Here is a 60948-nt window from a genome sequence, read left to right as displayed (position 1 = left end):
ATCACTTCTTAAAGCTTTAACCTTTAACGAATGCTCTAACTCCACTTCCTGTTTAAACTTTTTGAAAATACCCAAAGCATCATTCTTGTTTTTAATAGTATAAACCCACATGTACCTCGTATGATCATCTACAAGGAGCATAAAATACCGGTTTCCTCCTAAAGTAGGAGGTGAGATTCGTCCACATAAATCGGTGTGAACCAAGTCGAATGGTCTCGTGGCACGGAACATGGTTGTTTTAGGAAACGGGTTTCTACTATGTTTCCCTAGCATACATGCATTGCAAACATGCTCACCATGCAATGTTTGAATATCACCACGTACCATATTTTTAGACTTCATATTAGTTAATGTTTCAAAACTAACATGACCAAGTCTAGCGTGCCATAGCCATCCTTGGTCTTTAACGGAAGCTAAAAGACATACCGGGGTTCCGATTCTGAGGTCGATCTTATAAAGACGGTTTGGATTTCTCGGGACTCTCATTAGCAAGCGATCTCCTTCCTCGTATAACCACAAGTGGTCATTTGCTATCCAAACCTTACACCCTTCTTCGTTTAACTGACCGATGCTCAATATGTTGCTACATAAGTCGGGTATGTAATAAACATCATTCATAATCCGCTGCTCACCATTCTTGCAATCGAAAATAATGGAACCTCTCCCTTTAATATCCACTTTGGACCCGTCTCCAAATTTCACCAAACCGCTCACTCGATAATCAATTTGGGCAAAGTGGGCTTCACATCCGGTCATGTGATTAGACGCCCCATTATCTAAATACCAAATTGAATCGCTTACCGAGTCGTTTGCGTAACGGATTGGATGAACCTTCTCTTCGTTTAACATAACCTGATCTTTATCAACTTCAACTGAGGCCATCATAAGATTTGGCGGCTTAGCCTCGGCTTGGTTAAGATTCGCTTCTTGAGTCGGTGGACTCGGACATTCCCACGTAAAGTGGCCCAAAACATTGCAATTATAACACCGAACACCGCTTTTATCTCTACCATGATTTTGATTATTATGATTATTACCTTGATTGCCATCTCTGCCTTGGTTGTTCGTGTTCGGTTGGTTACCGTCTCTTTGGTTATCATTGCTTTGATTAAACCGACCCCTTCCTCTACTCGAACCTCGACCACGGCCTCTTCCACGGCCACGTTGATCATAACCCGAGGAGCCACGACCCCGAGCATAACTTTTTCAGTCATGATTGGTGTCTTTTTTTCCTTGATTATTGTTTTTGGCATACAATAACTTTCCCATCTCGGCCATAGCTTCCTTGCCTTTGATTATCTCTTCAAAAACTTTTAACCTTGCTATACAATCTTCAAACACCATAGTGTTAAGATCGGCCCATTGTTCGATAGTTGCTACAATAGCAATAAAACGGTCTGGAACGCTATCGAGTAATTTTTTTACGAGTTCATGTTCTTCCATCGGACTACCCAAACTATCAAATTGCGAGGCGAATTCCGTTACCTTCCCGGCAAAGTCTTCAACGGATTCCTTTTCTCCCATCTTCAATTGATTAAAATCTCGCTTTAACGAACGTAAGCGAGCTTGTTGCACTCGATCGGCACCGAGAAATCTAACCCGTAGTGATTCCCAAATCTCATGAGCATCACGGGTTCTTGCAACTTGCATCAACACGTTTTCCAGTAAGGCTTGAAAAATAATAGCCCTAGCCACCTTGTTTTTTCTCTCGTCTAGGGCTTCATCGGACACCACCTCCCGTAATCCTTGAGCATCAAGGATCGATTCCATAATTACAACCCACGTGTTGTAATTTGTTTTTGTCAACTTCGGACACTGCAACGAAGTTGAACTTGGTTCCCTTGCTTGCACAACTTGGTTCGCACCCGCTACCGCGTCTCCCATACTCACCGTCTTCTTTGTTGATTGATCGGAAAACATGAACCGTACTCCTTACGGCTGAATTGTTTCCCGTCAGTCGGATGTGGTTATTCGCCCCACACCGCTCTTTCCCAAAGATCGTAGATCGCCTACGCTCTGATACCAATTATTAGAGAAACAAATTGGATTTAAAAACTCTAATAAAAATTGAGTTGTTACTAAATCTTGATCACGGAATCAGAAACCTTCGATGTCAGTGGACTATGGCTTTTAGTCAACAAGAACCTGTATTGGAGAATGTATCAAATAATAATAAATGGCGTGATGCTTTAATAAATCGGAATGAACAAGAAGAAACGAGAGATGCAGAGATGGTTTTCTTGACTTCAATTTCAACTATCTTTCTCAACTTTTCTTATTATTATTATTATGAAAACAAACTCAAGTATTTATAAACCTAACAATCATAGTTAGACTAGAACTAGGAAACTACTAAAAGATAAACCTAAACTTTCAAATAAATAAAAAAACTTAAATAATATATTTGAATTTAATCTCCTCTTTATCCTCCCCTTGAGATCCACCTAGCCACCCCTCGGTTTTATCTTTAACGAATCAGGATTAAGTATATCAAAAATGAGATGACAGTACATGATTGACCGGCGCATAAGTAGTACTCATGAGACTTAAACTCATGGAGTTTTCAATTATTCTTTTTTTTATTTTTTGAATAGTTTATAGTTTTATCATCACGAGACATAAACTCTAGCTATTTAATACAAAACCGTTATACCGAAGACCCTTTATATTATCTAGAATCGACTTTTTTGTTTTTGTTATAGGTTGAATATAAAGAGTGCCATTAATAAATGAAAATTTTGACGTGTCACTCTTTATATTAGTTTTGTACACGTCCTTTTATTGCTAACAATAATAGTTTTGTTACATGAAGGCATTATTATTGTTTATTAATTTTTGGATGGCCATATGTAGGCATTGTGGTAGTTTTTGACCACATTGTGATAACTTAATTCCATAATTGTTTCATGACAGTTTAATGTCAAAGTTTCATGGTTGGTGATTATATTCTTATGTTTATTTGTTTGCATGTGTCTATGAGTAGAAATGTATAACATGGGTTAAATACCAAATTGGTTCGGGTTAAAAACCAGTCCGACTTGGTAAACGCACAGTCATAACCGGTTTGGAAAAACCAGTTCGGGTTTCAAACCAGTATGGTTGTAAGAGTGTTCAGCCCAATCAAACCACTGGTTTGGGAACAAAAAAGTCATGTGTGTGGCATGTTTTATAAATTGGGTCGGGTCTAAACCCGTTTGAGGGAACAATATTAAGAACCGGTCACGTCTCAGAAGATTGGGTCTTGAACTGAGCCGGTTTAGGCTAAACCGGCTTGAGCTGCGACCAGGTTCATCGGTCACAAACCGGTTTTTTTACATGTCTATTTATGAGCCGGAGTTGAAGTTGGACATTGAAGCAGGCTTTGGGCTGAATGTTTGGAAGCTAGTTGTTGTTATTGGGCTTAGGATGGGTTATAATGCCCATGCCCCATGGAGTATGGACTATCGGGGTGTGTTATTTTGAGTATATAAATGAAGTTTGTGAATGTTATTGATATCACTTCACATATTCACTTTTCTTCTAACTTAGTTTCAACTTGAGAGAGTTTGTTGAATTTTAGGGTTTTGATTTTTTGTGTTGTTAAACTGTTTAGTTCAGTATGATTGAATGTTCAAGTGATTCATATAACTGTGTTGATGATCTGATTATGTATTTAATAACATTGCTCATCCGTTGATTTGTAATTGATTTTGATTTAATGAAATTTGAGTTTTATCTGTCTTTTATTACCACCTTGACAATGCGTAGTCTTAGCTTGAACTTATTCCCCTCGTCACATACCGTAATGATGCATTTCACATGGATAAACTCGGTCTAACAATTCTTATAGTTCTTCTAAATTGTTAAGGTTACATTTTATGTAATATTATAGAAATTGGTACGGGTTAGAAATCATGTTTACGATAGATTTCTTTTATGTTACAATAATGACGTCACAACTCACAACCTTATTAAATCACTAGACTATTATGACTAGGTTCATTGCAAAAAAATTTCATTTGGACTCACATTATTCTTATGTATCTCAATGTTCATTGTTGAAACAGTGATCGTTGGATGACTAGAAAAGTCGTCGTAACTTGACCTTGCTAAGAAACCGACGCCGCTTACCTCGCCACTTGATGAGGGGTTGCCTCGTAACCAAGCTTGGAGATGAGAATAAATACGTGTATTGCCGGTAATAGTGTAGAGTGACGATTAGTAATTTTGTTCAGTAATAGTTATAGTTAGAGTTGTTGAAAAAAACCCGAACCTGAAAAAAAAACCAGGGTTTTTTATACCCGGACTTTTAATATCCGAACCCGATCCTACCCGTATGGTGTGGACACAGTATGCAGTTCAATACCAAAACCCGTACCCGAAATTAAAAAATGCCCAATCTATACACGAAAAATATTAAAAATACCCAAGTTATACACAAAATTAAAAATACAGTATGCAACCACTTAAAAAACCTTATATATACAAGAAAAATACCTGAAAATAAAACTCCCGAAAATAGCGTATTCAAATACCCGGTTTTATATTTGACATGAATATGACCAATACATAATTTTCCAATATCTATTTATACCCGAACCTTGTTTCATACTGGTTTCATACTCAGAATCAGATATTAAAAAACTCAATTTATAAGTTATAACCATGACGCCAAAAAGTAAACTATAGAAAATAGAAAATGTAAAAAAAGAAAGTTATATTATAAGAAAGTCAAACCATAGATAAATAATAATAATAATAATAATAATAATAATAATAATAAGTTTTAGTCGATTATTTTGTGACCACTAGACCTGGCATCTGAACGTAAAACAAACTTCTAATTAATACTCAGTCTCGTCTTCGTCTTCGTCTTCGTCTTCGTCTTCAATCTTCATTCATCCTCCAATCACGATTTCATCGCATCGCTTCACACACACAGCAATAATTAAACTCTTCTTCGGATACTCCAATTCAATCTCATCGGATCCGATCTCATATCCATTTCACTCTTACACGTCAACAATCACTCGTTATTCATTTCTTCAACAAACCTAATTAATCCACAGTTACGCTCCATTTCATCGCTATATACTATCGGATCGTAATCTCAACTCGATTAACTTCCGATTCAAGGTGAATTAGGTACAATTGCGTCGGATTTTGTTTTCTAGGGTTTTTAATTTGTTTGACGTGTTTCGGATTCATCATACGCTTTGCTTCAGTTTCACGTTACCGATTACGGAATGTGGAATTTGCAGGATTACGGAGACCGTGTTGGTTTACAGGATTAAGCGATCCAGTGATTCTTCAATGATTTCGTGAGTTTTTTTTTTTTTTTACTTTAGGATTATGATTGGAAGCCTTAGGTACATAATAATTGCCTGATTTGAATGATTATAGCTGTAAGTTTTTTTTTCTCTTTTTCGCTATGTGATCCGTTCGTTGTTTGCCTGCTGGTTTTAGTTTCTGGAAATCAGGCTATGTGAACACTTTATACGGCTTTCAATTTGATAGATAAGAGTTTAGGAATTGCCCTAGTTAATCCTTGCATTTGTGGTTTTGTTTTACCCCCATAAAATTATCATTTTCTGAAGGATAGAATATGATTTTAAATATGATAGATGAGAATTCTTGAGTAATTATTGTTAACTTGCTATTAACGAAGTCTTCTGCGTAAAGAAGTAAGTGTTTGATTGAATGCCATTGCTTGAAAGTTCACGAAATTACAAAAAGAGGTTCAATTATTATAATGCAACCAAATGTGTTAATGACATGACAACATCAGATGTGCATTGTAATAGCTATGATGGGTTTAGTGGATATAAACGTTTCATCTGGTTAACTGTATAGTATGTACAATATTCCAGTTACTTCTTTTATAACCCTAGCTGGCTGCAATGTTCTTCCTAGTGTTGGTAGATAGAAAATAATGAATGCTTACTCAGCGAGAGATACATAGAGTTCTTGTTATATATGTGTATTGTAAGATTTGTCACAAAATTATCTTTAATAAGTAGATAGAAAACAATATAGTGCCACACATTTCGCTGGTTGCAATATGTTTCGTAAGTAAGTTTTAGGTTCTCAATATTATATTATTATACACGTATTGTCGAATTTTACGCATCTATGTCATGAAATCAGCAATCTTTCAAAATGTAGAAACTTGAGAATCATGCTTGACACAACTTGTAGCATGCATTTCAACTATCTCATCTTTGTAACTGAATATTTTACATGATCCTTTAGCTTTTATCTGATATCTATTTGCAGCCTTCCTTTGTTATTTCAACTTGTTCAACTCTTGAAAAGTTGGAACTGAGGGTCTATATTTATCATGCCATATGTGTAACGTAAATGGACTGTGTTTATTGAACATTTTACAGCTATAGGTTGCCTGAATGACTGTTCTTTCTTCATTCTTGCCCTATGAATTTGGCTGTTTCAAGTTTTAACATCACAATGATTTGAACAACCACATCTTGCAGCATTTGAGCTTCCAATGGATGCTATTTATGATCCTTCCAGCAATTCAAACGCAGATTGACGGGACCGAAGTAAACTTGTTATCAGTATCATGGAACCAAGATTATGGCTGTTTTGCAGCTGGTACAAACCACGGTTTTCGTATATACAACTGTGATCCGTTTAAAGAAACCTTCAGGCGTGATTTAAAAAGTGGAGGATTTGGGATTATTGAAATGCTTTTCAGAAGCAACATTTTAGCTTTCGTTGGTGGTAAATCCAACACACAGTACCCTCCAAATAAAGTTATTATTTGGGATGATCATCAGAGTCGTTGCATTGGTGAATTTTCATTTAGGTCAGAAGTTAGGGCGGTTAAATTAAGACGTGACCAGATTGTTGTTGTTCTTGAACATAAGATATATGTTTATAACTTTATGGATCTAAAGCTTCTCCATCAGATAGAAACTCTAGCAAATCCTAGAGGGCTTTGTTGTTTATCACACCAGGTGAATACATCCGTATTAGCTTGCCCAGGTTTAAGAAGAGGTCAAGTTAGGGTTGAACATTTTGGACTGAATATGACAAAGTTGATCAATGCTCATGATTCTAGGATTGCATGTTTGACCATGACTATGGATGGACTTCTTCTTGCTACTGCCAGCACAAAGGGCACCTTGATTAGAATCTTTAACACAATGGATGGGACTCGATTACAAGAGGTATTCTATGTTTTGAAATTTGAAATATTTGTCTCAATACATGTAAATTTTGGAGGCGAAAAATTTGACCCATTCGCCATTTGTAAATGGGTCGGTTTGGGTTATGTTTCATCTAATGTAGGTCAAATGGGTTGAATGAGTCAAGTAAATTGAAAATCCCGCATCGAGTATTTTTAAATGAATAGTTAGATTTTTACCGTAATAAAGAGTTTTTGTAATCATATTTAACATACAATTATTCATAGAAAATTCAACAAGACTGAACAATAAAGTGCTTGTGGGTCCACATAATCCTACGCAAACCAAAAAAAACACACACATTTTTTAACCAGTTACCCAACCTGCTATTTTTTTTCACCTCTATTTGATTGAAAAGATCTTATATTAGACAACTTTTGGACAAATGAAGGTAGAAAAAGAGTGTTGAAAAATTGACAAAAGATTGGAGGTCATCTAATAATTAGGGGTGTAAACAAGCCGGGCATGAGAGGCCCGTTTAACTTATGAGAGCTTGAGCCTGGCTGGTTTAGTATTTATTAAATAATGTATATGCATTTATAATTATATTTTGCATATGTGTTATTTAGGATTTTTATATATAACATGACATATATTTTGTAGAATTATTATTATCATAATTTTATATGTAATAATAACTATTATAAAATTATAAATTATAAAATATGTATTTAATATATTAAATGAAAATTATATAAATAATCGGCTTGTTTATTCTCGCGAGCCAGCTCAAGCTCGATAAGTGAAGCTCGGGCTCAGTCTCGTTTATTAAACAACCTTTTTTTATGCTCGAGTTCATTTAAGCTCGCCTCGAGTCAAGCTTTTAGCGATCCAATCTCGAGTAGCTTTAGAGCGGCTTGGCACGTTTACACCCTACTCAATACTCATAACAAACAACTTGGAACAAGTGAAGACATGAAGAAACACCAATAAAACATTACATCAAATATATTTATATCTGTAACTATATGCGGTTATAGGTACGCAGAGGAGTGGACAGAGCTGATATTTATGGTATTGCCCTTTCTCCTAACGTTCAGTGGTTGGCTGTGTCAAGTGATAAAGGTACTGTGCATATATTTAGCCTCAGAGTGCGGGTGGTTAGTGAGGATCCATCAACTCAATCTACAGTTAGTCATTCTCCGTCATTATTACAACAGAATTCTTCATCTTCTCTTGATGTCCTAATTTCACCAAGTGCTGTGGGTCCCAATCCTGGTTCTTCACTGTCTTTCATGAAAGGTAATACAAAGAATTCTGAAATTGTATTGAGAGTTTTTGACTTTATGTTTGTAGGTAATACATATGCCACACAAGTGTTATCGTTTAAAAGTTATTACTTAAGGCTACAGAACTATTAATTTTAGTAGTCATCAAAGTATCAAGTTAGGGGATAGGGACAAAATGCCCCTTAGTTTTAGCTTCATAGTTGTAAACATAACAAAAATGACCCTGACCTACTCGAAAGAATAAATTCTAGATGGATGGTCAAAACATATTTGAGTAGATTAAAATGTATTTTTGTAATTTTACAACTCTACATAAGACACGTTTTAAATTTAGAGGCATTTAATTGTTTGTATTGAATCAATACACATTATATATATGTATATAATGTCAATTAACTTAATTGTCCACAAACATCAATACTATTGATGTTTGTGGACAATTAAGTTAATTGACATTATATACATATATATTTATCTATTTATTTTATAGTTTTGCATATAAGATAAAATATAATATAGTCATATTTATAATAATTCTACATATAATAGTATTCATTATGTAATACATATTTATTATATTAAATAAAAAAATAGTTTTTGTATATAATAATAGGTTCGTTTATGCACGCGAGCCTAGTCAAGCCACTTATGAAGCTCAAGCTCGTTTAATAAACGAGCATCAGTTTTGACTCAAGACTCGGGCTCGTTTAAACTCAGCTCAATTTGAAGATTTTAGCGAGCCAGTCTCGACTAGCTTAGAAGCGGCTCTGCTCGTTTATAACTCTACTAATTATCACAAGATTTTTGGACACAAGTGTTCCTAGTCAACCCAACATTTGACCCTTCTCAAAAATAATCTTTCCACCTGTAGTATTAACCATATTTGGAGCACGAGAAGATTGTTTCTTTAAGAAAATTTATAATTATTGGTTAAAACTAATATTGTGGCTTTACATACTGTCATATTCTTGTGATCTGTGTAGGCATGTTGCCAAAATACTTTAGTTCAGAATGGTCATTTGCTCGGTTTCACTTGCTTGAAAGCAGCCAGTACATGTCCGCATTTGGATCACAAAACACAGTGATTATTGTGGGCATGAATGGAAGGTACACATCATCACTAGTTGAAAAAAGTTTGCATATTCTTTTTTGACATCTAATAAAATAATAATCTGTGAAATAATCAGTTTCTACAGGTGCGCATTTGATCCTGTGAACGAGGAGAGATGATACAACACGAGTATGTACGTTTCCTGAAAACGGAACTCAAATCTGGATAAACACTGCATAGTTTTGCAAGAATTCTGAATTCTAATTTCCCTAAAATGTGAATATTACCAACTTGCATTTGTCTAAATAAGGACTCTGAGCTTCCAACTTGTTATCTATTGGCTTTCATTTTACATGAATCTTTAAAAAAAAGTAATATAGTAATAATATAAAAGGCAGTGGGCCAACCATGTCATATGTTTTGTGGTGGTTGGGAGTGACAGATGTGCAGCTAGTTATTATAATTGTGATGGTGTAATTTTTCAGTAACATTTGTATATCTATCTATGGTAATTCAGTCTATGAATAAGCGTCTATCTCTCGAGGAGCCAAAGAAAAAAGTCATAATAACCTATGCGGCAATGCGGTGTATATACTGCATGGCTTTACAGCGATTCATTTACATGTAGACCTAATATGGACCTAAGCAGTGGCGGATCCAGAAATTTTTTTTAGGTGGTTCCCTCTTAATTTATAAGGTGGTTCCTCTAGTATCTTCTATATATCCGTACACTATTATTTCGAAACTCGGGTGGTTCCGAGGAACCACCCTTTTCTTCATTAGATCCGCCAATGGACCTAAGATGTCACGTGGATCAATGAACTTTCTGTGCGAGCACCGACATTGGTTTTTAGTATTAAGTATAATTATAACGGGTGTGAATTATAGAGTCACGTAACCAATTCATATACACATGTATATAATTTTAATATATTTTAATGAGGTTTGTGGAGGTTTGGTGCCGTAAGAAAAACGAGTCTTTTTTAGAAAATTATAGAATTTGATATTGACACGTGTTTGTATAGGTTTGCCATTGTGAATGATCTATCAATGTGTTGTGGTCCTAGTTTTAGTTTGGCGCCACTAATTCACGTGGAGTTTAATATTGACTTAGACATTTGTGACAGTTGAAAGTTCTATATAACTAGCATTGCCTCCAAAAACACATTACATAACAATAATAATAATCGGAAAAATGGAAGCTTTGGTGTGTAGGAAGCTCGGAGATCCAACAACACCACTGGATTCATCACAAACCACCGCGTTAAGCCTCTCAACATCTCACCACATCCCCACACTCACTTCCCCAACTTCAGTCAGAGTCCGAATTAAATCGACCAGCTTGAATTACCTCAGCTACCTTCAAGTTCTCGGTAACTATCAGGAAAAACCCGCTCTACCTTTCGTTCCGGGATCTGATTACTCCGGTGTCGTCGAATCTGTTGGCACTAAAGTCACAAAATTCAAAGTTGGTGATCGTGTTTGCTCCGTCGCAGCTGCTGGTTCTTTTGCTCAGTTTATTGTTGTTGACGAGAAGGATTTGTGAGTCGTTTTTGTTTTGAATTGTTAGGTTTGATTTTGTGTTATGTGTTTTGAGTTTGATTGAGAGATTGATTGAAGGTATGGAGTTCCTGAGGGGTGTGATCTGGTGGCTGCGGCTGCACTTCCGATTGCGTATGGAACGTCTTACGTGGCATTGATTCATAGAGCTAATATTAAGCCTGGTCAGGTATTGTTAGTTCTTGGTGCAGCAGGAGGTACTGGTTTTTCTGCTGTTCAAATTGGCAAAATTTGTGGTGCAATAGTCATTGCTGTAGCTAGGTGTGTGCTTCTTCCATGTGAAATTACTATACTACCCCTAGTTTTCGAAACATTTGTACGTTGACTTTGTTTGACTTCTCAGAGGAAATGAGAAAGTAGAGCTTTTGAAGTCAGTGAGTGTCGACCATGTTATTGACTCGAGCAAAGAGTGTTATTGAAAGCGCAATGGCGTTTTTGAAAACAAGAAAGCTGAAAGGAGTTGATGTTTTATATGATCCGGTTGGAGGCTCGCTTACGAAAGAAAGCTTGAAGTTGTTGACTTGGTCAGCGCAAATTTTGGTTATAGGGTTCGCGAGTGGTGTGGTTCCTGTTATTCCTGCTAATATTGCTCTTGTTAAGGTAAATTAACTGCTTGATTTTCACCTTTGGTAATATAAGTTTTGTTGTATCGAGTATGAAATCGATTATTCTTTAGTTTCCTGAAGAACTCGAAACAAAATGGGACCCACAAAGTTGTTTTTGATTCAGAATTGGACGATTCATGGAATGTATTGGGGGAGTTATCCGGTGATTGATCAATGTTTACACGCAGACACCATAAACCGGCTGTTATCTTGGTTGGCAAGAGGCTTAATTACCATCAACATTTCTCGTTCATACAAACTCCAAGAGGTATGTATGACCAGTTCAGTATTTAACACGCTAATTATTTATAAAATTTAACGAAAAAAGTGGAACACAAAAGGTGTTTGAAGAAACACTAACCGGACCCCGGACAGATTACTAGTAACCTGGGGGTTGGGTAGCTGTTTCCCACGAGGGGTTAGACCCTTGGAAGATGGTTCTTCTGATAACCTGCAAAACAGACACCGTGAGCTCGTCACTGAGAAGGGGGGGGGTTCCTCCTTGTGACCACCCTCCGGCGTGAGAATCAGACTAGATTGCTCTTTAAATATAAAAGTATATTAAGAGATTGCTAGAGCAGATATCAGGTATATTATGATGATAATATGATAATGTAATGTGTTTAGATGATCATACCATTTGGGGTATTTATAGCCGAAGGTAGGTTTCCAAGGAGGTATGGCCGGCTGCTACAGTGTTCCTGTTCATCAACAGTAGCCTACGCACGTGCCCTGCTGGTAGTTGGTGGGTAGGCAGCGGCTAATAGTGACCAGGCCTGCTGCGTACTATTCCCTTTCCACCAACTGCCGGCTATGCACGTGGTATGACAGTAGTTGGTGAGTAGGCAGCGGCTAATAGTGATACAGTACAGGAGCATGCTGCTCGCCATACTGTATCAGTGAGCTGTCGTATCTCTGATCAGATCTTTCGCCCATACCTCGTCAGGTACAGTAAAAGGTCCTTCAGTATACAGACTGGCTTATTTGGGCGGGAGTATTCCCCCTCCCGCCTCTGTGCGGGATTGCTCCCGGCTTTGCTCATTCCTTCAGGTGACACTGTGATCGAGAGCTAAGTACCTAGTGCGTGTAGCCATGCTGCGCGGGTGGCCTTCCCTCATGGCTTGTATCCGAGGCTGCGGGAACAGGCGGAGTCCTTCACCATGGGAGGCATTTCCTGCGGGAACAGCTTGCGTACTGCGCGTAAGGACGTCACGTCTCTGAGCATGGTTGGTCCTGCGGATCCAGTTGGTCTTTGCGCAGACGTCCCTGTTTAAGGTGAGTCTTGCGGGACCAACTGGGCTCTGCTGGGACCTACCTCTTCAAGTCCCCCCAGTCCAATGTTCTTCTCATGCGTGTTTAATAAAGTGAGGTGAACTTTTGGACTTGAGCAAAGGGTTTTGAAAAGGGTTTTGTAAGGTTTTCCATGGGGATTCTTTCCGCGGAAGTCCTTGTCACTTGCAGAAATGCCCGAGTTTCCTGCTTGGTCTTTGGGTATGATGCGGGTAGGTCTGTAACCTCCTCGCAAGTCAGGAGCATTGAGTCCCAGTTGTATGGATTTTCCATGAGGTTTTGGTAGTTTTGAACATAGTGATCAATTATGTTAAGACCACCAATTCCATCCTGGAGCTTCAAACAACGTAGTTCTCGACGTTCCCGCTATGCGGGGATGTTATTTCCGTTTCCGCAAGCATTGCCCAGAAGATCCTTCTTGGTTTCAATTCCCAGCGGAGCGCTAGGTATGTGAAGGGTTTTGCCTTGACACTGTACCTGCGCTCGTCTTACGGTTACTTTACTTCCAAGGTATTCCTGGCGTCAATTCCCTGCGGGTGCTAGGTATGTGAAGGGTTTTGCCTTTACACTGTACCCGCACCCGTCTTATAGTTACTTGGTTGCCGAGGAATACTTGGCTTCAATTCCCTGCGGGTGCTAGGTATGTGAAGGGTTTTGCCTTAACACTGTACCCGCATCCGTCTTACGGTTACTTGTTTGCCAAGGTTTATTTGGCTTCAATTCCCTGCGGGTGCTAGGTATGTGAAGGGTTTTGCCTTTACACTGTACCCGCATCCGTCTTACGGTTACTTGTTTGCCAAGGTTTATTTGGCTTCAATTCCCTGCGGGTGCTAGGTATGTGAAGGGTTTTGCCTTTACACTGTACCCGCATCCGTCTTACGGTTACTTGTTTGCCAAGGGGTAAGGGGTATTTTCCCGCTTACTTTTTAATATTTTCAAATTTTTTGAATTTTGAAATTCGAAGAGTTGGTGAAAAGATAAGAACAGTCCAAACCTCTGAAACGTCGTGCGACGGTTTCTTCTGACTGTGTCAGGACGTGCAGGAAGTTATGGTGACGTGACAGAACATTGTCATTCCAGACGCTTTTCCTGGCGCGTGGGCACGATTTTTCGGGCGCGTGGCCGCGAAATTACTGGCACACGTCCTGTCAACAGCTGTTGCCAGCCTGCTTTTTGCCACGTGTCATAGTTTCAGTGCACCTTCGATTTCTCTCTCCTCCGCATTAAATTCACCGCATTAATTGCGATTAGTATATAAAGGGGGAGAGGCCTCTTTGTAATCCACACTTTCACCTCTCTTCTTCTTCTTCTTAGTGATTTCCGGCAAATACTCCCCTTTTTCAGGCAAGCATTTTCCCGAAATCACTCTTCTTTCTGCAAAAATGTCTTCTCATGATGCTGAAGCTGTAGCCGACGATAGGAGTACTGCTGGCGAGTGCCAGTGTGCTCTACCTGTCGATCAGTACCAGTACATCGTCAGGAAGTTCATGCTCGAGTCTCTCGAGCCTGAGTTTCCTGAATCCCACCAGACTGTGTACGATGCCCCCAGTGGCAAGATCGGGGTATATGCTGCATTCTTTGTTTATGGGAACCTTAGGTTCCCATTGACAAAGTTTGTGTACCGTGTCCTGGAGAGGCACGGGGTGCACCTGACCGAGGTGCATCCGATGGCGATTGCCAAGGTCCGGCACTTCGAGTGGGTGTGTCGGATTCTGGGTATTGAGCCCTACGTGGACCGCCTGATGACCTTTTATACTTGGAGGTGCGTCCAGGGGTGGTACACCCTGACAACCCGTATTAAGGGTTTGAAGATCTGCGTGACCGAGCGCAGTCTCCGATCGTGGAAGCGGGAGTTCTTCTACATCTCTGCCCGCGCCATCCCCATTGCTATGAAGTTCAAGAAGGGTCAAGCGCTTCCGAGCCTTCACGCTTCCAGCTACCAGGAGGCGGAATGGTTCGCGAAGATATCCCGGGTCCAATCTCCGGTTTACCGGTTTGCGGAGTCCGGGATGGTGCTGCTGGGGATGAGCCGGGTATGGAAGGATGCGTCCCGGTTTCCCATCCTTCTTGAATACGGTTTGAACTCTATTCCTTATGGTATGTCTTGTCTTTCTTGCTGATATTAGTTAATTTTCTAACTGTTTCTTTTTCTTTCAGAGGGGAATAATTTGGAGTCGCTCCTGTTCCCGCGGGAAGCTGACAGTCCCGTGCGGGTGGGCACTCGTGCTCTGGACGACAATGAGTTGCCCATCCTGGAGCAAACGGCGGATAGGTTTGTGGAGGTCTATCCGCCGGGCCAAGAGATCCTGAGCCACCGGCGGCCAGGTAAGGAGATATTCTATCCTGAACCCCTCAATGCTGTACCCGTTGCAGGAAATCCTTACATCCTGTCTTCTTCTGAGGAATCCGCAGATGGTCCTCCCCTTGTGCGGAAGAAGAAGGCTGCTGCCGGCGTGAAGGGGAAGGAGAAGGCCTCCACAGCTGATCCAGTGGTTCTCTCTGACTCGGAGTCAGATAGTGAAGAGGTGGCGGGGAAGCCCGGTGGTGAGGAGACCACTGCTCCGGAGGCTACGACCGTTACCTCCGGAGAACCAACGAAGACGACGGTGACCGGTACCAAGAGGCCGGCTCCATCGGGTTCCTCCCCGCCCGTCCGTACGTTCAGGGTCAAGAAAACCCGTAAGTACAATCATAATGTCTGCAGATTTATCATTATAAATTTATCTAACACTTTCTTCTTTGTGCAGGCGTGGGTGTTGACGCATTCCGGGGTGAAGCGCAGGGGAGTATCCCCCCGCCAATGACGGTAGGCTCGGTCAGCCTTCCTGAGGCGTCGACCCAGGCGCCTGTGCCTGCATCCGCTGGTCCAGTTGCTCATTCCTTTGAGCCAACTGTTCCGGCAGAGATGACGTCAGCGCCGGCTGTGAGTGCGATTTTTACAGCATCCTTCACAGAGCCGGCGGTTACTGCTGCTGCTTACAAGGCGGCGACCACGGCGGCGACCACAACGGCGACCACGGCGGCTGCCGCCATGCCCGCGCCACCGGCACCGATGGCCGGACCATCAGGTACGCGCAGGGCTTCCCGCCGATTTTTGCCACCTTCCCGTCAGCCTGACCTGTTGGATGGATTTCCTTTAGGTTCAGGTGATGGGTTTGGCGGCTATCGGCCTGTCATTGACCCTACAGGTGCGTAGGGTTCCTTTCTTTTTCCCTTATGTTTTTTATCATCTTTTCCTTACTGCTTTTGTTTCTTTTGCAGTGTCGGATTCCAATGAAGTGTATGTTCCTCGATGGAACATACGCCGAGGAACAACCCTTCGCACACCTGTGGAGTGCGTGGACTGGGCTCGCCACGCTGCTCCTCCGGGTGCGTTGGGGGAAGCCATGGTTAGCTACCAGGAGGGTAGGCTAACTAATGAGCTTCGGGTTCTCCAGGCCCGGATGCAGCCGCGCGTCGAGCTGCTTTGTCGTGAAAACGACAAGTTGAAAGCAGCTCGCGCCAAGGACATATCTGAGGCGCGTGCTCTTCGGGAGGAGAACCAACAGCTGGCGGCAGCTGCCGCCGACAAGGAGAAGGCCTTCAAGGCCCTCGAGGTTGAAGTTCAGGCGCGACTCGAGGCCCGCTCCAAGGCTGCCCAAGCTGTGAATGAACAGCTTCGGCTGGCCAGGGAGACTGCGCGAAACGCAACCGAGAGGGCTGCCAAGGCTGAAGCCGTTGCTGAGCCTTTGCGTGTGGAGAATGAGGAGCTCAAGGCCAAATTAGAGGCTCTCCAACGCGCTCATGATGCCTTGGCAATGGAAGATGCCAAGAAACTCCAGGAAATCCTGGACCAGAGGGGGGTGCTTGACCACACCGAGCGGAAACTTAAGGGCGTCGAAGAGGCTGCCGCAAAGGAAGTTTTACTTGCCAACCTTAACAAGAGCGAAGCCGAACGCGCCCATAACGAAGCTCAAGCTGCCCTCCAATGGCTTCTTCGAGAAGCGTTGCCTCAGGTATGTTTAGTTTTATCTTCACGCTTTTCTTTTGTAAGAAAAGGTTCTAATACTTGTATTTTTTCTTTGTAGGTTGTGCGTCGGGTCTTTTCAGAGACCTCTTACGATGATGCTATGACCGCAGCCCTCAACGCTTCTCATGAGGATGGGGAAAAGGCCGGCTTCTTGCTTGGTCTAGGGTTTGTTGAGAAAGGCGTCCCGCCTTCCAACTTCCCTTTGTTCAATGTGGATACCGAAGCCATTTATGACCAAGCATTGAACCAATACGCCGCCTTCCCGCATCCAGTGGTGGAGAAGGTGGACGAAGTAGCTGCTGCTGATGATGGGTTAGCTGTCCTCAAAGCGTTCCTCGAACCACCCCGTTCTTCTGACGGAGCGGGTCCAAGTGGAAGCGTCCCTGAAGCTTGATCCTGAAGATCCCTTCCCATTGCTAAGATAGATTTGTATAGTTTTTTTTTTCTTTTAGGCGGGTAGTTACCCGGCCATTCTTGTAATATATTCTTGAAATATTAATCTTTTTGCGTATAAGATTGTTATTTCCTTCTTTGGGTTCCTTGCTTTATAAACTTATGACTTGCATACTTAGTTTAAATTAGCAATTTTCCAAGTGTTTAGAATAAGAACCTTTGAACGTGGTTGATAGTGGGTTAAAGTTTCGCTTCCTCCTTCGTGATTGTGCGGGTAGAACCGTCACTTGCACTTGGTAGGATGGCTAAACTTTAACTTATATCTGACCTGCGTGTAGGTTTTCCTTTTCGAAATTTCTAAGGCATTAAGATAAGTTGACATTTGAACGTGGTTGATAACAGGAAGTCTTGCTTCCTCTTTCGTGATTGTGCGGGTAGAACCGTCACTTGCACTTAGTAGGATGGCAAAACTTTACCCTTATCTGACCTGCGTTTAGGTTTTTCTTACCTTTTGAGGATAAGTGAACCTTTGAACGTGGTTGATAGGTGTGAAGTTTTGCTTCCTCTTTCGTGATTGTGCGGGTAGAACCGTCACTTGCACTTAGTAGGATGGCAAAACTTTACCCTTATCTGACCTGCGTGTAGGTTTTCCTTATCCTTTTTTAAGAATTTTGTTTTTGAACCGTTCGACGCGCGGTTGTCGATAGGTTTGTTCATTTTCCTTTCATGATTCATGCGGATAGACCGGCACTTTCATTTAATGGGATAATTGAACTCTTCTCCTTCAACTGACTCTGCGTGAAGGTTTGCCACGTTATTGGGTTCGTGCGGGTAAGACCGCCTTCCCACGCAACGACTTCACGTAATGTGAATGCCGTCACCAGTGTTGGATAGTTTAACCGTTCGATGCGCGGTTGTTGATAGGTTATTATTCAGTTTCCTTAATGATTCATGCGGATAGACCGGCACTTTCATTTTTGGGTGCTGAACTTTTTCCCCTTCAACTGACCTGCGTGAAGGTTTGTCACGTTGCTGGGTTCGTGCGGGTAAGACCGCCTTCCCATGCAATGACGACGTAATTATGCGGTGAAAACCGGCATATTAGTTCAGAAAAGTATAAATGTAAAATCATCAGCTTCGGTGTTCTTAAAGAGAATCATTTCCATTAGAAGTGGCTCTTGGCCTTTTCTTTACAAATTGGAATTGATTTACATGCAGACTGTGTAAATGAGCTCCCTTCCATGTTGGGATGGGAGTGCCATCGAGCCGATACGCACCTGGTTCGGGATCTCGTTCTTTACGCAGCATGTAGTCTCGATTTTGAAGCTGGAATTGATTCGTGTTTTCCCCAGCTGGGGTTCTATACGCACTCGCCTGCTCAGCCTTTATTACGCCACGAGGTGCGCGAGCGTCCCATCTCTGACAAATGCTTCGACCATATCTTTTACATCTATGCATTCTTCAGTGTTGTGGCCCTTTGTCTTGTGAAAGTCACAGTATTTGCTCCGATCAGCATCGTGACGATGTCGGATTATTGGAGGCTTTGGCCATGGGAGCTCTTCAGTGGCGAATATCTCAGTGACGCTTTTGGTGAGTGGCGTCCATCTGGAGTTCCGGTGCGACTGTACATTATCCCTTCCGCCCAACCGATGTTGCAAGCCGGATGAGGTGTCAAAGTTTACCCTTGACTGCCAAATGCCTAGCTTTCGTTTTTTATTTAGTCGGGCGGTGAGGACGTTGTCTTCTCTCGTCCTCTGGGTGTAGAGGTTTGTGCTCTGTGGGAGATCTCTACCCAGTTGCTTCTCTGTTTCCGCATAGCGTTTTGCTGCTGTCATGATGCCATCCCATGTGGATGGCATGCCATCTTTACCCGTTAGGGTGCGGATGAGCTCTGGGTCATGTGCGCCCTGGATGAAGGCAGCGCGAACAAGATCTTCGCTGATATTGCCCAAACTTAGCTTCTTTGAGTTGAAGCGAGTGATGAAGTTTGGCAGAGATTCATCTTCCTCTCGTATGCATTTGAGGATTGTCCATTGCTCCTCGGTATACTTTCGTTGCTGGCTGAAGTGTTGGCTAAACTTCTGTTGGAAGTCTGCCCAGTCATAGATGTGGTTGACCGGTAGACGATCGAACCATGCTCTAGCAGCCCCCACCAGCGTCATTTGGAACATGTAACACCACGTGGGTTCCGTCCAATTACTGACGGTTGCCCCCGCTATGAACCTGTTCAAATGATCGTCTGGATCAGATATACCGTCATATGTGCCTATGTTAGGCATTTGTTTGGCACTCTTTGGGGCGATTGCTTCAGCAATGTCCCTTGCAAATTTGGACGTTCCTGCATTTGCAACGTTTGGTCTAAACGTTTTAGAGAAGTCTCGTGGACTTCCACCTGTGCTTTTTGGTTTGAAGGCTTGTCCAAAATGCCTTTTCGGTTGGGATTCCGTTTCCTTACGCTTCCCTTTTGCCCTATGGCGAGGGTTCGCGTCGGAGTCGGATTCCTCCGAGTCATCCTCCCAGTATTCGAATTCGTCGGCCTGTTGCACGGAACGCAAGCGTTCGTCCAACTCAGCCTGGAATTCCTTTTGTCGTGCCTCCGCCCACGCCTTAACTTCATCGAGAGTCTGGCGGGGGAGTCTTCGTTTCTCAAACTGGGTATCGGTGGATCCCAGTAGGCGATCATTTACTGCACTTGCCCCAGCTTTGGTAAGTGGGGTAGTGTTCGTAAAATTTACTTCACTTGCCCCGGCTCCGGTAGTCGGGGTAGTGTTCGTAAAAGCTGTGTTGCCGGTGTTCATCCCAGTAGCTGGGGTTGTGGTTACCGGAATTTCTCTAACCATCTTTGTAGAAGTTTGAAAAAACTGGAGAAAAATAAAGTTCTAGCTTTATGCACGGATGGCGCCAATGAAGAAACACTAACCGGACCCCGGACAGATTACTAGTAACCTGGGGGTTGGGTAGCTGTTTCCCACGAGGGGTTAGACCCTTGGAAGATGGTTCTTCTGATAACCTGCAAAACAGACACCGTGAGCTCGTCACTGAGAAGGGGGGGGGTTCCTCCTTGTGACCACCCTCCGGCGTGAGAATCAGACTAGATTGCTCTTTAAATATAAAAGTATATTAAGAGATTGCTAGAGCAGATATCAGGTATATTATGATGATAATATGATAATGTAATGTGTTTAGATGATCATACCATTTGGGGTATTTATAGCCGAAGGTAGGTTTCCAATGAGGTATGGCCGGCTGCTACAGTGTTCCTGTTCATCAACAGTAGCCTACGCACGTGCCCTGCTGGTAGTTGGTGGGTAGGCAGCGGCTAATAGTGACCAGGCCTGCTGCGTACTATTCCCTTTCCACCAACTGCCGGCTATGCACGTGGTATGACAGTAGTTGGTGAGTAGGCAACGGCTAATAGTGATACAGTACAGGAGCATGCTGCTCGCCATACTGTATCAGTGAGCTGTCGTATCTCTGATCAGATCTTTCGCCCATACCTCGTCAGGTACAGTAAAAGGTCCTTCAGTATACAGACTGGCTTATTTGGGCGGGAGTATTCCCCCTCCCGCCTCTGTGCGGGATTGCTCCCGGCTTTGCTCATTCCTTCAGGTGACACTGTGATCAAGAGCTAAGTACCTAGTGCGTGTAGCCATGCTGCGCGGGTGGCCTTCCCTCATGGCTTGTATCCGAGGCTGCGGGAACAGGCGGAGTCCTTCACCATGGGAGGCATTTCCTGCGGGAACAGCTTGCGTACTGCGCGTAAGGACGTCACGTCTCTGAGCATGGTTGGTCCTGCGGATCCAGTTGGTCTTTGCGCAGACGTCCCTGTTTAAGGTGAGTCTTGCGGGACCAACTGGGCTCTGCTGGGACCTACCTCTTCAGTGTTCTAGTCAGTCAACCAATCAAGTTTGACTTATGTAAATGTTGTTTGCAGGCGCATCTTGCGTTTTTGGATATTAGGGACCGGAAAGTAATTGGGAAGGTGATGATTACTTTTGATGATCCGAAAAGCATAACTTGTTCTAGGCTTTAGACGAGTAAGTCTTGGTGTGTAAAATAGTGGTATATCAGTTAGCCGAGTATGAGGATTATAACATCTCACTCGGGATAGGGCTGACTAATAAAGAGACACTAATCTAATAAAGGCGGAGTTAAACATTTGAAATCAAAATTCAGGTTATTACAAAGATGGGGTCAGTAAGTGAAAAATTACCAAATAATATCATTTAAATGCCAATAATATTTTCTTTTTCATATCAAGTGCTATGGTGTTGCTGTTTACAATATTTATTCATGTCAAAAACATTAATTCTAACCCCGACACGCTTTCTTTTTCTATCTATGTAATCAACACGACCGGTGTAACATGCCAAACGGGTACATTGGTCAAGAAAGGTTGCAATCCAGTTCCAAACGGTTGGTGGATTAATGTAAACAATTTAAACTAAAACATGTCTTAAACACATTGGCGATGAACTTATAATTTATTTAGTTTTAGATAAATTTTTTATTCAAACTTGTAGTTTTGTTATTCAAAAAAACATGATACAAGTATTGATAGTCAGAAAGGAGGATTTGTTGATAATGCGAAACCAGTGTAGGAACATCAAACCCGGAAATGAAATCGTCTCCAAATATGGCTGCACCGGCTGCCAATGCTCCGGCACCTAAACCCATTGCAAACATAAATATAATTATTACCTGTGTTTTTGCTTTCAACTGTCTCACAACTCACAAGTAAATATTATTAAACTCCACGTGATTTTGTTACTGGCGCCAAACAAGGACCACAACACTTGTGGTCTAAGAGCATCCACAACATACTCGTTTCTGAGTGCGTCCGTATGTATAATGTGGAAAGGGATGTACGATGAGGTGAAGTTTGTGTATGAAGTTTATGAGCAGTGGCGGGCCTTAGAAAATTTTCTTATAGGGGTCGGAGATTTTTGGATCGGTACTCAGTTGCTTATGGCTATATAAAATTTTCTTCGGTGCGGTTCGGTCGCATGGATTGGGTCAAATTATTATTTAAATTCTTTTTCGATCCGGTTTGGTTGTTTAAGTCGGGTCATATAAAAAAGATAATCAAACAACATGCCATATTACCATATAACAAAACAAAAAATACATGATACGTGATGGAGGCCCAAGTATTGAAGAATCTGCCATGTTATATTTGGAGACTCATGATCGTGCTTTCAAAGGTGGCCCACGAAAACGGGTATAACTTGGCCTACGAAGCTCTGCTTCAAGCCCACCACTAGTCAAATCGAAGCTTGAGGCGAGGAGCACGTTGTGGCAAACAGCCCAAGACGCTTTGTCCCCTGTCCGAAGCCCAAAAACGACTCCTAAATAAAGTTATGAGCCTTTTTATGTTCTTTCGTCAGTTTTTACATTTTTATTTTTGGGTTTGTGTTTGGCCCATGGCCTTTTTTGGACATATTTCGTATTAGAAAGTTTATTTATATGATGTTTATGTAATGTGAAGGACATACTTGAATTTTAATAATAAAGAATTTCTCTTCAATTTCATTGACCTTTAGGTGAGATTTGGGAGTTTTGGGAAGTTTATCACGGGTATTCTTAGAATCAACGTGATTCGATCTTCGTTTTCGTTTTACTGTTGCATCAATACGTCATTAGTTATGCATAACTAAAATACAATATATTTATAGATGTTTTTTACGAGTTTTTATTTTTTGGCATCTAGTCAGGATCACCCCTTGGGGGTGGCAGGGTGGTCGACGGCCATAGGCCCGACACCCCACTTTTATTTTTATTTTAATAATATGTATTTTTATTAAATACAATATGTATATTTAATGTTTAAACTCAATTACATAACCACTAGCTTGGTTTAGTGGCAAAGGGGTATTACTCCAAACCAAAAGGTTATAGGTTCTGGTCTCATTTAAGACATCTTTAATCATACTTTTATTTATACAACCCAAATTATAAACAAGTAAACTCATAAAAATTAAATTGTTTAAACCCAACAAAATACTCCTTTTACTTAAAGCCCAAAAAAACTTTCGCATTTGGCCCAAAACTTTTTTTGCTTTCTCGGAGATGACCCTCCATCTGGTCATAGCATCATCTCGTTTGATATTCATATATTAAAAAAAATATAAAAACAAAACAAAAGCTTATTAAAAGTTAATTAATCATATACGATATAAATGGGGAAAAAACATGTTGACTTCTATCATATAAGTTATAAGTAAACTAACTAAGAAATAAAAAAATGTGTAAAAAAATATTTTGTTGATTTTATCTTTATTTTCACATGTCCCATTAAATTTTGGTAAAATGATAGGCTGAGAAAGAGAGTTAATAAAGACCCATTACATCCTTAAAATGTTAAATTAAGTTATCTTCTTTTTTTCTTCTTTGACTTAACCTGGGAATACCTCTTTGCGTCGGCTGCCGAAAAATATGGTTAGGTTACTCTTTTCTTTTCATATTCAGTTTTTTTATGTTGGTGGTTGTTCAGAAATCCACATGGGTCGAAGTCAAAATTTAATAGGGATCGTTCGGGAGTTTAACACATATATACCACTAAACTGTTTTTTCTCACACGGTCGGCCGACCCCCCCCCCCCCCCCTACAACTACGATAGGTCTGCCACTGTTTGTGAGGGAAGTTTGAACATGCAAACGAGAAGACAGACAAGGTTTGGACGACCCTCTCTCTCACTCACCCTCTCACGTCACATATATACATACATATTTTATATATAATTTTAATAATATTCGAATATATATATTTTATACACAATTTTTAATAATATTTTAATAAGGTTTGTGAAGGTCTAGTATTGTGAAAAAAATAAGGATTTTTAAAAGAAGTTTGGAATATGATGTGATGGTTTGTATAAGTTTGGCATTGTGGATGCACTAATAATATTTCCAGTTGAGTATGTATATATCGAACCTGCATCCATATGTTTTTTTTATTAACCGAAAAAATAGAAGTTGTAACTCCACATATTTACTTATGAACGCTCCTAACTCGTCAAATGATTATAAAAAAAGGCTTAAAAGAAAATAGGTTGAAAGTTTCAGAAGAAATTCAATCTATATAACTGTTTTATCTAAATGTTGCGGGTCAACCCAAGTCGATGATCCTGTCGAATAGGTTTGGTAAAAAAAAGCCGGGTCAGAAAAAATTAACAAATAAAGGGTGTAAGTGTATTATTATTATTATTATTATTATTATTATTATTATTATTATTATTATTATTATTATTATTACGTTTGTATTCAATATTTTGTCATTTTGTCAAAATTATGACCTTGATGACACCAAACTACTAAAATGTTACGCAAAAATACTTCCCTTCATTTTTTATTATTTAACCATTATTTGTACTCACATATATTTTATATTAACAACTTGAGATGAGTTTTGCCTTTTTTTCTAAATGAGACCAACAATTTAAATGTGTGCGTTTTACACTTTATTACACTTAAAATGTTTTGCATTCATTTTATATAATTGTGTAAATAATTGTTTAGAAAAAACGCCTTTGATATCTAAAATAAATCCGAGATAAATATCTTGTCATTTTCTAAAAATTCATGACACCTTAATAACACCAAATATCATAGATCACCAAAGTATGTAAATGTTAACTATAAATATTTCCCCTCAATTTTTTTTATTTAGCCACTATTTGAATTCACAAGATTGATTTTATAGTCTTGAAATGATATTTAGATTTTGAAAATAGAGGCATGTAATAATAAGTGATGCCATATTTTATTACGTCAAAAATGACTTATATAAATAAAACCATTGATGAAGTCTATTTTCGATAGGTTTTAAGTTACAAACAAATTAGTCAAGTGGTTCTCAAGTTTTCTAATTAAATTTGGTTTTGTATTGAAAGCACCCATATATATATATATACATATATATATATATATTTATGTGGACGCGTATAATATAAACCAATTTACACATGAAACTACAATAACCACATAAAGACTTATACAATTATACTTAAATAAAAAAGTATAGCAATAGCAATAAATTTTTACGAATGTCTATGTAACATTAGTTCAGAATTCAAGATATAACATACCGTACTGTCTCCTTCATTGTTCAAAGTGTGGGAAGAGAAGACAAGTGTAATCATCACCAACAAAATCTCTATTCCTTAACCTTGGAGCTCTCATGGCCATTGCATCACACTGAATTTTCTGCATCTCACCCACATTCCCATACGGAAAAGACGGTTTTGGCCCTCTAATTCCTTGCATCTCAAGCTTCTTTCTTAGTCTTTGATGCTTCAACCATAAGGTATCAAAAAAGTAAAAGGATAAAATCGTAATTACAAGTAACCCCACATAAACAAAAAGATAAAAAAACCAATGACAAAGATGAAGAAATTAGTGTCTTCATTGTAGTTTTATGGGTGTTTTGACATAAAGAAGAGGCTACTTATGTGTTACAGTAAATATGTTTTCATCCTAAACGTTTTCATTATTTTATTTAAGACGTAATTTATTTTGTTTTATAATTTTGAATATATGATGCATTGAATAAAATTTTCTTTTGACTACATTTATTTTTTCAATACTATGAGTTGTATAACGCGGAGTATTAATTAACATAATATATATTTTATATTTATATAAAATATATTTTATATTGTATTCTTGTGAGTTATGCCTATACCCTTTGTGCCGTTGTATGTTTATAGATGGTTCTTCTAGTTTGAACATTTACATTTTGTAATCCCCCAAAAAGTTTTGAAGTGGTACCTTTCCCATTCCACATATTTTTTAAGTTTTTGAGTTCTAACTTGTGAGGTGATGATTTTGAAGTTTGATAAGGTTGTCAATAAGCTATTGGATGGTTTGTGTAGGGTGTTAAAAAACCGAAATCCAAAATGAAAACGGAATCCGAATTACTTGTTCAAGTATTTAGCTCGAGTAAAGTTTTAAAATTCAGGTTATTCAAATTATTTAGATACTTGTCTAACCTAAACAAGCATATAACATGTATGTTGGTAGGGGAATGACCCTAACAATTATGCTTATAATTAAAATTTAAAAATGTGTCCAGCTCATTCTCATCACCGAATAAGCTTCATTGCCTTAAACCTAATTCACGAAAGAGCACCTTCACATGCTTCACGATTGCATAAGAAATTGAGATAATAGGAACTTGCTATCTATTTGTTTGGTTACCAGGTTGAAATGCTTTGGATGAGCAATGAATGAATTTTACAATCCTAAATCTCTAATGTAGAACAAAATGTTTAGAAAATGAAATTATAAACATCTATTAGTTTCTTTCAATTTCTCTTTTGAATTTATAAACATAATCAAGACTAATTTGTGTTTTCCACTATTGTATGTTTATTGTAATATATAACAGGTTAAAATGTTCGCAACCAATAATAATAATAATAATCAAAAAATAAAAAAATAAGAAAAGTTGTTATTCAGTTTAATTCATTTATTCAAAATTTATCTGAATCCAATCCGAATTGAATTCATATCTCATTGGAATATCTTCAATCGGACCAGATCGGATTTCAGACAAGCCCCTAACTTTTCAAACATGAAAAATCCGATACAATTATATACATCTGGCAGACCATTCAGACCATATGAAACCATACCTCTCGTATAACTAGTTAACATATATCCTGTAACATATTTCGATTAAAAAGGTACATATAATGTGTCAGTGATGTCTATAAAACCCGAGACTAAAAATACATTTTACTTTTGTTAAAGTTGATCCCCTTGTTTGTTCATCAAACTTGGATATATAATACAAGTTGTTATCAAATACAAATTAAATTAACATGATAACTATAAGAATCATGTAGTGTAACTATAGTGTAGTATAATTACATAATTATATTATTTGATTCTGACTGTTAGCACATAAATTTAATTTATACGCTGATATATAATACATCGCACCAGTATACACTACACCACTACTGTTAATAATAATAATAATAATAATAATAATAATCCTCTTATCTCACTTTCTAAACTGGGTCTTTCATTTCATCACCCAAAATTCACTTGACAGACCCACCAGCAATCCGAAACCCTTACTCAATTCTACTTCTACCTCTACTTCTCATCTTCCAATCCAATCTAGGGTTTGTTTTTTTGTTTACCGCAGATTATTAATTTCTAATTCACCAACTCTAGATATATATTGATTAGTTGAGAAGAAAGAAAAGAAGATGGACGGGAGGAGGATAACGGCGAGTCCACGGCCGTGTAACGGGCGGCGAGTGGTGGCGAAGAAGCGGAGGCGTGGAGGCGGTGATGGGTTTGTGAACAGCGTCAAGAAGCTTCAACGGCGTGAGATTTGTTCCAAGAGAGATCGAGGGTTTAGAATGTGTGAGGCTCAGGAACGCTTTAGAAACATCCGATTGCAGGTCTAATTTAACTGAATTTGGAATTAGGGTTTTTTTTTTTATTATTATTTTTTTTTTGATTGTGTGAAGTAAATGTTTAGTCTTTTTGGGTTGGTATGTTAGGATTTGTAAGTGTTAAGTTAATACCTTAAAAAGTAATTGGCTTTTAGATGATGAGAGTATATGTTGCTTCAGAAACATTCAATTGCAGGTTTAATTTTCATGTTTGGTTTAGCCTGATTGAATTGAATTTGAAATTAGGGTTTTTTTTAAAGTTGATTATGTGAAGTAAATGTTTAGTTTTTTTGGTTTGGTATGTTAGGATTAGTAAGTGTTAAATTAATACCTTAAAGCAATTAGCTTTTATATGATGAAAGTATATGTTGCTGTGAGTTATGATTGTTAAGAGTGATGCTCGAGTTAGTTAATGTTATTTTTCTTGTTTAATTTGGTTTGGAAGATGATTGTTATCATTATATGTTGCTGTGTGAATGATAAGTAAGGTTTTTTATTTATTTAATAAAGTAGCATGTGAAGGAAATTTTTAGTCTTTTTAGGTTGATTCATATAGTAGGCTTAATAAGTGTTAGATTAATACCCTAAAACAATTAGCTTTTATATGATGAGAGTATATGTTGAATTGCTGATCATTGTTGAAGATATAGTGACTTAAGAATGACTCTACATGGTAAAATGTTATTTTTCCTGTTTAAATTGGCTTGGAAATGATTGTTGTTATTATAATTGATGTATATTTCAGGTTGACAATGATAGTCTTTTAAAAAATAAACCTTTTGTGAAGCTCGTATCGTTACTACAATAAAGTTATGCTTATGAATGATAGAATCCAAGGTGGCTAATAGTAACACGATAAACTTTTTGCTTATTATGTTTGTAGGCTTATAATTAAGGTTTTACTTGATAAAAGTTATTACTTTATGAACATTTATTATGTTCTTGCATTTTGAGTTGGTACAGTTTTATGACTTTCATCTATATAATCATATACTTTTGAGTGGGTCGATGTGGGCTGTGTTTTATCTCAAACGTGTTAAATCTGAACCTTTAACTTAAAAGGGAATAGGTCAAAGTGTCAAACAGGTTGAAAGCACTAAATCATCTTTATTTAAAGAAGCATAGATCAAGATTATCATTGCAGTAGTTATATTGTTTTGTATTCACTAGCTTATGATAACTTATCTGGTAAACAATGATATCAGGAGGAGTATGATACTCATGATCCAAAGGGGCATTGCTCTATGGTATTACCATTTCTTAAAAAACGGTCAAAAATCATTGAGATTGTAGCTGCACACAATATAGTATTTGCTCTTGCACAATCTGGAGTTTGTGCTGCATTCAGCAGAGGTATTATTATTATTTTTATTATTATTATGATAATTATTATTATCATTATTAAGATAAAATTGCAGTTCCTGAACTATATTATTAATGTTTAAGGGCTCTCATATGTTATATATTTTATGCAGACACCAACCAGAGAATATGTTTCCTAAACGTTAGCCCCGATGAAGTTATAAGAAGCTTGTTTTACAACAAGAACAATGATTCACTCATTACAGTATCAGTTTATGCTTCCGACAGCTTTAGTTCCTTGAAATGCAGAACAACAAGAATTGAGTATGTGAAATTTCACTCTTATATTCTAAATTCAAATATTTCTAGTTGTTTTTTTCTTTGTTGTTGAAAATGTGTCATGTTTATAATTGTGACAGATACATACGGCGAGGTCAACCGGATGCTGGTTTTGCTCTATTTGAGTCAGAATCTTTGAAATGGCCTGGTTTTGTGGAATTTGATGACGTGAATGGAAAGGTGTTGACTTTTTCAGCACAAGATAGGTAAGTTTTTGACTTTATTAACCGTCTTATAGTTCTAGGCTTCTAGCTAATGGGATTAACACAGATTTCTTGTTTTGTATTTTTTCAGCATTTACAAGGTGTTTGATTTGAAAAACTACACGATGTTGTATTCCATAGCTGATAAAAATGTACAAGAGATCAAAATAAGGTAAATTCGTTTAGGTCAATTTGTTTTTGTTTCGTTTTATTCTTTCTATCTATTGTATTGATAAATTTTATGATATTTCCTTTTTATTCAATACAAAAATTAGCCCCGGAATCATGTTGTTGATATATAACAAAGCTAGCAGTCATGTCCCTCTCAAGATTCTCTCAATTGAAGACGGAACCGTTTTGAAATCGTTTAATCATCTTCTTCATCGAAACAAGAAAGTTGACTTCATTGAACAGTTCAATGAAAAGCTTCTTGTCAAGCAAGAAAACGAGAATCTTCAAATTCTTGATGTAAGTAATTTCCATTATTATGTTATAAGTACCATGAAAAATTAAAGCTTGTTTTGTGTTTAGGTACGCAATGCTGACTTAACTGAAGTTAGCAGGACAGAATTTATGACACCATCAGCGTTCATCTTTCTGTATGAGAATCAATTATTCTTGACGTTTAGAAACCGAACAGTAGCGGTTTGGAATTTCCGTGGGGAACTCGTGACATCATTTGAAGATCATTTGTTGTGGCATCCTGACTGCAACACGAACAACATATACATCACAAGTGATCAAGATCTTATTATTTCATATTGCAAACCCAAATCTGACGATTCACCAACCGAAGGACATGGTAAAGTGCCCATTATTCGATCTCTTTTTTAAACCATTTATTATCCCATATAATCATCACCCATCAGACCTTTAGAAAAATTGGATCTAAGCTAGTGTACGAGGTCAAAATGTTCAGTGCCTTTGACCACGTTGACTTGTGATATAATATTTACTCACAAAATATTAATATCAGTAATATGGTATAAGGGTATTGTATGTTTCTCTTTAAACACAATATAAGGGTATTGTATGTTTCTCTTTTGTCTTGCACTCCAAATCTCATATCCTAATGCAACTTTCAACGGGAGGGTATAAATGTCATAAACTTAAGAATGGGTAGTTTGATGTTATGATTTTTTGTTGGGTAAATGGGATATTTAAAAATTTTACTTAAAATAACAAATTATTTAAATTATACCTATTTAAAATACTTAATATTTACCCATTTCATTAAATTCAATTTAATATATGACCAATTTTAATTTTTTTGAACAGGCGATAACAAGTTTTAGTGGGATATATAAATTTCTCCCATTTTATGTATGTTGTTTTCTCATATATGAATATATGAACACATGCAGTCAGGATCTATAAATTTGAATCATTTGACTGTTGTGATTCTGTTTCTTGAATATGTGTGTGTTTTACTTTGGTAATATGCAGAAGGATCTATAAATATCAGCAACATATTGACTGGAAAATGCCTTGCTAAAATAAAGGCAAAGAATGGTGTTCCTTTGGATGAATGCAGTTGCAGTTGCAACACGAGCAAAAGCGGCTGCAAATGTACATCAAGAAAACGAATCCGAGCTTCTAGAATCACGAGCTCTGTTACAGAAGCACTAGAAGACATTACCGCCCTTTTCTATGATGAAGAGCGTAACGAGATTTATACAGGTAATAGGCTCGGGCTTGTTCACGTATGGTCTAACTGAAGGTTTGTTCTGCAAGATTTCTTGAGTTGGGTAGAAACAAAACACGATATAGATGTAATCGTTAATAGATTTGTTCTTCGGGTAGAAATGTTAATGACTTTGGTTTTTTGTTTGTTTGTTTGTGTAAAATGGAACCTGAATATGTTTTTTTTAAATGTTTTAATTGGTGAAATGAAGTGTAAAAAATGAATGCTATGTATCTTATGATGCCCTTGGTACTTGTTTTCTTATTTGCTTGATCATGAAAGACTTGCTTGATCAGGATTCTGATTAGTGAGAGATGCAAGAGGTGATCAGTTAATTGAAAGTGATTATGCATATCTATTGAGAAGTATAATATAAAACAATCTTAGTAGTGAGAAGATTGTATAATGATGATCTATATCGATTTAGATAAGATAGCGAAGAACAGCTCTTGATGGATACTAGTGAGTCGATATAAACTGAATTAGTTAACAATCATCCGAACCAGTATAATCCTTTGTGTTTATGTAGTGATACTTCTCCATCCTCTAAACTCCATACTTATTCTTTGTTATACAAGTTTAAAAATTTTGTAGAGGCCATTAAATTTAAAAATAGCCTATTTACCACATGTAGGTCCAAACAAAAAATATTTTAAAGATGTTAGAATGCGGTAAACCGTGTGAACAAGACGAGCAATGAGTAGCACGGGTATGTAACTAGGTATGAGACAACTTTGCAATATACTATAAGACTAAGATTACCAAAACCCGAACCTTACCATCCCTTACAATAAGCTAAGCATAAAATATCTTCATACAACGATAATCAAAACCCAACAAGAATATGCTAGAGGCGGTGATTATGATTTAGAGAGAGGAGAGTACATAAAAATTTAAAATGAGTCGATGAAGAGAGAGAAAGAGTACAATACCCATGAAATGGTGATTATCACAAGTGATGAGTCATGTAGCAAGTGTCAGGCAAACAATGAAGAATATGATGAATAGTAAGTTTATAGATACCGACACATATTTGGTTTTTGATATATGTATAAGAGTAAATGCAGTTTTCGTTCCTGTGGTTTGTCTAAATCTGTAGTGTTTTTTTTTTATTTTAAAGTTTATTCCTTTATATATAATTTACTATAAAATGATTACAATAAAGCGGCAGGCAAACGGGCAACAAGCTGCGCCGCAACCCCCTTTTAAATAACAAAACCACTCCTGCTAAAAACGAAGCTTTAGGACCTAGAAGCTGAAGAGGTTCCATGTACGACACGCTGAACCCTACTAAAAAATTTCACAGCCTCTGGGGCCAGAAAACCAAATGTATCAAAGGAAAATGGTAGAAAGACATGTTGATTATCTAAACAAGCTTTCTCGTGTTTAACAACTTTGCCCGATTCAGCCTTCAACGCAGCCTGACTCACAATAAACCCACGGTCCCTGAGCCCAACAAGAGGAGACACTCCTGTAAGATCCACACATGTGTGTTTCCCCCCTACCCACCCGAACACAAGAATATCAGTTGGTCGTAAAGTAGACCTCACTTCAAGAGGATCCGTGAGAAAGTTAACAAGGGCCTCATTTTTAACAGAAATCCATGCCCGTTTAAGAACATCACATAGAACATCCTTAACCAAATCATGTCTGTATTTAAAGCCAGACAATTCTTTGCAATGCACCGCATGGTCACCAAAAGAATCCAAACAGACCTTGCGATAAATTGGGCAAGGCTCATCAGTCCGGAACATAGGAATCATTAACCGGTACTTAAGGATAGCCCGATACTCCAAACCCGACATACGTTGGCCTAATCCTTCAATGGGGATGGTCGTTAGAAAAACCTGAGCCCGAGGAGCGCGAATGCATTCAAACAACGCCTTTTGGCGAGGGGATAGATCAAACTTTACTTCTAAACTCTTGACGATTCCACTAAATAAGGCACTCGCCACAACATGTTGGGCTTTAGGGGGGGTGTCCTTATTAGAGAACCCACTAAGATCAAAATCTGGAAGTGAAGTATGTAAACGATCCATCGCACACCCATAATCAGAGTCCAACCCATAAATATCACAACACCGAAGAATATGGTCTTGCAAACACCACGATTGTGCTCTCGAAGCCACAAAAGCATATGTAGATACATCCTCGGCCGAACAGAGACCCAACCCCCCGTCACGGGTCGGAAGTGATGCCAACCTCCATTGGAGATCCCCAAAGAACGGACCTCCACAAACCACGATGTCCTCAATCGCCCTTCGAAGGCCATTGTCAAATATAGAAACAACTTCCCCCACATACATAGGTTTGCACGTTCTCAAACCGAACAAAAGCTTGGCGACTCCCATACATGAGCGAAGCAAAAGAAGCTCGCATTGAGGATCCCGAAGTCTTGGGAGACAGCTCTTCAGTTCCACAGCACTAGATGCCCTTTTCATAGCCAAACTGCTGATAAACCCCGCATCCAGGCTTACAGCACCACCAAGGAGTTTCACGCCACCGGCCTTCCAATCCCGCAAGGGAACAACCCCTCCTGTACCTTCACCCCATCGCATGTTGGCCAAAATAACTCTGTTTTCTTAACGTTTAATTCAAGACCCAAACGAGGCCCCTCAGACCTGATAATATCTAATGCTTTGGCCACCTCGCTAGTATCCCCGATAATCGTGCCATAATCCAGGTACCAAGCATGAAAGAGAAGCTTGCACTGATCTCTAATTTGATGAACAAGTGGGTGCAAAACTAAGGCAAAAAGGAGAGGCCCAAGAGGGTCCCCCTGTTGAACCCCAGTGGTGGATTTAATGTAAGTATCACCCACATATAACCTAGCCGACTACCCATATAAAAAATCCACCAAAAGAGAAATGGAAGGACATCGAATCCGGACCTCATGTAGAAGGGTCATCCTATCGACTAAGTTGAAGGCATTGGAGAAATCAACAGTAAGCATAGCCAATGACCCATCCGAATGAAACTGATTTAGAAACCTGTTCGCGCTTTGGAGCACGGCCTCTGCCCCACTAGGGACTCCCACCCCAAATTGAAAGTCACCGAGGTATTTAGCCATCTCCTTCCCGACACCCCTCATATCCACCTTAGAGACCAACCGTCTTCAAATGGCCCCAACGGCAATAGGTCTAATCCCATTGTCCGGTTTAAGCAACGGCGTAAGTGGGGCAGTCACAACAAACTCTGTTAACACCTTAGGACACCTTCCCCCCAAAAATAAATTAACCACCGCAGAGATAGCCTTGAGAAAACCATCCGCAATTGGATACCCCTCTTCGCACAACGCATCTAAAATGTGTTGGGCTCGCAAACCGTCCCGCCCACACAAAGTCCCTTTAGGGAAAGATTTAATGCACCCAAGCACACTATCAACGTCCACGACAAGGGGAGACTCAGAAAGCAAGGAGGTAGGCATAATCGGAGGTGCCATGATGGGATGCTTAGACAACAAAGCGTTCAAAGTATCCTTACCGAAAGGTGCAACCCCCGAAGAGTATAATACTTTGACCGCAACAGTGAAATGCCCGTCCGCAACTTTCCGCAAAAATTGTTTAACATTGGCGCCCAACCCGGCGTTATCAGACTCGGGGACAAACGCATCACCACCCGGGGCATCTCCTAGGGTTGGTCAAAAAGCGATATAAGGAGCTCAAAGAAACCGTCACCGTCACCCCAAGCGGATAGCGAGCGTTGAATAATTCGGCATTGCTCAGACTTTCTATTGCCAGACATGCGTTTCTGACGATTAGAAGGTCTGAAAACTCGTAATGTGCAACGTGGTAACAACAAAAGTTTCACCCACGCCTCAACAGACTCTGGCATAGCCGCCACCTTACCCAGATCCCCCACTAAGGCTTGGGAAAAAGCCATACGACAACTATGAGGAATGCTTTTAACAGTCGTAATAGGATGAGTGAAGACACGCTCAAGGAGAGCTACATCCACCTCCACCCTTCCCACCGCGACAACTTCCCTCCCAACACGCGGCTTCGCAATCCCCACTATAAACTCCTCCACATCTCACGTGACACACTTGTACCAGACCGACCCGTCGTCATGATGGAACCCCCGACGGAGAGCATGTGACTCCATACACGCTCCACACATCCACCTACGCAAGACCTTTAAAGCCTCGCCAACCGAAATAAACAAATCCAAATTCGTCGAGATCGCCTCCCGTAAGGTTTTTTTCTTTTCCCGTAAGGTCTTTTTCTTGTCATCCGATGACAAATGTAGTTTTAGTCCAATAGTTTTAAATTTGCGATTTTCGTCCATGTGGTTTCATTTCACTTGCAATTAAACCCGACCCACTAACCCCGTTAAGTCTGGTCGTTAAACGAAACAACGTGCCCCTCACGCGATGGGCCTATTTGTCATCTTTATCCTCAAATAAACCCCAACCTTAATTCGCAAGCCCTATAAAGTGAGGGGTTGTGGTTTATTTAGGGGGGGGGGGGACTGCCCCTCACGTGAGTGACACGCTATTATGTTTAACGACCATACTTAACGGGGTTAGTGGGGTCGGGTTTAATTGCAAGTAAAACAAAACCACATGGACGACAATCGTAAATTTAAAACTATTTTACTGAAATTACAGATTTGAACAAACGACAAGGACGAAAACCGCAGTCCACTCTCTCTATAGTTAAAAAAATAAACAATTTCTTGCATAACTTCACAAATAAAAATACGAAAACGCTTAAAGATACAAACTTTAAGGACTAGACTTGTTACTTCATAAAACCCAGAGACCATTTATGCAAATACCTTAAACTGCTAAAACCCTGGTGTTGATAATGATAATTGATAACCCAGGAACAGCTACAATTTCTTGAATTTGAAGCTCCAAATATCAAATTGTGGTTAAAGATAAGGTAAGATTCAAAACCCATGTTCTTGTTTTTATCAATTTTGGTTTCATGGAACTGAAATTGGTTTTTGATGATATTACCAGTCGAAGTCTGTGCTGAATTTGAGTAGTCATATTGTAATATTATTTTCGAAGGCTATTATGTAATTACTTGTTTAACATGTTATTTGGTGAGATGTTTGATTATATTACTGAATTTTAGCTATGTTTTAATGAGTGAAAATTGGGTTGAATTATGGTTTGATTGCGTGACCATGAGTAGTCATAAAGCCCCATCCCTAGGCGTTATGCGCCTCGTGGCGCTTATGGCTTTTTACATAAAACAAGTGTAGTCATAACTCTCCATAACTTTGTTTATTTGTTTTTTTTTTAATTCTTAAAGGTAAAAAAGTAATGGTTCTTTTTCGATTTTGGTGCAATTATCGCGTTTTGTGTATAACTTGCAAAAAAAAAAAACCCCCATAACTTGGAGGGGGACGGTGTTTCCCAAAGTTATGAGCCATAAAGCTGCCCCATAACTCTCCACTACGGATGGTCTTATGTTTGATGAAATTTGCTAGTAATTACTTGTTTACAAGTTATTTGGTGAGAACTTTCGATAAAGTTTTGTAATTTATTTCTGTTTCAATGTGTAAAAAATAAAAATCGGTCGAATTATACTTACATTAATAGTTGTCAAAAGCGCGCTCAAGGTGCAAAGGGTGAGCCTGGGCCCTAGGCGCTGAAAAAGCGAGGGACCGAGATAAGCAAAGTGCATAGCATAGACATACGATAGGGGGGGGGGGGGGGGTTAGACGTGTTTTAGGCTTGTTTAGGATGGTTACACGTCATTTTTGGATCTTTTAGACCAGTTTGTCAGAATTTTCAGCGTTTGGGCTGAATGTTCGGAATCTGACCAAAATCTTGCCTGAAGGTCGCCTGATCGCCTGGATGGCAGCAAGGCGCCTTGCCTCGCTAGAGGGCCTAAGTGCACGCCTGAAGAGATTTCAACAACAGAGGTTTAGTTGCTTATGGTTGATGGAATTTGCAAGTAATTACTTGCTTAACAAATTATTTGGTTAAAATTTTTATTATATTCCTGAAATTTAGTTCTGTTACCACGAGTAAAAACTGTATTGAATTATAGTTTATTTGCTTCTGTTCGATGGAATTTTCATGTAAATTTTGTAATTACTTGTTAATATGTCATTTGTAGAGATTTATATATTTTCCAAATTTTAGTTCTGTTTTCATGAGTAAAAGTTTTATAGAATTATAGATAGAATTTGTAGTTTAATTGCTTTTTTTTAATGGAATTTGCAAGTAATTACTTGTTTATTATGATGTTATTCAAGTGACATGTTATGATGTCTCTGAATTGTGGTTTTATTCACATTGAGTACAAATTCAGTTGAGTTTGTGTTTTTCAGGTTCAATGGCCCGTGAATGGAGCGGGATTCAACAGTTTCCTCTTGCAACCCAAACCAAGTTGCTTGAGTTACTCGGAACACTAAAGGAAAAGGTCAAAGTCAACTCCTAATTGCTTTATTATATCATCATTAAACCATAATTAAAATCCGTGTACTTATAATCGTTTAATGATCACAGGAGAAAGAACAGTGTGACAATTCTTGTAATGGGAAAGGGCGGTGTCGGGAAATCATCGACTGTGAACTCTATTCTAGGTGAACGGGCAGTTGCAGTCAGTGCATTTCAGGTATATATTATAACTTCATAGTTTTATAATGATGTTCAAGTGTCGTTCAATTTTGTAAGTATTTGATTTGATTTATTCATCATATTTTGCAGTCCGATATTCCACGGCCCGTGATGGTTTCCTGTGAGCGGTCGGGGGTCACACTGAACATCATCGACACACCCGGTATTATTGAAGGAGGATTTATCAATGATCAGGCCCTCGAACTCATTAAAAGGTCTATTATTGTTGAGTTTCTGTACTCGTATACAAAACATAAATTTAACTAGTTTAAGTTAAGCCATATATGGATTAAAATCATATGGCATTTTTTAATGAAAAAAATATTGAAAGTTCTCTTAATATGCTAAATAATAGTTTGGCTCATAAACTATGAAGCTTATAACTTCTTGCATTATATGTATGTTGCAAGTATTATTATTTATTTTTTTAATACACATCAACATGTGTAAAAAAATACAAAATTGTAAAAATGTATTTTTTTTTCTTAAATGAACAGCCGCTATATGCGTTAAAAATATAATTTTGGGGATTGTTCGTTTTCACCTTACTGAAAGTTTGACCCGTTTGAGATAAGCTCAACCCAAATCGACCCGTTTTTTTAATTTACAATTCTTAGCTTTCTTATACTAATGGGCTACTTTAATGATTCATTGATTTGTGATATTGTGGTTATCTAAGCAGGTTTCTTTTGAACAAAACAATAGATGTTTTGTTATATGTTGACCGATTGGATTCCTATAGAGTTGACAATTTGGACCAACAAGTTATTAAGGCAATAACCAGGAGTTTTGGTAAAGAAATATGGCGTAAAGGGATTGTAGTGTTAACACATGCTCAGCTCACACCACCAGATTTTCTCAGTTATGATGAGTTTTTTGCAAGAAGATCAGAGGCTCTCATTAATGTTGTTGACTCTGAAGCTCGGCTCAATAGATGTGAAATTCCGGTATAAATTTTTGATGAAATCGGTCAAATTTTTGTTTTTGTATATAAGATTTGGTAGTTTCTCCATTTGACTATTGTTCACTGCACTATTGGAAATATAAAATTTTGGGGTTTAGATTCTGATGCAGTGGTTTAAAAGTCATACGTTTGACCTTTAGGTGGTCAAATGGTCGGTTTTGAGCTCAAACAACCAAAACCTAAATGTTTTCAATTTATCATTTAGGCTTAAAAAATTTTTTGTAAAAACTTTGGGCCTAAATCTGTTTGGGTACACTATTTAATTAATTCTTATATATTATTTACTTGGGCCTAAAATTTTTGGTTCGGTTTTTCGGTCTTAATTACATGGAAAATCGAAACCTAACTGAAATTTTGGTTTTTAGGAAAACATATAAACCAAACCGTTTGTTTTTTTGTTTGGGTTCAGTTTTTCGGTTTTTTCGGTTACAAATAAGTTTTATTTGGTTTCTTGCACACCTCTTGTTTGACCTAATGGCTGCAAAATGGGCGGTTGGGTGATGGCGTTCATAAAATTGACCACTTTTTTAGTAAGGGCCCAAATGGGCTGGATCGGTTCGGGCAATTCGTTTGACCAGCTGTTGGCCTGTTTGACCGAGCTGACCGGTTTGAATAGTGTTCTCTTTAGTTTGATCATGGATATGACATGTGATATTTGTGTAAACAGCTTCGTAATATCGTTGACTATAGCAGAAGTCAAAATACATGGAATTTTCTCATTAAGATGCTCACATTTAAGACAAAAAATATGATCTTTTGTGCATCTGTTTTTATGCAGGGTCATGCGCTTCCGGCTGTCTTGGTTGAAAACAGCAGCCGGTGTACTATTAACGATGGTAGAGAAAAGGTTAGTATTGCTCAAATATCATGCTTATACGTTAAATATATATATATTTTTATTTTTAAAATTTTGTGTTGCATTAGATTCTTCCAAATGGGATTGCTTGGATTCCCAACATAGTGGAAACCATCACAAAAGTGGCTACAAATGAAAGTCAAAACATTATGGTTGACCAGAATTTGATTGATGGTCCAAATGCAAATGAAAGAGGGAAATGGCTCATCCCCCTCATCTTAGGAGTCCAAGTAAGCTATCAAACTTGCGTTGACTTTTTCCGACATCTTTATATAATTTATAAATGTTTCATGAATAATTAGCATGTCAAATAAAATATGATGACAGAAGTTATGGGGCAATTTGATACATACACGTATAAACTTGCATAATATCATCTTTATCTTGCCATATAAGTTAGTACTAGACATACTCATTGAATATACTTCAAACTTTTGTTTAATATTTCAACTTGTTTTTGATTTCTCTTGTGTGATTATCCCACATCTTCGACATCTTTTTGCAGTTCTTATTTGTTACGCAAGTTAAAAAATGGATCAAGGATGATATAGCTAAAGCACCCAAATCTTCTTGGGAATGAGCCGGTTGCTTGGTCCTTACGTAAACTTGGTTTGATCGGTGAGGTAGAGATGGTTGTTCGTGGCAGTTTTTCTTCTAGAAAATCGTAACTTGGTGTTAATTTAGATGTTTTTTTGTCGATTCAATGATTTTCTGGTGTTACATGTTTTGTTACAAGCCATTACTTTAGTTGTTCACTATGAAAAATAGTGGTTGAGGTATCCATTGCTATAATTTGTTGCTTTTGTGAAACATTTGTTTTAATAATAATAAGTGTAACAAGCATTTGTTGATAAAGCAACAAAGGATCTTATTACTTATTAGTCATCATACTTAGGGTGGTTATTACCGTTGAAAACTAAACGAACCTTTCTAACTTATTGCTGCTGAGATAACGGCCTACTTCTTTACAGTCAGTGCGCAATGCATGCAATTGTTGATAGAAGAATTCTAATTGGTTATACAAACAGAAGAACTACTAGTCTTTTTTAATAAAATTATCTAGATTTTTATCGTCGTCTTCATCCACATCGCAGTTGCCGGAACCATTCTTCAAAAACCTTTTTGCACTAATTCAAACATTTGAATGACTGAGAGTTTGTTTTATGTTTCCTAAATTAAACAATTCTAAAAGTTCTTAAATGTTGTGGAAGAAAATGAGAGTTTATGAGAAAAGTTTGGAGTATGATGTGATCTGATGTGACCGTCTATAGAGGTTAGTTAGATGTTCTAAGAACCCCCCATGGATATTGAATAGTAGGCAACATCTTCATTGATATATCTAAAGTAGTACCTTATAAATATGGATTATGATTTTCCTTATTAGCAAGCATAAGTCATCAAGTCTTTTCTTCATGTAGACACAACATAAATGATGATGTACATAAAGCTTGGTGATGATACTCAGCCTAACATTCTAGAAATCCTTTTGGTTTACATTTTACGACCGTTTTAGATAAACGAACATGTGATTCATTATGTCAAACATCCGTTTCAAAAAGAAACATGTCATGTCAAAAAACGAACACGTGATTCATCAGGTCAAACATTCGTTTTAAAAACAAAGGCATCATGCCAAAAAAAAAAAAAAAACACGTGATTCATCATGGAAACGATCGATTCTACTAATCTCAAACGACCATTACCCTCTTTTAATTTAAGCGCCCTTTTATACACGTGTTAAATGTTTGAAATCCAACCAACGTATTTCAATTATTGATTAATAAATAACTGCATTTGTGTTATAAATGCATGTTGTTGTTATGAACTTTTGACACTAAACTTTTATATAAATATGAACATTCGTTATTATAGTTTCTAAATATGAATGTATATGAAAGTTTAAATATAAATTTTTAGTTATTTTTTTAGAATGACTAACTTACACACTAGTAATTCTACTTCTACATTTACGGCATTGTCCACTAGAAAATTCGAACCTCAATTTTATGAGAAAAGAAACCATTAGTTGACACCACATTTCGTCTTTTCTTGGCCACCAAACAATACAAAATAATGATTTATTCCATTCCCTCACTTATTCCACTCCCTCGTCGATTCATTACCCAATACCAAAGTAACCAAACAGACCCCACATAGTGTGAGAAATTAATACATGTTAATATCTTGAGTAATTAACATAAAGATAATCTTCAATTTTTTGTCTTGTTCATCATCAATCCCATCTTGTAGTCATTTTTCATGTGTCATGGTTTGGACTATAATTACACCATCTTTTTGTTTTCTTCTAAAAAAATAAATACTTTCTATACAGAATTTGAGGAAAAAGGTTACCTTGGTATAATGATAGCCATGGCATTCTTCATGTTTATTTCAGCACCACTTTGTTATATATATAAACTGCCTATATAATCTCTTACACCACCACCAAATTTTCATCCAATACCATCATATATATCTATCTACTATCTACATTTGTGTAATGGCACGATTAAGAAGAAGGCATAGGAACATTAATAATAGAGGTACGTTTTGAGTGTTGATTATATATTTATATATCTATTCTTTAACATCATTTCTGCTTTTATATATGTGTATCAACACCTAACATGTTTCAAAACTTTTGTGTTCAGACCAAGATGCTACTAATCCGAACAGTCCCGGAAAGGAATCAGATGTTCCGTCTGAACATAGCTGCCATCTTCCTCCACAAAACATGACCAGTACCCCTACCGGTACTACTCAGAACCTAATGCAGTCGGTGGATGACGCCTTTTCACATTACATTCAAGAGATGTACATAATCGTCGACACCCACGTAACACGCACTATCCATCCGTTTTTTTCGTTAATGCAGGCTTATACATTTCTTTCTAAAGGTTTTCAGTTTTTGATACAGGCGGAGCAGATGAAGGAGTGTGCCGAGAGGTTGAAGAGTCATTTCCAGCGTTTGGAAAATGAACGGGAAAGCAGTAGGGTGCAACGTGTTGCTGCTGGTGAGGGTAGTAGCCGGTGTCCACCAACAAAGGCGGTAATTACATGCTGGAACTGCAAAACATTGTCCGCAACCATGGTGTGGAACCCTTGCTGACACATGTGTTTTTGTTTTGAGTGTGACAACAAGGTTTCCGAGTGCCCAATTTGCAACAACAAGAAGTTGTCAAGTTTCATGGCTAATTAATCGGTCCTTATTAGCTTCATAAAGTAGTGCCCGGCCTTAATAAACAAGTTTATGTATTCGAGAACGACTCGAACTATGTAATAAAGTACCTTTGAAATTCAGTCAGATAATGGAACTAGTTCTTGGTTGTTAATTTGTAGTTTTAAATTCTAAGTATGAAACCTTATGATGTGTTTAATTAGTACTATTACTAGACATTTATAACCATAAATAACACAAAATTCATTCAACTATTAATTAAAGCTCTAATGATATCACTAACTTTACTTATTTCACGATCACTAATTAAGGATTAAAGTTCTAATGAACAAAATCAAGAATTCAAGATCCCTTTAAATATCTAATGGACACCGCTTAATTAGAGGGTAAATGAATATCAAGTTACGCTAATCTTGAACTAAACCATAAATAAAAATAACAATAGTATAAATTGCATTTTCCTCAGATCTTAAGGAGTTTAATGTTCCAAAAGATGAATTCATAGCTACAATTTTATGGATTTTAATGAAGAGTAAATTCAAACATCAGAAAAACGCTCGATCTATATGTTTGCTTCTCCCACTTAGAAGAATGCACCTAAACTTTGCAAGAAATCACCAGTGGCCTGTAGCTAGTAACCTTATCGTAAGCACCCCAGTCGGCGGTGGGCTCTGAGCTATTTTATTTTTTATTTTCTTTAATACAGTGAGTGTTTAAAGTTCGAGTCTACAATCAACGTGAAAGCCTCGCCAAGGACTCAAGGTTTTAGTGTAGCCAAACCCCTTATGTGTTTTCACAAAGGCATGTGTTCACAACATATGTCCCTGGCACTTGACAATACATGTGTCAATTCATATATCTCATGTGAATAAACACTTGTCCTCATTGGGAATAAATAAGAAAACAACTATACTACTACAACATAAATTAAGTATGGAATGTTAGCATTATCCAACCCAAGATCCAACGAACCAGGAAGAGAACTAGATGCCGTTGTTCCAAACTCAATGAAATAAGTACTAACGGACTGAAAACTTGATGATCGAATTGAACGAACGCTTTAACTGATAAACAAGTAAGTTAAATTGTTCACCATAGAAATTACAACATTACAAACAATCCGATTGTTTCCTATGTATTGGTATCGAACAGGCATCATCTAAGGGACGCAACGTTTCAGACTTACCTGGTTAACATTTTGATATGATGCCGTTCAAACCAATAAAACCTAGATAGACTTATGTTCGACTGACCAGTTCGTTTGTTGGCCTACGGAACATAAACATGATTAAAAAGTTATATTGTTGATACTAATTAAGTAAAAGTTCAGCACTCTAGGTAAGTAATGACATTGCCTGATCATAATTACTATCTTTCTTAGCAATTATCTATACCACAACCAGATTCCTCATTTGAAGAAAAGCGACAATAGCCTCAAGTATCATCTCATGTTAGATTTGATGCAATCTTGACATTTTTGTTAACTTTGTCATTTATGCAAATCATACATCCTTTTTTGGAAATCTGCCTCCTATATCGCTACAAGTTCAAAAATTTTAATTTATGCACTTGTCGACATGCAAGACATTATAGTTTCGGAGCCTAATCAAACTGCCCTAAATCAATATGATTATTCAGGTGTGATTACCTTTCCCATTAATGTTGTCCATCAAACCTTTTGGGAGATTGGATATTTTGGAAATTTGTCAAAAGGGCAACTGCAGGCCATAAAAATCTTTGGGCGAGCTATGATTAGTTTTTTAAGTCAAGTAGGTAAGAATAATATTCGAATTGGATTTTAGTAAATGTAGCACACGCGTCATTGTTTGATTAAGAATCTAAAACTTAACGGCTTGATCACACTTTCTTTTGAGCGAATTTTAGGCAAACGTAATTAATAAAGCCTGGTCCATAATTTTGCCAATGTATCCCAGATTTATAATGTGTTCCATTGAACAAGATTTAAGATCAAACTTGAACAAATTCGGGCAAGTAAACTGCGGTTTTCGTCCTTATTGTTTGTCCAAATATGCGGTTCTAGTCCGATAGTTTCAAATCTGCGATTTTCGTCCATGTGGTTTCATTTCACTTGCAATTAAACCCACCTCCACTAACCCCGTTAAGTATGATCATTAAACCCGTCAACGTGGCCCTCATGTGAGGGGCAATTTTGTCCTTTTTTTTCCAAAATACACCTCAGCTCATCACACGAGAGGGGGCTTGTGAAATTTGGTTGGAGTTTATTTAGGGAGACAAAGGACAAAATTGCCCTTCACGTAGGCCTGTAAACGAACTGAACGTTCGGTGAACTGTTCATGAACCGTTCGGCAGGAAGTTCGTTTATTTAATAAACGAAGGAACATGAACACAAAATTTGTGTTCGTTTAATTAAATGAACGAACATGAACAAATGTTCCGTTCGTTCATTTATGTTCATGAACGTTCGTTTATGTATTAATAGAAAATAATTAAATATTATCTGGATATGTCTTAAATGTTTTATATTTGATAATTTGTATTCATTTATGTGTTTTCAGATTTAAGTCTGTTTATGTTTGTTTGTGTTCATTCACATTGGTTCATATATATTTATTTATGTTCGTTTATCTTTGTTTAGTTATGTTTGTTTAGATTTTAAACAAACGAACATAAACGAACACAAATGTCCATTTTTAAATAAACGCACATGAACATAAATATTTGTTCGATTAGTTATAAAGTTAAATGAACGAACACGAATATGCCATTGTTCGTGTTCATTCGATTCATTTACAGGCTTTCAATATTCATATTGATGAATACATCGGTCTTATTCTCATCCTCTACCGATTTTATTTGTGTTCGTGAACCGTTCGTGAACACAATATTTTCTTAACGAACATGAACAAGGCCTTGTTCGTGTTCGATCGGTTCGTTTACAGCCCTACCCTCACGTGAGGGCACGCTGATGAGTTTACGACCACACCTAATGGAGTTAGTGTAGTCTGGTTTAATTAAGTGAAATGAAACCACATAGATGAAAATCACAGATTTGAAACTATTGGACTAATATCGCAGATTTGGACAAACCACAGGGACGAAAACCGCAGTTTACTCAATTCGGGCCATTGGATTTTTAAAACTTCATCGGTTAAACAATCTTAACAATTTAAACAAGCTAGCTACATCTTTCTGCCATAGTCAAAGAAACGAAGAACCGTTTGGTATACTTATCAGAAAAACACGAGGCTTACACAAAAAGCCAGCTCCCAAGTTTCCTCGCAAAAGGACCTTGTTGTATTTAAACGAAGAACCACTTTACTAGGAGAATATTCACTTGAAATTCCTACCATTGGGTTAGCTTTAAGACAGGGTTATGTCTTTCCTAAACCAAAACCAATCCAAATACTTAGCCATTATTCAAACTTGAGCTTAAACACTTCTCATTTTCTTTCCTAATTACTTAAACCATTATTGACTCGTCATACTTTTTTTGTGGAAAATAAAACGTAGTTATGTACATAACATTGTGTTGTTATATGAATAACCCTAACTTAGCAAACATATATTTCTTGTTCACTAAGTTTATGTGAATCTACAAATATATATTTACCAAGTTAGGGTTATTCATATGAGAATATAGATTGTAAATCAAGGTTTTTGAGTTATATTTCCTTAATTATAACATTGAGAATTATCCAGTATATTCTATTTGTTTGCTTATCATTTGTGTCCGTATCGATTCAACCCATGATCTCTTTTGATGTGGGCCCATGTGTAGAAGAGTGGGCCATGGTGTTTCTTGAGGCCCAAGATCGCGTTTCAAAAGGTGCTAGACGAAAATGGGCATAACTTGGGCTACGGGCCTCCGTTTCAGGCGTGCTATTAGTCAAAACGACCGTTGGAACGTGGCCACGTTGTGGTAACCGCCATAGGCAGGTTACCCCGTTAATTTTTCCGAAATAAGGCTTCTAGATACACTTTTGGGCCACTTTTGTATTTTTCGTTTACCTTTTGTGTTTTGTTTTGGGTTGCTGTCAGGCCTTTGGCTGTTTCTGTTGGCCCAAACCTATTTTGAATTCTCTATTAATATGTTATGAATGTTTGTGACGGTTCATTGATCAGAATTGAATAAAATTACTGTCTTTTCAAATTCACTGACTTTTAGGTCGAATTTGGGGTTTGGGAAGAATCTTTACGGGTATTCCGAGAATCAACGTGATTAACCTTCATTCTCTATTAGTACGTTGCATCATCTTTGCTAGTGTTTTCTAATAATATCCACTCAATTTTCTTATTTTAGTTGATAGTATCAATTCTATTAGGCAACATCTTCATTTATATATTTAAAGTAGTACCTTATACACATGGATTATGATTTTCCTTATGAGCAACCATAAGTCCTCAAGTCTTTTATTCATGTAGACACAACATAAATGATAATGTGCACAAAGCTTGGTGATGATACTCAACCTAACATTCTAGAAATCCTTTTGTCTTACATTTTATAACCGTTTTAAATAAATGAATAAGTGATTCATCAGGTCAAACATCCGTTTCAAAAAGAAACATGTCATGTCAAAGAACAAACACGTGGTTCATCAGGTCAAACATATGTTTCAATAAGAAAGGTGTCATGTCAAAAACGAACACGTGATTCATCAGGGAAACGATCGATTCTACTAATATCAAATGACCCTTACCGTCTTTTAGTTTAAGTGCCCTTTATACACGTGTTAAACGTTTGAAATTTAGCCAACATATTTAAGTTATCTTTACATACTATTAAAGCAATACAATTTGTACACATGTCATTCAACTAGCCTCTTCACATCAATTGTCCAAATGTCATTCAACTAGCTTCTCCGCATCATTGCCAAGTCATCAAACATTTTTTTAATAAATCAAAAATTAGTTGCGTGGACTAGGGTTCCAACATGGGCTTTAAGCGAGATGAAAGTCTTAATACATAGCACACAAACCATCCAACTAAGCTATCTTGATGTCTTTAAGAATGAAAAATATATCATATATATTGAAAAAACACATTGTATTGGAAGTGGACAATGAAAATTAACTCAAAATTAGAAATAAATCCTATGTATATTAGTGCATGTCCAACATAATCTTCACAAAATATTAAACAATGAAAATTAACTAAAAAAGAAAATCTTTAGATTCTATATATATATATGTTATCTATATATTTAAATTATATATTATGTCATCCGGTTCAAACACTGGTCCGTCCTCTCGGGTCGGTCCGACCTTTGACCCGGCAAGGCTTCCGAGTCGACGTCCAGGGCGGGTCTGAAAACACTGCCTATTATTGCCAAATCATCTCACACACTATATTTAAACCTTAAGATTTTCCACCTTAATCAGTTTAATCTATCTATCTCTCTCCCTCCCTCCCTCCTTCTCTCTCTCTCTCTTGGCTTACTAACTCTACCATCAACCATCTTTTATATTCCGGTAATGTAGATCGGGATTAATCGTTTTCTGGTAAGGTTATATACTATACTCTAATGGCCAACAATACTATGATTTTCCGGCAAGGTTATATATTTTTCCGGTAAGGTTTTCCGATATGGTTTTATATTTTTTTTAATTGTTATATGATTTTGTAATAATCGCTTAGTATATCAAAATCCAAGAATGAATTGATATTTTTGAAGTTATTACGCTTTTCCGGTAAAGTTTCCGGTAAGATTTTTGTTTTCCGTTTTTGTTTGTATTTATATTAATTATTATATGATTTTCTTATAATCTCTGTAGGTTATATGTTAAAATCGAAGATACAACGGAAATTATCCCTATTTCCTTTTTCCGGTAACACGATTCAAATATTCTGGTTATCAATTAGAACATTAATTTTACATTTGTTTACATAATTCAAATCTTCCATAATTGGTAATTTGTTTATTATGTGATATTATAATTAATATTTAATTTTCTCATTTAGGTTATGTTCCCAACTTGATATAGCTAATTTCGTGGGTTGAAGATTTGTTGATAAGATATCTTATTTTTTGTTTAATATTGATGTATATTTTTATTATTATTCATGTATTTATTTATTTTTCGCAATTCATGTAATTAGTTTGATTTTTATATAATCAACCATATATTGTTGTTGGTCAAAGTCCATTTAATATATTTTAATCAGAACCGATGTATTAAAGAAAAATTTATTTGTATCTTATATTTATCTATTTATTAATGATAATCTCTATAATTTATAATACTTATTATAAGTTTATTAATTTTGTTATTATTAATTTATTTTCTTTTCTAATTAGTTGTTACATCTTATTTTGACAGATATAATAACATTTACACCTTACTATTTTTATATTTCAATATCTTTGACTTAAACATTATTTTGTTATTATATTGTAAGATACATTATTTTTTCTATATATAACCAATTACGTTATATGTGGAAAACCCAATAAATAAGTTATAAAGTTTCCATGATTTTAATTACAAGATTTGCAATATAATAATTTATTGCAAATAAGCATTTACATTATATTTTCTATATTCAATGTATTTCCATGATTTTAATTACATAAATACAATAATTAAGTTTCCATTATTTTCACTTATTTTCACATTTCCATGATTTTGATTGTTGGTCAAGTTCTATTTAAAAATTTCTTTAAAAGTTACTTGTATTAAGTGAAGTTCCTTTGGTGATTCACAATTTTATATTATCTATACATTATTTCTGATTAATATTAAATGTATTTTATTCATATAATCGTTTATTAAATATTAGTTTTTATTTGATAAGTTTTTTGGTATGGTAACCATTATTAAATTAAAAATGTAATAACCAACATTTAATTTCACGTAAATCATTGCAAATTAATTACCTTTAATTCAATTTATGATAGTTGATTTTTGTTTAAAGATATTTAAGATAATTAATTAATTTATAATTTGATTTCCATTTACTTAATTGTGGAAGTCAAATTAAATTACTTAATTTTAGAAGTCAAATTATTAGCGCTTTCCAAAATACCCGAGTAATTATGGAAGTCAAATTAAATTATTTAAACTCAAATTTATTTTAATTACACTAATAATATTGTTACAAAGAATTATGTATTTTAAGAATGATTTCATATATTATGATAACTAACTATCATTTGACCAAAATAATATAACTATAATTAATGATATTATATTTTGCCAACTTCAAAACAATTTATACCTTTTATATATGTAAATCATTTTGAATATAAGTTTTTGCAATATATGTTGACAACTAATTAATTTATTAGTTATGACGTCTTTCACCATAACACTTTCTTTGTTTTACAAATATAATTATTTGATAAATATATATGAACATTAGCTCCATGTGATAGCTAAAAATTAATCAAATAGAAAAGAGTTTAATACCAAGTTTATAACCAATAATGTCTATATAAATGTAGGAATGAATGAATGTATATCAATTACGTTGTTCGGTTAGATAAAATTATAAATGTTACTTTTATGTTTACTTGCATATTATATATGTAGATTATGAAAAATGACAAGGTTTTGTTGTCAAACTCATAGTATAGGTAGATATGTATGTTTATTTAAACTTTTGTAATTGTTTATAACATATGAATCCATTTTGTTTATAACATATTAATTGTATTAGAGTTGTACTTTTAATTTCAAATGATGCATTTATCAATTAATTAATATTTGAATAATTTTTAATTACGCATAAGTATCAAGATTAATGTATACAATTAAAAAAGAATTATATAATGAAATTGATTTTAAATAAAGTAAGATGTTAGCAATTACTTTATGTTTTTTTCTTCCTATATATTTTTATTAATATTTTTGAATATGTTACTTTTATTTAATAGCAATATTTGTCATTTGTAATATGTTTGGATTGCTAAATGACAATGTCATTTGTAGTATGTTGGTTTTATTTTTTAAAGTTTTTTATTGATCTCTTATACCATATTGTATTAAGATTAATAATTAGTTTATTACTTTTGTCAGCCGAAAAGTATCATCTTGTTCGAAACATATTTGTGTTGGTTGAATATGTTGTCCGTATTTATATGATTTGTTGATATGTTTTTACACCCGTGTATAACATGGGCTATACCCTAGTTGATTAATAAATAACAACATTTGTGTAATAAATGCACATTGTTGTTATAAACTTTTGACACTTACTTTTATATAAATCTGAACATCCGTTATTATAGTTTCTAAATATGAGTGTATATGAAAGTTTAAATATAAATTTTTAGTTATTTATTTAGAATGACTAAATTACACACTAGTAATTCTACTACTAAATTTATGGCATTGTCCACTAGAAATTTTGAACCCTCGATTTTATGAGAAAAGAGTAAAAGACACCATTAGCTAACACCATATTTGTATCACGTTCTTTCGTCGTTTCTTGGCCACCAAGCAATACAAAATAATAATTTATTCCATTCTCTCACTCATTCCACTCCCTCGTCGATTCATTACCCAATACCAAATAGACCCCACATAATGTGAGAAATTAATATGTGTTAAAATCTTGAATAATTAACATAAAGATAATCTTTAATTTTTTTGTCTTGTTCATTATCAATTCCATCCTGTAGTCATTTTTCATGTGTCATGGTTTGGACTATAATTACACCAGCTTTTTGTTTTCTTCTAACATATAAAAAGTTAAAAACTTAAAATTTAATACTTTCTATACAGAATTTGAGGAAAAAGCTTACCTTGGTATAATGATAGTCGTAAATACACACCATGAACCTGTAAAGGAAGAAGAGATATGATATAAACTTGTGATTTCATTAACAAACTTTGGAGATACATATACAGGAAGACAGGAGAAATCTTAGGAGCTAAATAAGCTATACAATAATTACAAATATTGACTTGACTAATATATTAAAACTATATTAAATACAATTAGCATAATCAGTGGGATATTACTTAACATGCCCCCACAAGATGGACGTTCCCGAGATAAGACCAATCTTGGATATAAGTAAGTCAAACCGTGGCCTGAGAAGAGGCTTTGTGAGAAAATCAGTTAGTTGGTCGTCACCAGAAATATGTGTCACCCGTAGTAAACCTGCTTGAACTTTTTCTCTGACAAAATGGAAGTCTAAAGCCAAGTGTTTCATGCGTGAGTGAAAAACGGGATTTGCAGAATATGTGGTAGCACTAAGGTTGTCACAATATATAACTGGGACGTCCAGTAAGTTGAATCCAAGTTCAGTGAGAAGAGATTGTATCCATTGAATTTCGGTTGTTGTTGAAGCAATAGCCCGAAATTCAGCTTCTGTTGAACTTCTAGCGAGTGTACTTTGTCGTTTAGAGCTCCAAGAGATTGGGTTGGATCCTAGATAAACCACGTATCCGGTAGTACTTCGGTAGTTATCTTTATCACCGGCCCAATCGGCATCCGTGAAGGCGTGTAGATTAAGTGGTGAGTTGTTTCTGATAAGTAAGCTATGATAGATGGTACCATGAAGATACCGTAGTAACTTTTGAGGGCAGCCAAATGGCTTGTTGTTGGGGCATGCATAAACTGAGACAAACGATTTACCGTAAATGACACATCCGGTCGTGTAAGGGATAAATATTGAAGTGCTCCCACTGGTGTACGGTATTCGGTAGGACTTTTATGAGGGTCGCCTCCATGTATAGTTAGAGGTTCGGAATTTGTTATGGGTGTGGTAGCGGGTTTACAATCACTCATATTGGCTCGGGAGAGGAGATCATGGATATATTTCTTTTGAGAAAGGAGAAATCCTTTAGGATGGGGTATGACTTCAATGCCTAGGAAATAAGATAGGTTTCCTAGATCTTTAAGAGAGAATTTTGTAGCTAAGAGGTTAATGAATTGAGTAAGAATGGCAGGAGAGGGACCCGTGATTATTATATCATCAACATAGACAAGGACATATATAGGGGAGGATGTGGCGTTGAGAATGAACAGAGATGAATCGGAGATGGTTGGTTTGAAGCCTTGGGCAATGAGGTATGTTTTGAGTTCATCATACCAAGCCCGTGATGCTTGACGAAGCCTGTAAAGATCTTTGTGTAGTTTACAAACGTAATTTGGGAAAGACGGATTGACAAAACCCGGTGGTTGTGACATGTAGACATCTTCATTTAAGGTTCCTTGTAAAAAGGCATTATTGATGTCCAATTGACGCAGGGACCAGTTTTGAGAGATGGCGAGAGAGAGTATAAGGCGGAGTGTGGCGGGTTTTACGACTGGACTGAAGGTTTCGACATAGTCGATGCCCGGTCGTTGGTGGAAACCTTTTGCAACTAAGCGCACTTTTAGGCGTTCAACCGAACCATCCGGATTATATTTGGTTCGATAGACCCATTTGCACCCAACGAGGTTAGGTGCTTGTGTGGAAGGTACAAGGGTCCATGTTTTGTTACGTTCCAAAGCATTGAATTCCTCTTGCATGGCTTGTCGCCAAGAGGGGTGTTTTAAAGCATGAGTTATTGTGGGTGGTTCTGTAGGAGAAGAGGTAGATGCGGTGAATAATAGGTAGTCAGAATTGTGGTATTTAGGATTTGGTTTTCGGTTGTTTCGAGTAGTTGGTTTTGTAGGAATAGTGGATGATTCTGTAGTAGTTGGTGTTTGTGAAGGAATGGGATCAGTATGTGGTGAATCATGTGATGATGATTCAGGTAGGGGTGGGGTGTTAATATTAGTCACTGGTGGAGTTGGGAGGAGTTTGGGCAGTAACATTATTTGGAGTTTGGTTTGTAGATTTAGGCTGGGATATTTGAGAGTTTATTTGTTGGGTGGTGGGTGTTCTTGGGTTGATGGGTAGAAATATGGTGGCCCAGTCTTTAGAGGTGAAAGATAATGTTAAAAGTGGCGGAAGGTTAATCAGGCATCATGTGGTGGCGTTGATAGCCGAAAGACAAGGGCACATGCACCAATCAGCCGGTGTCCCGATGATTGAGTGTTATGTGTCTTATGTCCAAGGCTTGATTCAAAACCACTATCGAGCCGGGGGTCTCACCGGAAGCAGCCTCTCTATCCCTATGGGATAGAGGTAAGGCTGTCTACATCTTACCCTCCTCAGACCCTACCATAGCATTGCTATTGGTGGGATATACTGAGTACGATGATGATGATGATGATGATGATGAGTCTTTAGAGGTGAAAGAATTGGCACATGTGGAATTTGTTAGTTTTTCATAGGGAAATTCATTTTCTTGCAAAACAATGTGTCTAGATGAATATATTTTGAAGGTGAGAGGATCAAAGGCATAATATGCACTTTGGGTAGGAGAGTACCCAACGAATATATATGGTGTAGATCGGGGATGAAGCTTATGCGGAGAGTATGGACGAAGCCATGGGTAACATAAGCAGCCAAAGCTACGTAGCTTGGAGTAGTTTGGTTGTTTCTTGAATAGTTGATAAAAAGGGGAAGACTTTTGTAAGGTAGGTGTTGGGAGTCTATTTATAAGATAAGCGGCGGTGGTGAAGGCAAATGGCCAAAAGGTGACCGGTAATTTTTCATGAGAAAGAAGGGCTAATCCGGTTTCAACAATGTGACGATGTCGTCGTTCGGCATAGCCGTTGTGTTCCGGGGTGTGAGGTGGGGAGGTAAGGTGGGATATGCCACAAGAATTAAAATGAGGTGTGAGTTTTATATATTCTCCTCCATTGTCAGAAAAGAATTGTTTGATTTTTCGTTGAAAAAAGTTTTCAACGAGTTTTTGAAATCGAATAAAGATAGACAGTGAATCGGATTTTCTTTTTAATGGATATAGCCATATATATTTTGTGTGATGGTCCACAAAAATGATATAATATTTGTAGTTATCTACGGATTCAATTGGTGAACACCATACATTAGAAAAAATTAAATCAAGTGGAGCATTTGATGATAAAGAAGTGTTGGAAAAGGGTAATCGGTGACTTTTGTTAATATGGCAAGCATTACAATTATCATGGAAATTCGAATTAAAGGAAATAAACGATGACAATAAATTGAAAATTTTATTGTTGGGATGACCAAGCCGATGATGCCAAGTCGTAGTGGTGGTTTGTTGCATGGAGTAGACTGTTGGTTTGAGAGGACATCTTAGCTCATACATTCCGTTAATTGCCGAGCCCTGGAGTAGCGGGGTTTGTGAATCCCGATCCTTGATGACAAAAACGAAAGAGTAAAATTGTATTAGAAGATTATTATCAATGCAAAGTCGTGATATTGAAATAATGTTGCGGGATATGGATGGTACGCAAAGGACTTTTTTTAAGAATAAACGAGGTGTGTGATGTGTTAATGATAATTGAACCAATATGAGTTATAGGTAAACACGAACCGTCACCGATAACGAGTTCTTCCGTTCCATCGTATGGAGCGTGGAGAGATAGGTTGTTAAGGTCATTTGTAACGTGGTGAGAAGCTCCGGAGTCGAACAACCACTTGGTGGTGGGGGTTGCAGATGTGTTCATCATGTTGGCTTGGGCTCCTTTAACCTGAGAGTTGCGACTGTAAGATGGTACGACAACATTAGGGTTTACCTATTTGAATATGGAGCAGTTTGAAAGCGAGTGACCACGTTCATGGCACCATTGACATTTTCCAAGGAACGGGTGTGCACCAGTAGATGGATTGTGGTTCGGCCCGGTAGGCGTTGGAAGTAGTCCGGCCGATGATGAACCATGAAATTGACGGGATGTGGTGGGTTGGCGTGAGTTATTCCAAGACTTATTTCCTTTATTTTGAACATGAAAAACTGATGCGGGCTGATGGATCCCACTGTTAACAGTTTGTTGTGCAAGGGTAAGCTCATGGTTAATGAGTTTTTCATGCAATTCATGGAAGGAAATAGGGTTGTCTCGGGCATGGACAGAGTCAAGGACTGATTTGTAGGAGACTTGATCAAGGCTGTTTAAGACCCCATCATTCACATCCTCCTGGTCCATCTTTTTGCCAAGAATGGCTAGTTCATCGACAACAGTTTTGATGGTTTGCATATATTCAGTGATTGATTGTGTTGGGGTTTTAATTAGTTGCTTCAAACGGTGTTGCAACTGTTTGATGTGTCCCCGTGATGGTAAGGCATAGGTGGCTGCCAAGATCTTCCAAGTTTCATGAGAAGAGGATGCATGGGTGATGAGAGGTATGATGGTTGGAGATAAGCTGCCAACAAGGGCTCCAAACAACAATCGATCCTGACGAAACCAATTGTTGTAGTCGGAGTGGGGTGTGGAAGAGCCGTCGGCCGCAATAGTGGGTGCCGGGGCAATTAACGTGCCATCAATGTATTTGTATAAATCAAGGCCATGAAGGAACGCCTCGATTTGTGTTTTCCATCCCAAATAGTTGGTGGATGTGAGTTTGAGGGTGCTAGGAAAAAGTGATAATGGTGAGGTCTTTTAGTTTGCTGTTTGTGAGAAGGGAATCCGACTGATTTTCGGACATGTTTTTGAGTGGAGAAGAAGAACGGGAATTGATCGGAGATTGGGATTTTGAACAGGGCTGTGATACCATGTAAAGGAAGAAGAGATATGATATAAACTTGTGATTTCATTAACAAACTTTGGAGATACATATACAGGAAGAAAGGAGAAATCCTAGGAGCTAAATAAGCTATACAATAATTACAAATATTGACTTGACTAATATATTAAAACTATATTAAATACAATTAGAATAATCAGTGGGATATTACTTAACAGAACCTACTGACATTCTTCATGTTTATTTCAGCACCACTTTGTTATATAAACTGCCTATATATCAGTCGGCTTTCTTATCCGGGAGATATATTCTTGATGGCCCTTTGGTGGCTAATGAGGTTATTGCTTGGGCTAAGAAGAGGGAGAGAAGAATTTTTATGTTCAAGATTGACTTCCATAAAGCCTTTGATAATGTGAATTGGGAGTTCTTGTTGTCGGTTCTTTCTCAGATGGGTTTTCCTTCGGTCTGGTGCGATTGGATTAGTGGTATCTTGTTGGCGAGCAGATCGTCTGTTCTTGTTAATGGATCTCCTACATTCGAATTTGGATGTCATAAAGGCATTCGTCAAGGTGACCCGCTATCGCCTTTTCTTTTTATTATTCTGATGGAGGCTTTTTCAGGTATGTTGAAACAAGCCTGTGATATAGGTGCGTTTCATGGTATTACTCTTCCTAATGAAGGTCCTACTTTATCCCATCTTTTTTATGCGGATGATGCTATGATTATGGGAGAGTGGTCTTCTTTTAATTTTGATAACTTGAAACGTATTCTTCGCATATTTTACTTGTGTTCGGGGCTAAAGATTAATCTCCATAAATCAGTGTTATTTGGAGTAGGTGTAGAAGATGGTGAGATCGATATCCAAGCTGGTTTCATGGGTTGTAAGCCGGGTAGAATCCCGTTTTCTTATCTAGGGATTATGGTTGGCGCTAACATGAATAGGGTGGTTAATTGGGAACCGGTTGTGTCCAAGTTCAAGAAGAGGCTATCTAAATGGAAAGTTAATTCGTTATCTATTGCCGGTCGGTTAACCCTTATTAAATCGGTGCTGGATAGTCTTCCCACTTATTATTTTTCGCTTTTTAAGGCACCCAAGAAGGTTACCAATGATTTAGAAGCTTTGATGAGAAGGTTCTTATGGGGTGGTTCGGATGAAGTGAGGAAGATGTCATGGGTGGCTTGGGAGGTAGTCACCAAACCTATAAAAGAAGGGGGTTTAGGTATCGCTCGTTTAGAGGTTAATAATCAAGCGCTGATTACTAAATGGCTTGGGAGATTTCTAAATGATCATCACGCGATGTGGAGAAGAGTAGTGTTGTCTATTCACGGGTCCTCGCGCTGTTGGGGGCTTGCTCCGGTTAATAATGGAGTTCCCGGGGTTTGGAAGAATTGTGTTATGTTTTGGAACAAATTTAAGGTTGATGGTGTGGGTTTTAATAGAGTGATCCGGGCCACAGTTGGGAATGGTCGCCAAGTTCGGTTTTGGACGGATTTGTGGTTGGGTTCGGCGCCGATTATGGACAAGTATCCGTCCTTATATGCGGTAGAAAAACATAAAAATGTCTTGTTAGCAGATCGGTTGGTGGTCACTGGATCTTCTCGTCGCATTGTGTGGGATTGGCTTAGAGCTCCTTGCTCCCAACAGGAGGTGATCGAGAAGCAGGAGTTGGAAGATCTCCTTCAAGGGGTGGTGATGGTTGACCGTGAAGATTCATGGTCTTGGGCGGTTGGTAGCTGCCAAGAGTTCGAGGTTTCGGCGATTAAAAGATGGATGGTGCGGTCCGTTGTGGATGCTGGGAGTTCCAGTTTCCAATGGAGCGATTGGGTCCCGAAAAAATGTAATATTTTTATGTGGAGGGCCGTTCTGGATAGTCTTCCAACCAAGCAGGCTTTAGCTAGACGTCATTTGCATTGTGATGATCATAGTTGCGCTTTATGTGAGAGTAATGAGGAATCGCTCGAGCACTTGTTAACCGGGTGTTTCATTTCTATGGCCGTTTGGAATGCGATTGGTTCATGGTGCAACATCCCTAGATCTTTTGTTTTTCATGTCAATGATTTGGTGGAAGTGCATAAGGTTTGTGGTGCGACGGGGAATAAGAGATTGATTATTCATGGAATTGTCATCATTACTTGTTGGAGGATTTGGCGGGCTAGGAATGAAAAGATTTTTTCGGGCAAGAACACTAAGGTGGCAGAAATGGTTGCGGATATAAAATCTTTGGGTTTTCTTTGGTACAAAAATAGATCTAAGATAGGGGTAGTGGATTGGAAAAGTTGGTGTTTATTTGATGTAACGTGATTGTTGGTTTTGGTTTTTGGATTTCAGCGTCTTTCTCCGTCTTGGTGATAGTCGTTGGTTGTGTTTGTTTTTAATGAAAGTCAATTTTCAAAAAAAAAAAAAAAATATAAACTGCCTATATAATCTCTTACACCACCACCATATTTTCATCCAATACCATCATATATATATCTACATTTGTGTAATGGCACGATTAAGAAGAAGGCTTAGAAACATGAATAATATAGGTACGTTTTGAGTGTTGATTATATATCTATTCTTCAAGTCTTCAACATCCTTTCTGCTTATATATATGTGTATCAAAATCTAACATGTTTCAAAAATGTGTGCAGACCAAGATGCTACTAATCCGAACAGTCCCGGAAACGAATCAGATGTTCCATCAGAACATAGCTGCCATATTCCTCCACAAAACATGACCAGTACCCCTGCTACCAGTACTATTCAGAACCTAATGCAGGCAGTAGATGATAGTGTGTCTCATTACATTCAAGAGATGTACATAATCACCGACACCCACGTAACACGCTCTATCCATCCATCCTTTTTCGTTAATGCACTCTTAGTCATTATATTTTCTAAAGGTTTTCAGTTTTTGATACAGGCGGAGCAGATGAAGGAGTGTGCCGAGAGGTTGAAGAGTCATTTCCAGCGTTTGGAAAATGAACGGGAAAGCAGTAGGGTGCAACGTGTTGATGCTGGCGAGGGTACCAGCCGGTGTCCACCAACAAAGGCGGTTACATGCTGGACTGCAAAACATTGTCCGCAACCATGGTGTGGAACCCGTGCGGACACATGTGTTTGTGTTTTGAGTGTGACAACAAGGTTTTTGAGTGCCCAATTTGCAACAACAAGAAGTTGTCAATTTTCATGGCTAATTAATCGGTCCTTATTAGCTTCATAAAGTAGTTCCCGGTCTTAATAAACAAGTTTATGTGCTCGAACTAAGTAATAAAGTACCTTTGAAATTCAGTCAGATAATGGAATTAGTTCTTGGTTGTTTGTAGTCTTTAAATTCTATGTATGAAACATTAGAACTCAACCTTATGATGTGTTTAGTACTATTATATTACTAGACAATTTATAACCATAAATAACACAAAATTCATTCAACTATTAATTAAAGCTCTAATGATATCACAAACTTTACTTATTTCACGATCACTAAGTAAGGATTTAAGTTCTAATGAACAAAATCAAGAACTCAAGATCCCTTTAAATATCTAATGGACACCGCTTAATTAGAGAGTAAATGAATATCAAGATATGCTAATCTTGAACTAAACCATAAATTAAAATAACAATAGTATAAATGGCACTTTCCACAAATCTTAAGGAGTTTAATGCTCCAAAAGATGAATTCATAATTTTATGGATTTTCATGAAGAATAATTTCAAACATTAGAAAAATGCTCGATCGATCTATATGTTTGCTTCTCCCACTTAGAAGAATGCACTTAAACTTTGCAAGAAATCACTAGTGGCCCGTGATACACTTATCGTGAGCACCCCAATAGGCGGTGGGCTCTCAAACTATTTTTTTAATATAGTGAGCGTTTAAAGTTCAAGTCTACAATATCTACATGAAAGCCTAGCCAAGGACTCAAGGTTTTGGTTTTGCCAAACTCCTTATGTGTTTTCACAAAGGCATGTGTCAACAACATATGCCCCCGGCACTTGACAATACATGTGTCAATTCATATATCTCATGTGAATAAACATTTGTCCTTATTGGGAATAAATAAGAAAACAACTATACAACTACAACATAAATTAAGTATGGAATGTTAGCATTATCCAACCCAATATCAACGAACCAGAAAGAGAACTAGATGTCGTCGTTCCAAACTCAATGAAATAAGTACTAATTAACGGATTGCAAAACTTGATGATCGAATTGAACGAACACTTTAACTGATAAACAAGTAAGTTCAATTGTTCACCATAGAAATTACAACATTACAAACAATCCGATTGTTTCCTATGTATTGGTATCGAACAGGCATCATCTAAGGGACGCAACGTTTCAGACTCACCTGTTTAACATTTTGATACGATGCCGTTCAAACCAATAAAACCTAGATAGACTTATGCTCGACTGACCAGTACTTTTGTTGGCCTACGGAACATAAACATGATTTAAAATTTATCTTGTTGATACTAATTATGTAAAAGTTCAGCACTCTAGGTAAGTAATGACATTGCCTGATCATAATTACTATCTTTCTTAGCAATTATCTATACCACAACCAGATTCCCCATTTGAAGAAAAGCGATAATAGCCTCAAGTATCATCTCATGTTAGATTTCACGCAATCTTGACATTTTTG

At 37.4% G+C, this 60948-nt stretch overlaps 2 protein-coding genes and 2 pseudogenes across 4 annotated transcripts; all 4 read left to right on the top strand.

Annotated features, from left to right (window-relative positions):
- The first annotated feature begins 4870 nt into the window (after nt 1–4870).
- Nucleotides 4871–9941, top strand: LOC143545512 (autophagy-related protein 18c-like; annotated as a pseudogene). Its single transcript, XR_013137441.1, has 5 exons — nt 4871–5300; nt 6369–7169; nt 8168–8429; nt 9400–9523; nt 9604–9941. The product of XR_013137441.1 is annotated as an autophagy-related protein 18c-like (transcript).
- A 721-nt stretch (nt 9942–10662) lies between these two features.
- Nucleotides 10663–21357, top strand: LOC143545487 (uncharacterized; annotated as a pseudogene). Its single transcript, XR_013137432.1, has 5 exons — nt 10663–11009; nt 11088–11288; nt 11371–11627; nt 11757–11900; nt 21259–21357. The product of XR_013137432.1 is annotated as an uncharacterized LOC143545487 (transcript).
- Nucleotides 21358–27371: 6014 nt separating this feature from the next.
- On the top strand, nt 27372–31492 carry LOC143545511 (uncharacterized). Its single transcript, XM_077037393.1, has 8 exons — nt 27372–27741; nt 28941–29088; nt 29211–29361; nt 29457–29582; nt 29671–29751; nt 29855–30047; nt 30111–30381; nt 31026–31492. Exons 1-8 carry the CDS (start codon nt 27544–27546, stop codon nt 31295–31297), a joined length of 1440 nt encoding a protein of 479 aa, XP_076893508.1. The 5' UTR covers nt 27372–27543; the 3' UTR covers nt 31298–31492.
- A 4585-nt stretch (nt 31493–36077) lies between these two features.
- LOC143545510 (translocase of chloroplast 34-like) lies at nt 36078–40601 on the top strand. The gene is made up of 8 exons (XM_077037392.1): nt 36078–36149; nt 37555–37652; nt 37740–37841; nt 37934–38058; nt 38526–38790; nt 39586–39654; nt 39732–39893; nt 40169–40601. Exons 2-8 carry the CDS (start codon nt 37560–37562, stop codon nt 40241–40243), a joined length of 891 nt encoding a protein of 296 aa, XP_076893507.1. The 5' UTR covers nt 36078–36149; nt 37555–37559; the 3' UTR covers nt 40244–40601.
- Nucleotides 40602–60948: the final 20347 nt, after the last annotated feature.

The sequence above is a fragment of the Bidens hawaiensis genome, unplaced genomic scaffold (assembly GCF_021521415.1).
Source record: "Bidens hawaiensis isolate Kalapana, Puna unplaced genomic scaffold, B.hawaiensis_p1.1 tig00013978_1, whole genome shotgun sequence".
In the NCBI taxonomy this organism is placed as follows: domain Eukaryota; kingdom Viridiplantae; phylum Streptophyta; class Magnoliopsida; order Asterales; family Asteraceae; genus Bidens; species Bidens hawaiensis.
Note: the sequence above shows the minus strand (reverse complement) of the source record. Positions and strands in the feature narration are given on the sequence as shown.

What these genes read in the sequence shown, in the direction of transcription:
- LOC143545511 (XM_077037393.1), top strand. Translation starts at nt 27,544, where the DNA reads ATGGACGGGAGGAGGATAACGGCGAGTCCACGGCCGTGTAACGGGCGG. An exon ending in GTACAAGAGATCAAAATAAG is followed by an intron (nt 29,752 to 29,854) that starts GTAAATTCGTTT and finishes TACAAAAATTAG; the next exon opens with CCCCGGAATCATGTTGTTGA. An exon ending in AGAATCTTCAAATTCTTGAT is followed by an intron (nt 30,048 to 30,110) that starts GTAAGTAATTTC and finishes TTTTGTGTTTAG; the next exon opens with GTACGCAATGCTGACTTAAC.
- LOC143545510 (XM_077037392.1), top strand. Translation starts at nt 37,560, where the DNA reads ATGGCCCGTGAATGGAGCGGGATTCAACAGTTTCCTCTTGCAACCCAA. An exon ending in TCAATAGATGTGAAATTCCG is followed by an intron (nt 38,791 to 39,585) that starts GTATAAATTTTT and finishes GTTTTTATGCAG; the next exon opens with GGTCATGCGCTTCCGGCTGT. An exon ending in CCCTCATCTTAGGAGTCCAA is followed by an intron (nt 39,894 to 40,168) that starts GTAAGCTATCAA and finishes ATCTTTTTGCAG; the next exon opens with TTCTTATTTGTTACGCAAGT.